Source organism: Dendrobates tinctorius, unplaced genomic scaffold (genome assembly GCF_039654945.1).
Source record: "Dendrobates tinctorius isolate UK_male_01 unplaced genomic scaffold, ASM3965494v1 ptg000256l, whole genome shotgun sequence".
Taxonomy (NCBI): Eukaryota; Metazoa; Chordata; class Amphibia; order Anura; family Dendrobatidae; genus Dendrobates; species Dendrobates tinctorius.
This window is the reverse complement of record NW_027361923.1, coordinates 1,372,492-1,444,580: the sequence shown is the minus strand read 5'-3', so window position 1 is coordinate 1,444,580 and position 72,089 is coordinate 1,372,492. Positions and strand designations below refer to the sequence as shown.

General features: G+C 43.7%; 2 protein-coding genes across 3 annotated transcripts in view; both read left to right on the top strand.

Moving 5' to 3' along the window:
* The window catches only part of LOC141069057 (stromelysin-1-like), an 18,052-nt gene extending 4,097 nt beyond the window's left edge, over positions 1–13,955 (top strand). For both annotated transcript variants that reach the window (XM_073558356.1, XM_073558357.1), the window contains 4 exons: positions 3,827–4,047; positions 6,868–7,016; positions 7,211–7,336; positions 9,230–13,955. In XM_073558356.1, the coding sequence (XP_073414457.1) occupies positions 3,827–4,047; positions 6,868–7,016; positions 7,211–7,336; positions 9,230–9,408 (675 nt within the window). In that variant the 3' untranslated portion in view covers positions 9,409–13,955. The remainder of the gene's footprint in view (positions 1–3,826; positions 4,048–6,867; positions 7,017–7,210; positions 7,337–9,229) is intronic.
* Positions 13,956–44,870: 30,915 nt separating this feature from the next.
* Positions 44,871–62,714, top strand: LOC141069056 (collagenase 3-like). Its single transcript, XM_073558355.1, has 5 exons — positions 44,871–44,990; positions 58,188–58,408; positions 59,241–59,389; positions 59,588–59,713; positions 60,353–62,714. Exons 1-5 carry the CDS (start codon positions 44,880–44,882, stop codon positions 60,529–60,531), a joined length of 786 nt encoding a protein of 261 aa, XP_073414456.1. The 5' UTR covers positions 44,871–44,879; the 3' UTR covers positions 60,532–62,714.
* The last annotated feature ends 9,375 nt before the right edge of the window (positions 62,715–72,089 follow it).

Here is a 72,089-nt window from a genome sequence, read left to right as displayed (position 1 = left end):
GACCGGGAAGGCATTCAGGGGGTTCAATCCGGTTGTCCTTCCCTTCATAAACTCTAAACCTGTGGGTGTACTCTGAGGTACTCTCACACAGCTTATAGAGTTTAATTCCATACCTGGTCCTCTTACTGGGCAGGTTCTGATGGAAGTTGAGCCTCCCCTTGAAATTAATTAGTGACTCATCCATGCAGATGTCTCTTTGGGGCACGAACACTTCAGCAAACAAGTTGAAGTGTTTGATGACCGGCCGAACTTTGAACAGACAACCAAAGTTGGGGTCATCTCGGGGAGGACACTGTGCATTATCAATATAATGCAGGAATTTGTGGATGACCTCAAAACGTGTCGGGGCCATGACCATTCGGATCCATCAACACTCCAATATTGCCAAAGTTCTGGCTTCTTCGGAATCCCCATGTGATGGACCAGGCCCCAAAACTGCATAATTTCAACTGCGTCTACAGGAGGCGAGTTGGAAAATGATGAATTGCAGTTATTTGCCAAAAACTGATGAGTGTGCAAATTAGTTCGGCCCACCATGAGGTTAAAAAAATCCTCAAAGTAAAAGACTTTGAAAAAGTCTAGTTCTATGAGGCCGGTGGTGTCAAACTTGATTCCTGATTGTGCCACAAAATCAGGAATCAATGGCTCATAATTGTCAGGGGATGAGGTCTATACGGGGTGTGTAATGGGGTCACTGATTCATCCTCTGGAATGGGGGCGCTGCTTCATCTTCTGTCCTGGGACATCTTCGTGATGGTTCAGCAGCACCTGGGGTGGAAGTTTAGAAGGAGGAAGAGGAGGACGAGTCTGAAAAATAAAGAAAAATGGGAACCTCTCCCTCGCTATCAGTGTCGGAGGCAAGTAAAAATATGCCTCCTCCACTGAATAGCATTTTTGGGACGAGTTGGACAACTTTTATTATGTATGTGGTGATTGTGCCAGTACTTTATTTAGTTGTGTGTGTGAGAGAGTGCTTGGTGCAAACTTTTTTCTTCCACAAGAAAAAGATAAAAAAAAGCAGCAACCGGGGAGAAAAAAAAGTGAGAGTAAAGAAAAGTGTAAAACAGCGGGCTAGAGTACTAATGAGTGAACTGCGTCACCATTCAGCCCTCGGCGGCTGCTGGATGTGTGCATGGAGGTGGCGCAAAGTGAGGTGAAAAAGAAAAGTGGAAAACAGCGAGCACAAGCTCTGATGAGTGAACTTCGTCACTAATCAAAGCTCGGTGGATGTTAGATGTGCACATGAAGGTAGCACAAAGGGGTGGTGAAAAAGAAAAGTGGAAAACAGTGTGCACAAGCTCTGATGAGTGAACTACGTCACCAATCAACGCTCGGGAGCTGCTGGATGTGCGCACTGAGTTGGTGTAAAGGGGGGTGAAAAAGAAAAGTGGAAAACAGAGAGCACGTGTGCTGATCGGTGAACTGCATCACCAATCAACACTCGGGGTCTGCTGGATGCGCGCACAGAAGTGGCGCAAAGGGAAGTGGAGGGGATAAAAAGAGGGGAAAGGGGGAAGAAGGGAATTGGGGTGGATGAGGAGAGAGATTGGGCAGGGATCAGGGATCAAGATACTTACAGTTGTTCTCTCTCATCTGAGAAAATAAAAGAACCTTATCCACAACTATCACAAAAGACTTCAAGTTGTCATTGATGTTAGAGGGGGCAATGCACGGTATTAAGAAATGGGGTATGTGAACTTTTGATCAGGGTCATTTGGATGTTTTGGGCTCTCATTATGATTTAAAAAGAGAAAACACAGTAGCTTGACAATAAATGGCTTCACCCAACCACTAACCATGAGTGGAGAAAAAGTGTTATCATTCATATTTTCTGGAGTATGTAAACTTTTGAGCACAACTGTATGTATACACAGACTGCATATATACATGTATACACACACTGCACATACACAGGAATAAATATACACACATGCCATGCACGTGTACACACACACATACACATGTATAAACACACACACTTCAAAAACACATGTATATACACTCATACACTGTACATGCACATGTATATACTGTACACACACTAGGCAGAAAGTAAATACCAGCCTTTCTCCTCTTCAGTTCCTCTAGACTTTTTCAGTTAAAGAACCCCTGGAGACATTGTAAGGAGGTGGCAGGTCCCCTCAGTTGCATCCTCTCCCTCTTTGTGTGGCCCCCCCGTGCACCTTATATAAATGTATTATGTATGTGCTGTATTTGTTATGCCTTGTATTTTATTGTGGATGTTCCCCTTTAAGGGCTGTGTATAGTTAGGGACAGTGAACAGTTAATTCGGGGGGAAGCTGGGCCAACAGCAGCAGGAACGCGGGAGGAAGCTGCTGTCCCCAGTCAGTAGCCCGTACATATTGGCCCAGGGCAGACGTATAATACGGATGGGGCATTGCCAGACTCCCGGAGGGGAGAGATCTGTTGCCCTGCACCCAAGGAATCTAGGATTAAAGGAACCCAACACGGGCCCCAGGACTCTGAAAGGACCCCCGCTGAAGATCCCAGCGAGTGGACTAATGTGAATCTTCGACTGCTGCAGCTGCTGTGGGTGCGGCTGTATAGAGTGTCAGGGAAAGAGCAGGAAGCCAGTCTTGCACTCTTTTCTTTCTATTCCATCCCTGCTCATTAAAAAGTTATTGCCTGTTTGATAACAGTTTCCTTCTTAGACTCTAATACGCCTGGACTACTGTGGCCAGAGAGAGGAAAATGTAAACTGTGGGAAAAGCTGTGTCGGTCCCGTCTATTTATGTACAAGGGGCCAGGGGGTGCTCACTGACTGTTGGCTCAGTGGACTCTGTCTGTGGACTGTGCCTTTAAGTAACTCGGCCAAAACTACCTCCCCGGTAGCCCTAGTTACAACATCATGGTTACAGTACATGACTGTGATGTTACCAAAGGTCCTTAGAGAAGTTATCCACTACTTGGACAACTTCTTATCATACCTCTCGCCTGGCCACCACAAAATAATAAAGATTATAATCACTTCCCATGCTGACACTGTTTCTGTAGTGTTGGCTCTTGATATCCTCGGAGCTCCTGTGCTGTTGTAGTGAGACGTAACACCAGTGCCCTTCACTGCCCTGCCTCCTGTTGAGTTGAGCATCAAGAGGACGTCCGAGATCAGCTGCAGCCATGACTTCCTCTTCATGTTCAATTCGTACGCAGGCGGGGACAGCTATGCTGGTGCTGATTCGGCGCCAGGGTCATGTGTCACAACAACTGCACGAGAGCCGTGGGACCGCAAGTGTCGACAAAACAGGAATGATTCTGGCACGGGAGGAAAGTACAGACTTTTTTGTTTTTTGGGGGCCAAACATTTAAATCAAGAAGGGGTTGTCCTAGTAGTGGACAACCCCTTTAAGCAGTCTAAATCTCAGAATAGAAACAGTGGATCACCTAAGAATGGGGACCCTGAGAAATTGCCAAGTTTTCCCTCCTCTTTCCCGGAGAACTGGGGCTTAATTTTGAGGTAAGGCATATATTTCAAGCATACTTTTAAAATTTTGTAAAATCATGCTAGTGCTTATTTTTAGAGTAGGTCTTATTTTTTGGAGAAAATATATAGAATACAGGGGTGGAAATGGACATACCATTGGTGGAACCTGTGCAACTGTACAGAGAACCGAAAAGTATAGGGTTCGTGCAATTAAGCATTATAATGAGCTATTGGACTGCAAAGGGCCCATATTTTATTCTTACACAGAGGCCTCTTCTGTCTGTGCCCACTGCTACATTTATATATATTTGCAATACAAATAATACAAAGTACTGTCAGTACACTCTTTATTAACCAGTCTATTTATCCTTGACTTTCTCCCAGGAATATTTAAAGAAATTTTACTCCTCCACCGCTACAGAATGTAGTTCACTTATGGAAAGGCTTGAGGCAATGCAAAGATTCTTGAGGATGAAAGTTACAAGACAGGTGGACACAGACACAATCAATATTATGAAAGCACCAAGATGTGGCATCCCTGACGTTGCAGAGTTCTCTACATCCAGTGGAAGACCAAAATGGCAGACAAACTCTATTACCTATAGGTAGGTTTCATGGATCAGGGCATAGTAGAGCAAGTCGGGGCCCTTTTTTTTCTAATTCCCACCTAAATAGGCAATAAGGAACATATCTCATTCTGGAAGCCATAGCATTCTCATTTTTCTTTATTATTTTTTTTCTTTTTTTTCTATCCCCCATTTGCACCAGCTCCATGCGTGCACCCTACAGCCATTTAGCGCCGATTAGTGACATGGTTAGCATCCGGTTATTTTGTTTGTTGTGTGAAAAAAAAATAGAATAAAAATAATAATTTAGATTAGTTGATAGGGCTAGATTAGCGACAGTAAAAATATACTGCCGTAATCAGCTTGTAATATAGTACTTTCTAGTAAAATAGAATCAAAATTAGCGTCAGATAGTGAAGTGTAGAAAAAAAAAGAATCAAATAAAAATAATTTAGATTACTTGAAAGATCTAGATTAGGGACCATGAAATCCAAAGTAAAAATATATTTTGTGTGCAATCAGGAATCAAAGTTGACACTGCCATTTTCACAGACGGACTTTTCAAAAATCTATTTTTCTCTGACAGCTTTGTAGATCTCATAATAATAATAATAATAATAATAATAATAATAATAATAATAATAATAATCTCATAGTGGCTCAGACAAATTTATACACCCAACAATTTTTATCTCAAAATCCCACTTCATCATTTGCTAACTGGACACCCTTAGACGCAGTAGAAATGATAACATTTTGGGGCATTGTCCTTCACATTGGATTAGTGAAGAAACCAGAAGTTCGGCAATATTGGAGTGTTTATGTTTTACATAACAGTCCAGCTTTCAGCATGTCTAAGTCCCTGATACGCTTTGCACAATAAATTTTGGTGTCAGTTTTCTCATTTTACCCTTGTGAAAATCACAAATTTGAGGGTAAAACAACATTTTTTGGGGGAAAAATTAGATTTTTTATTTTCCCGGTTCAACGTTATACATTTCTGTGAAGCACCTGGGGGTGCAAGGTGCTCACCACACATTTAGATAAAATCTTTGAGGGTTCTATTTTCCAAAATGGAATCACTTGTGGGGGTTTCCACTGTTTTGGCACATCAGGGGCTCTCCAAAATTGACATGGCACCTACTGTCAATGACAGCCAGTGTCATGTTCAAAAAGTCAGACGATGCTTCTTCCCTTCCCTGCTGTGTTCCCAAACAGGAGTTTAAAACCACATATGAAATATTGCCATACTCAGGAGAAATTGTGCAACATATTTTGGGGTCGATTTTCTACTGTTACACGTTGGAAAAATAAAAATTAAGTGCTAAAACAACATGAAAAATTAGATTTTTTTTATTTTCACGGCTCAAAACTCTATGAAGCACATAGAGCATAAAGGTGCTCATCAAAGATATATAGATAAATTCCTTGAGGGGTCTAGTTCCCAAAATAGGGTCATTTGTGTGAGGTTTCCACGGTTTATGCACATCAGGGGCTCTCCAAATGCTACATGGTGCCTTCTATCAATTCCCACCAATTTTGCGTTCAACAAGTCAAATGGCGCTCCTTCCCTTTCAAGACCTACCATGCACCCTAATAGTAGTTATTTACTGTATATGGGGGTATCACCTCTTTCAGGAGAAATTGCACAAAAAATTTTGGGTGTCGATGTCGAATTTCCACTCTTACCCTTGTGAAAATAATAAAAATGGGGCTATATGAACATTTTTGTGAAAAAAAGTAAAATGCTCACTTTTTTTACTTCCACATTGTTTTAATTCCTGTGACGCACCTAAAGGGTTAATATACTTCTTGAATGTGGTTTTGAGCACCTTCAGGGGTGCAGTTTTTAGAATGGTGTCAGTTTGGGGTAATGTCACATAGTCCCCTCAAAGCCACTTTAAATGTGATGAGGTTCCAAAAAAAGTGGTTCTATAAATTTTGTTGGAAAAATGAGAATTGTTTTTATAAAATTTTAATCCTTCTATCTTCCTTACAAAAAAAATGTTTCAAAATTTATGCAGATGTAAAGAAGACTTGTGGTAAATGTTATTTATTAACTATTTTGTGTGACATAACTATCTGGTTTATGGGCATAAAATGAAGAGTTTAAAAAATACAAAATTTTCTAAATTTTTGCAAGTTTCCGATATTTTTACAAATGAAGTCATATTGAACAAATTTTACCACTATAATGAAGTACAATATGTCATGATTTTTTTTTCAGAATCACTGTGATTTGTTGAAGCTTTCCAGAGTTGTTACTTCATGGGGCTCATTCTCACATGCGAGAATCTCGGATGAGTCTCGCATATCAATACCTGGCACTGCCGCCAGCACTTGGGGGTGGAGCGTTTAGCTGTATAGAAATACATGCAGCTGGATGCTCCTATCCGAGTGCTGGGTATTGACATGCGAGACTCGTCCAAATTTCTCGCATGTGAGTATGAGCCCATAAAGTGACACTTCTCAGAACTGGAAAATTTGGCTTTGTCAGGAGGTTGAAAACAGGCTCCGGGTTGAAGAGGGTAAAGAGCTGCCCCACTCAAAATTAAAAACGTACTCAAAACAAAAATGAATATCTATCAATAAATTACAAATTTAGCAATCATTTGCAGAGAAGGTGACTTTGTGACTCTTTTTTAAAGAAAAGTTTGGAAAATGATGAAGTTGCATAAGGTGTCTAATACACACAAAACAAAATGGCCTGCACTCATCTTTTTCATAACAGAATTCTGAGTAAACCTCCTCCCTTGTGTAGATCATAGTTTTAACTGCCAAGTACGATATTTGTTTCATTGAATTAGTCCAAAAATAGGGGATTACTGCATTAATGAGATATATTGTCTTCATGCACAGAATTGTGAATTACACCCCAGATCTTCCCACTGGTGTGGTTGACGATTTGATCCAGAAGGCATTCAGTGTCTGGAGCCAAGTCACTCCTCTAAGGTTCACCAAAGTGAACAATGGAGAAGCAGATATCCTCATCCAGTTCAGTGCACGAGGTAAGTACTTTATGATACTTTTATATAAAAGTAAAGGAGAATATATTACAGCTATGTTAAAACGTAGTAGATTTTTTTCTATGTTCCCATTGAATTTTTTGGTATTTGGTATTTGTTCCATCAAATGTCCAGAAGCTCAATAGGCACCATCAAAGTCACAGGCAAAATGACATAATTTATATGTTTTTTTGCAGCACATGGTGATCAGAAACCATTTGATGGTACCGGTAGAGAATTTGCACATGCCTTTGCTCCTGGTGATGGAATCGGTGGTGATGTCCACTTTGATGAAGATGAGAGATGGACAAATAGCCGAGCAGGTAGACTTCTATACAATTATGTCTCACCTCTAAATACATTTCTTTAAAATAATGTAAAAACACAAATCTCTCTCAATAGCCTGAAGAGAATCTAGCATATATTTAACTTTAGTTTCATGAATTAGAAGATAAATTATTTAAATTATCATTTTTTTATTATTGTTTAAATAAAAATCCCATTGGTGTTCATATTGGAGGCATGGACTTCCCTCCTGCATTTCCTTCCTGCATTCCCAGCTAGTAGTATTGTTATTATTTATTATTGTAGCGCCATTTATTCCATGGCGCTTTACATGTGAGGAGGGGTATACATAATACATACAAGTACAGTAATCTTAAACAATACAAGTCATGACTGGTACAGGAGGGGAGAGGACCCTGCTCGCGAGGGCTCACAATCTACAAGGGGTGGGTGAGAATACAGTAGGCGAGGGTTGAGCTGGTCATGCAGCGGTTTGGTGGATCGGTGGGTACTACAGGTTGTAGGCTTGTCGGAAGAGGTAGGTCTTCAGGTTCTTTTTGAAGGTTTCCATGGTAGGCAAAAGTCTGATATGTTGGGGTAGAAAGTTCCAGAGTAGGGAGGATGTGCGGGAGAAATCTTGTATGCGATTATGGGAAGAGGAGATAAGAGGGGAGTACAGAAGGAGATGTTGTGAGGATTGGAGGTTTCGTGGAGGTAAGTACCGGGAGACGAGGTCACAGATGTATGGAGGACTCAGGTTGTGGATGGCTTTGTATGTCATGGTTAGGGTTTTGAACTGGAGTCTTTGGGTCAGCTACAAGAAATTGAATTTATTTAAAAAAATGGGCCCAGTCAGGACTAAAAATTAAAAAAAATACATTAAATACTTATTGTCTAAAGTGGTCACACGTTGTTGTTCCTGAAAGAGGAAGTGAAGACAGTGATGGTGGGACCTGGGCTGCTATATGAAGGAGTGGTGGGAATTGGTTGGAGAAGACCATGCTGGGCATATTTTTTAAATAGAAAAAAAGGTGAACTACCCTTTTAATTGACAGAGAAACATTATAAATTAATGTGTCCATGAGATTATGGGACACAACCCCTCCCCCAGAGATTAAGTATTAACAAGGCAGCTTTATACAAATTGATTTTATCCTACCTTATTTTGGTATCCACCGCCACCACAATACAAAATATATTAAAATCTGTTGATTCTGTCCCAGTCTGCACAGCAAAGTTGTCATATGAGCTGTAGAAAGCAGATCTCCTATCAGCCTATTGTTTACTCCACCGTGAAAACTGAAGTCTCTCAAGATTATGTAAAATTCATAATCTCATTAAGAAAAAAAAAAACTTTAAAGGGATTTACCGCTCTAATTTTAATTTTAAAAGCAGACCAGCATAAATTAAAAAAAATCATTGCAAAATCTCCTACCAATCTTTTGCTGTTTTTCTCCTTGAAATGCTCAGGTGCACTGGCTTCTTGCTTCCTCTTTCAATGGGCATGTGACCAGTTCTAAATATCCTACTTGGGATGGACGAACATGTGACTGCTGCAGCCAATCACTGGCAGCAGCAATGATGCATAGGTCACTGCTTTAGAAAATTATTGGCTGCAGCATTCACACACAAATTTCTGTTGGAAGAAGAAACAAAGAGACTGCTGGTGATCTGAGTGGTACTTGGAGAGGAAGAGTGAGTTTCAGTAGGAGCGTATGCTAGACTTTTTGCTTTTTAGATTATGTTAGGCCTATTTTCAAGAATAAAAAAGGAGTGGTCCTCCCCTTTAAGAGGTTAAATTTTTTCATATGCAACATTATTTAGCAAACCGAGACAAACACAAAAATCAAACATCTGTCTATAATAGTACAACAAGCGACGTACATCTGCTGAATATATCTCCTTTTAACCTACATAATCCTTTTGTTTAGACATCAATCTGTTTCTGGTGGCTGCACATGAGTTTGGCCATTCCTTGGGGCTCTATCACTCTAAAGACCCACAGTCCCTGATGTTTCCAACCTACCGCTATGTAAATACAGACAATTACCGCCTGCCACAAGATGACGTCAATGGAATACAGTCACTGTATGGTCGAAGGCGCAAGTAACGCCTTCAGAAACCTGCCAGAATGGATTTTATCCCAGTGCGAAAAATGCTAATTGTTGGTATAAACGTGGAATAAATAGATAAATATAAGATAAGACTATCTGAAAGTACAATATAGATTACAGCAACGTTAGCGTGCCGCATTTGCAATATAACAATATATATTCTGCTAATGATTTGCACAATGTGGTTCTCTACTTATCTTGTATCTAGAAGACTTGAAAATTAAGGTTCAACTAATTTGTATCACGTGTGTACGGTCGGCTCAAGAGAAAGATCTTTTATATCAATGATGCCTTGCCGAAAAGGCTATGACAAAATATACCAACAAACATGACAAAAAAGCCTGTTCCTTACGGTTGTTCAGAAACAGAATAAACCTATATACACACAGAGTTTTTCAAAGAGTTTTTGGAACGTTATCTGAACTCCTTGCTGGACATTTCATCTGTTCCTCCATTTATCACTTGGCCTTCTGATGAATCTTTATGGGAAAACGCGTCAGGCATACTGGCAAAGTTATAAGTAATCATGATCTATCTTGATTTGAATTAACAGAGGAAATAGTGCATTGCTACCTACACTATAAACAGTTTTACCTGTTATCTGTCTTTTCTTTCCAGTGGTTACATTATATCAGTGGACCCACACCTGGGCAATTATCCTATACACTAGTTTCATCTACATGAACACACGGAACCAACTCCCTTCCCTCCCCACTTCTCCCCTTTCCTCCCCCCCCCCCCCCCGTCTTCTCTTCCTCCTCCTCACATCCTACTCTCTCTGTATACATACAGTGGGGGAAAAAAGTATTTGAGAGAGTAGATGAGAGAGGCCTGTAATTGACATCTTAGGTAGACCACAGCTATGAGAGTCAAAATGCGAAAACAAAATCCAGAAAATCATCTTGTCTGATTTGGCAAGATTTATTCTTCAAATTATGGTGGAAAATAAGTATTTGGTCATTAACAAAAGTTCATCTCAATATTTAGTTATATTTCCTTTGTTGGCAATGACAGAGGTCAAACGTTTTCTGTAAGTCTTCACAAGCCATCTCATCTTGATATCTGCTATGATGGACACATTTCACATCTGTTATGCCTCCTGATGAACCGCTGGTGTGGGGAAACGCGTTGAGGTGACTCTACAAATGATAAGTGGCCACTTTCTTATCTCTCTTATATGCCTCATTGTTAGGGCATGGTTTTGCATTATGGTGGACCTTGATGTCATGATGTGGTAACTTTTTTGTTGATTTGTCTGGGATTTTTGCAATAGCTCTAGGGCACTTTTACTATTCATCTCTATACTATCGGTCATTGTTTTCATACCTGTGATATCAGGGACCGACAGGGCAGCAAGGGATAGTCCTCGCTGAGTGGGGACGCCAAAAAATTGGGATCCTTAAGGTGCCAACCTCCACGGATAGGAAGGTATCAGATGAGTTTATTGTAGGGCCTTGCAGCATTCTAGTTTAGGTCTTTTATATTGTGGCATTTGCCATTTCTTCACTGGGAGCTGGTGGTTTTACATTTTGTATGAATTAAAAGTTGTTTTTATAGGGATTATATGTTCACGCTCTGTAAGTCTTCACAAGGTTGGCACACACTGTTGGTGGTATGTTGGTCCATTCCTCCATGCAGATCTCCTCTAGAGCAGTGATGTTTTGGGCCTGTCGCTGGGCAGCATGGACTTTCAAATCCCTCCAAAGGTTTTCTATGGAGTTGAGATCTGGAGACTGGCTAGACTACTCCAGGACCTTCATATGCTTCTTACGAAGCCACTCCTTCGCTGCCCTGGCAGTGTGCTTGGGATCACTAGCATGCTGAAAGACCCATCCACATTTCATCTTCAATGCCCTTGCTGAAAGAAGGAGGTTTGCACTCAAAATTTCATGATTCATGGCCCCATTCATTCTTTCATGTACACGGATCAGTCGTCCTGGGCCCTTTGCAGAGAAACAGCCCCAAAGCATTATGTTGCCACCCCCATGCTTCACAGTAGGTATGGTGTTCTATGGATGCAACCCTGCATTCTGTCTCCTCCAAATATGATGAGTTTTGTTTCTACCAAACAGTTCTACTTTGGTTTCATCAAACCATATGACATTCTCCCAATACTCTTCTGAATAATCCAAATGCTCTCTAGCAAACTTCAGATGGGCCTGGACATGTACTGGCTTTAGCAAGGGGACACGTCTGGCACTGCATGATCTGAGTCCCTGGTGGCGTAGTGTGTAACTGATGGTAGCCTTTGTTACGGTGGTCCCAGTTCTATGCAGGTCATTCACTAGGTCCTCCTGTGTGGTTCTGGGATTTTTTCTCACCGTTGTTGTAATAATTCTGACCGCTCGGGGTGAGATCTTGCGTGGAGCCCCAGATCAAGGGAGATTATCCTATATGTCTTGTATGTCTTCCATTTTCTCATTATTGCTCCCACAGTTGATTTCATCACAACAAGCTGCTTGCTTATTGCAGGTTCAGTCTTCCCAGCCTGGTGCAGGGCTACAATTTTTTTTCTGGTGTCCTTCGACAGCACTTTGGTCTTCACCATAGTGGAGTTTGGAGTGTGACTGTTTGAGGTTGTGGACAGGTGCCTTTTATACTGATAACAAGTTCAAACAGGTGCCATTACTACAGGTAATGAGTGGAGGACAGAGGAACCTCTTAAAGAAGAAGTTCCAGGTCTGTGAGAAACAGAAATCTTGCATGTGTGCAGGTGACAGCAAACAGCAGAAAAAAAGGCAGCAACATATTTACCTGCCTAGGCCTTTTTTTCTGCTGTCTTTTGTATTTTTGGAGGATTTGAGTCCTCTTTTAGTTGCTGTCTATTGATATGGATTAATGTTTGCAGGTGACCAAATACTTATTTCCCACCATAATTTGCTAAATAAATCTTGCCAAATCAGACAAGGTGATTTTCTGGATTTGTTTTCTCATTGTGACTCTCATAGTTGTGGTCTACCTATGATGTCAATTACAGGCCTCTCTCATCTTTATAAGTGGGAGAACTTGCACAATTGGTAGCTGACTAAATACTTTTTTTCTCAGCTGTAATTCCCATTTGCAAACCTAATGACACACAACACTCTGGGCCCCTCATAATACAATTCATTACCGGTCCATGCAGAACCTTATTTTTATACCTTACTTCACATGTACATCCATTACAGCCTTCACACCATGTTCTCCTCCAAGGCACCACCTGGTTGTGATCCTAGCCACTTCAGCAATTCTTCCCATTATACATAATAACCTTGCCCGCTAAGATTAATGGATACCCTGCCTGACAAGACACCTTTCCGCATAGTCCCCTTTATTAAGAACACAAGTGGCTTACCTTCCATAGCGCAGGTGCGGGCTTCGACTGTTCCCATTGTTGCACTTAAACATCAGCTGCAGGTGATGCAACCCTACGGGGGGGCGACCTGCCACATCAGTCTCACTCACATCTTGCCACGTCATCTGCCAGTGATGCAACTTCTGAGAGATGTGTCACCACACACAGTCCAGCAGCAACCTACTTTAACAAACTAGGGTTTAACACTAGCAGATGCATGAGACAAAGGCACAAATACGCCAGTGGTCAGTCGGCCTAAAGGTAACATGTTGCGCACGCCACAATACTTCTACTACACAACCTATGGTTAGTCTATCACTTTCACTTTGAGAAACAGACTGTTCAGCATGGCAAGTTGCTAGGGATCTTAGACACCACACTTGGTAGATTAAACTGCATATCAGGACAATTTGTTTGGGGGACTCATATAACTCTGTTGGACATCCACCTCTTTGACCCCAAACTATACCACCTAAATCTTACCATTTTGCTTCTTCTTGGTTTTCTTCCGTTTTTTTTTTTGCTTCTTTTGCTTTTCCCTTTTGCCTAACCTACTGGCTGACCTAGGTCACTCTTCTAGCTGTACAGCAATGTTATACTCTGTGACCTAAATACCTACCTTTGCCTGCCAACACTACTTACCTGAAGGATGAATGTCCTATGCGCCCTTAGGCTATGTGCACACGCTGCGGTTTTTGCTGCGCTTCCGCTGCGGTTTTGGCCCTGTGGAACTGCAGCAGTTCCGCAGACATGGTACAGTGCCATGTTACCCTATGGGTTTTAAAAACCGCTGTGCTCACGCTGCGGTTTTTCCGCGCTGTTTTGCTGCAGTTTATAAACCGCAGCATGTCAATTGTTTCTGTGGATTCCGCTGCAGTTTCACACCTTTAACATAGTAGAGGTGTGAAACCGCAGGGCAAAACCGCAGGAAAACCGCAGCGTGTGCACATAGCCTTAAGGTTATAGTAGTTGTCTTTTGTCCACTATGAACATGGAGATGACTTATATTGTATATAGTGTATATGTGTTCATATATGTATATATTAGATGTATCTTGATATTTACTTAATGCTTTTCCTTTCTTCATGGCGAAATTATGAATAAGACCCGGGCAGGGTCGAAACATTAAATTGCTTATGATGCGTATTACTATACCTTTTTATGTCTATGCTAATTTCTGTACGTGAAATAAATTGTTTGCATATCTAATGGAGTGTGCAGTGAATTACTACCAACAATACACTACACATTGGAGCAAATGACTAATCCTGTCTATTATTTAGACAGTGCAATCTAACATGCTCTAAATTTATCACAGTGATGCTTACTTTATAGCACCTCTTGGCTTACCTTGTGCTAACTTTTTCATCTATATTTTCTCACAAATTGGAGCACGTTGCACTTTTTGAATAAACTGAATAGACTGTCTGTAACGCACAATAGCTAGAGTTAAAACAAAATGTGACAACTTGCTCCAAATTGTGGGTAAGTTTGAGGCATCCAAAGGTACCCTAAAGGCTTGTACACCTCTATGGTTGTGTCATCATAGACAACTACTTTAATAATATTGCCACAGTGGTAGTCAGTAGTGATGAGCGAACATGCTCACCACTACTCATTACTCGCCCGAGTATCACGGTACTCGGTGTACTTGGCGAGCACCGAGCATTTCCGGGATTACTCGGCAGGAACTCGGGTCTCCTCCCAGCTTTTTTGGCAGACTTTACAGACCCAATCACAATGCAGGGATTGTCTGCCAGGCTATGAAATGCCGCAGCTATCTTTGTTATGGTCGTGCATTGATTGGCTGACCGCACAGCATCATCAGGGGTATAAGAGACCGGATGCCGCCCTGCTCGGTGCATTCAGCTCTGGATTGAGATAGTGTAGGGAGAACTGCTGCCGATATAGGGTCAGAATTGGTGATTTATTAGTTAGTGTGGGGTCTACCATCCTAAACTACTCACATCCAGTTAAACCAACAGTCCTTCTAAGGACTAATTCCGGAGTTTATAGGTTCCAGTGTTAGGTAGGTAGGGTAGTGTACGTCGCTCTATACACGTCAGTGCAAGGCCTGCAGGCACTGTATGTGTGTATATAGATCATTGCATACATCAAGAGGGTCCATTCCCTTCCTGTGTTCTGGTGCTACCTGTAGGATATATTGGCCATATATAGCTAGCCCCAGGTGTAATTGGAATACAGGCCACACATTTTTTGGTGTAGTATCTCCGTGCCAGCTCATATCTGTGCGTGCTCAAAGTTTGGCCGGTTTACGGTGGTTTTCTTTTTTTCTCCTGGCTGTCACTGTACTTATATACAGCAGCATTTAGGGGAAAAAATTAAAAAATACAGGCCACACATTTTTCGGAGTGGTATCACCGTGGCCGCTCATATCTGTGTGTACTCAACGTTTGGCCAGTTTACTGCGTTTTTCTTTTTTTTTTCCCGGGTGAAACTATATTTATATACAGCACTATTTAGGCATAAAAAAGAAGCAAAAAAACATATTTGTCATAGTGGTAACTCCGTGCCAGCTCATATCTCTGTGTGCTCAAAGTTTGGCCAGTTTACGGCGATTTTCTTTTTTTGTCCTGGGTGAAACTGTACTTATATACAGCACTCTTTAGCAAAAAAAAAAAAGGCACACATTTGTCGTAGTGGTTTTGCCATGCCAGCTGATATCTGTACGTGCTCAAAGTTTGGCCAGTTTAGGCCAGTTTTCATTTTTTTGCCCTGGGTGTCACAGTACTTATATACAGCACTAGTTAGCCCAAAAATAAAATAGAAACAAGGCACACATTTGTCGTAGTGGTATCTCCATGCCAGCTCATATCTGTACGTGCTCAACGTTTGGCCAGTTTTCTTTTTTTGTCCTGGGTGTCACAGTACTTATATTCAGCACTATGTTGCATAATTTTAAAAAACAGGCCACAGTTTACAGTGGTGTCCATCTTTGACACGACTCATACATCCGTGTGCCAACAATTGAGGCGTTTTAGGCCTAACTTTCCTTTTTTGGGCAGTCTGTCACTCTCGTTATATCCAGCAGTGTTTTTTATCCACAAAAAATATATATACATACAGTCTGTTATCTCAGGCTGAGGCCTGGTGTATCTGTGGTGGAAAAATCTTTTCTTCGCAGTCATACCTTGCATAGTTCTGTCTGCTAGCCTTGTTCTACTCATTTTGTATTTTCAAAAATTAACAAAAAGCATAAAAAATAATTATACAGTCTGTTATCTCAGGCTGAGGCCTGGTGTATCTGTGGTGTAAAAATGTTTGCTTCGCAGGCATATGTTGCATAGTTCTGTCTGCTAGCCTTGTTCTACTCATTATTTTGTGTTTTCAAAAATTAACACAAAACCGAAAAAAAATTAATACAGTCTGTTATCTCAGGCTGAGGCCTGGTGTATCTGTGGTGAAAAAAATCTTCTCTTTGCAGGCATACTGATCACATGTAATTTTTCTCCAAATAAATCCATTTGTATTGAGCTTTTCAAATATTTCAGTAGTCCATTTAAAATGGGCAAGGCAATGGGCAAGGAACGGGGAAGTGGACGTGATGCTGATGGTGCATGCAGAGGACAAGGCCATGGCCAAGCTGAAAGTGGGCCACAGCAAAGACCCACATCTTTGCGCTCGACCTTCCTGTCCCAGTTTCTAGGGGACTGCAGCACACCACTATTGAAGACAGAGCAGTGTGAAACGGTTGTTGGTTGGATAGCAGATAATGCTTCCAGTCACTTAGCCACCACCACCACCATGTCTTACACACGGTCAAGTCTGAGTAGCCATGAGTGTGGACCAGAAATTACTCACCCTGATCCTCCTTCCTCCCACCATGCTGAGTGCCCTGAGACAACTGATCCCACACTTGGCACTCCAAAGAGCTGTTCAGATTTCCCTTTAAAGATTCCGGACTCTCGGCAGGTCAACTTGAAGTGGGGCCAGATGAGATCGCATGTAGCGATGCCGAAACATTTGAATGGCCACAGTCACATGAAGGTGATGTTGGGAAAGTGTCACAAGAGGTTGACGATGATCAGACACAATTGCCAGAAAGTCAGGAGGAGGAGCAGGGTGCGGATGTGGAAGATGACATGGTGGATGACATAGTGACTGACCCATCCTGGCAGGAGGACATGCAGAGCAAGGACAGCAGCACACATGGAGAAGGAGGCATATCACCCCAAGAGGCAGGAAGAAGCAGTGTGGTGGCTGCAGACAGAAGGCGTGTGTCACGGTCACGTGTGTCTGGACGCAGCGGGTACCGCAAGGCGAACCCATATGACACACGTGACCCTGGATATACCGCCTCCAGTGGGGCAAATTTAAATAATAAGACGTGCAGCTGGATACGCCGCCTCTAACAGGCGAATTTAGGTATTACACGTAAATCTGTAAACCCCGCCTCCAGTAAGGCGAATTTAAATAATAAAGGGGGAACCTGGGTAACATTAACAATGGTGGGCCCTGCAATAGGGAAGAGGAGACCTCCTGAACTGCCCTGAGCCAGTGTCCCTGCACTCCTAACGTTCCCTATGCCGGTTCCGCACCGGGTGACGCACAGGAACCTAAAAACCCTAGCTCGCCCAGAACCTAAACCCTCACTAGGGAATTGGTCGGTGCGGAAACTAATCCCACCACTGCACTAAACACACATGAGGGAAAATGACAAAAAGGGGAAACACCACTTAGCTTTGCTCTGTTGCGTACGCTCCTAGCAACAGAGCCCACCACCTGTGTGCATCTTCTCCTCCACCCGGATCCATCACCATAACTGGATCCTTCACGATAGTGCAGCCTTGGAGCAGAGTCCACCACCAATTGCAGAAGTCCAGTAACAGAGTCCCAAAGATGAGTTCAGCTCCTGCCCAAAAAGTCAAGCATGCTTGAGTCCAGCTCTCAGCAACCAAGTCCCGCATGCTGAGTGCAGCTCTCTCCATAGTCGTTACTCCACCAAGCCATGCAAGCACTTCCTGCCGACACCATAAACTGTGAAAATGAGGATGAATGAACTTATGGAGATCAACATCCAACACTGCGGAGACACCATCACATGTTTCTCAACACAGTGATTCTAGGGCAATGCCCCCACCCTTATGGGAAATATGTAAATATATGCAAAACACAAGCCGCGGAGACACCATCACATGTTTCTCAACGCAAGCAATGACTAGCCAGGTCTTTCCCCGGGAGGGAACAACCACAGGAAGGGCAGTCTCCAATGAAGGAAACCACCTATGCCAAAACATGGTATCCATTCACAGACAGCTGTTTCGGGGTTTTGCCCCTCATCAGTGTGGAGTAGGAATCTGGCCAGTAGGAGCAATGCCTAGTAGAAGACTGTTAAAATGAGGATGAATGAACTCATGGAGATCAACATCCAACACTGCGGAGACACCATCACATGTTTCTCAATGCAGTGATTCTAGGCCAATGCCCCCACCCTTATGGGAAATATGTAAATATATGCAAAACACAAGCTGCGGAGACACCATCACATGTTTCTCAACACAAGCAATGACTAGCCAGGTCTTTCCCCAGGAGGGAACAACCACAGGAAGGGCAGTCTCCAATGAAGGAAACCACCTATGCCAAAACATGGTATCCATTCACAGACAGCTGTTTCGGGGTATTGCCCCTCATCATTGTGGAGTAGGAATCTGGCCAGTAGGAGCAATGCCTAGTAGAAGAAGTAGAAGACTGTGAAAATGAGGATGAATGAACTCATGGAGATCAACATCCAACACTGCAGAGACACCATCACATGTTTCTCAACGCAGTGAGTCTAGGGCAATGCCCCCACCCTTATGGGAAATATGTAAATATATGCAAAACACAAGCCGCAGAGACACCATCACATGTTTCTCAACGCAAGCAATGACTAGCCAGGTCTTTCCCCGGGAGGGAACAACCACGGGAAGGGCAGTCTCCAATGAAGGAAACCACCTATGCCAAAACATGGTATCCATTCACAGACAGCTGTTTCGGGGTATTGCCCCTCATCATTGTGGAGTAGGAATCTGGCCAGTAGGAGCAATGCCTAGTAGAAGACTGTGAAAATGAGGATGAATGAACTCATGGAGATCAACATCCAACACTGCAGAGACACCATCACATGTTTCTCAACGCAGTGAGTCTAGGGCAATGCCCCCACCCTTATGGGAAATATGTAAATATATGCAAAACACAAGCCGTGGAGACACCATCACATGTTTCTCAACGCAAGCAATGACTAGCCAGGTCTTTCCCCGGGAGGGAACAACCACGGGAAGGGCAGTCTCCAATGAAGGAAACCACCTATGCCAAAACATGGTATCCATTCACAGACAGCTGTTTCGGGGTATTGCCCCTCATCATTGTGGAGTAGGAATCTGGCCAGTAGGAGCAATGCCTAGTAGAAGACAGTGAAAATGAGGATGAATGAACTCATGGAGATCAACATCCAACACTGTGGAGACACAATCACATGTTTCTCAATGCAGTGATTCTAGGGCAATGCCCCCACCCTTTTGGAAAATATGTAAATATATGCAAACCACAAGCCGCGGAGACACCATCACATGTTTCTCAATGCAAGCAATGACTAGCCAGGTCTTTCCCCGGTAGGGAACAACCATGGGAAGGGCACACCACACCATGCCGCTCCTCACTCACCTCAGTGATGCCCGGCAGCAATTACCCACAGATCTCCACATGGCCAAAGCTCACCAGAAAAAAAAAAGTAGGGTTGGTGATAATGTCACGGTAACGTGTGTCTGGATGCAGCGAGTACCGCAAGGCGAACCCATAAGAAACCCGTGACCCTGGGTACAGTGCCTCCGGTGGGGCGAATTTAAATAATAAAACGTGCAGCTGGATACGCCGCCTCCAACTGGCGAATTTAGCTATTACACGTTATACATACAGTAGTCTGGAAACCCCACCTCCAGTAAGGCGAATTTAAATAATAAAGGGGAACCTGGGTAACATTAACAATGGTGGGCCCTGCAATAGGGAATAGGGAAGTGGAGACCTCCTGAACTCCCCTTAGCCAGTGTCCCTGCACTCCTAACGTTCCCTATGCCGGTTCTGCGCTGGGCGACGCACAGGAACCTAAAAACACTAGCTCGCCCAGAACCTAAACCCTCACTAGGGAATTGGTTGGTGCGGAAACTAATCCCACCACTGCACTAAACACACATGAGGGAAAATGACACTACAGGGGAAACACCACTTAGCTTTGCTCTGTTGCGTACGCTCCTAGCAACAGAGCCCACCACCTGTGTGCATCTTCTCCTCCACCCGGATCCATCACCATAACTGGATCCTTCACCATAGTGCAGCCTTGGAGCAGAGTCCACCACCAATTGCAGAAGTCCAGTAACAGAGTCCCAAAGATGAGTTCAGCTCCTGCCCAAAAAGTCAAGCATGCTTGAGTCCAGCTCTCAGCAACCAAGTCCCGCATGCTGAGTGCAACTCTCTCCATAGTCGTCATTCCACCAAGCCATGCAAGCACTTCCTGCTGGCACCATAAACTGTGACTCCACCACGCCTTGCCAGCCCTTCTTGCAGACCACCTAGCTGCCACTCGTCCCCTCTGGCTGCGCTGCGCAGGACTCATGTTCAGCTCCTTCCTCACCCAGGCTTGCTTCCCCAATGACGAACACAATATCACCAACAGTCATCAAACACACCTGACTTCTTTTATAGAGCCTCACACCTGATTTATAATTACGTGCACTAAACCAAAGAAACTAAAGTGCACTACCACTCACCACCACCGGGGCAACTTAGAATGAACAACACCACGTTTAATAATTCTAATGGCCACCGGGGGCAATCACATCACTTTGGCACCTAGCCAAAGGAAAAGAAGTTCACTTATCCATTTAATCTGTCAGATCCACGCTGGATTATGACAGCGTGCATCTGTTCCCCTTAACACCAACAGGACCGAAGTTGCCATTCCAACTGTTTGATCTTCCTGAGTCTGGTTATTTTTTAAAGACTCTGACGATAACCCCAAACAGGCCATTTGCAGCACTTGCCATGCCCGCATCAGCAGGGGAAGCAAAACTACCAGCCTGACCACCACTAGCATGATTAGGCACATGGCAGCAAAGCACCCGACTTTGTGGGCTGAACCCCAGGCTCCAGGAACACTGTCTGCAGGTGACAACACTGCTTCTTCCACTGTTTTGCGTACAAGCCAGTCCCCAGTTCACCATGCCTGTGAAGATGCCTCGGGCCCTGCACCTGTTGTTGCCCACAGTCAACCAGCACCATCATCAAGCCAGTCCACAACCTTGTCCCAGCTCAGCCTTCAGTCGTCTATACCCCAGTCATTGGAACGCAAGCAGAAATACCCAGCCAATGCCCCACAGGCCACAGTACTTAATTTGAATATTTCTCGTCTGCTTGTGCTCGATATGTTGCCTTTTAGGCTCGTTGAGACGGAAGCTTTTTGCAACCTGATGGCGGGTGCCGTCACAAGGTACTCGTTCCCCAGTCGTCACTATCTCTCCCTTGGGCCGTACCGGCATTACACCAGCATGTGTCCCACAACATTACCCATGCCCTCAACAATGCTGTTACTGGGAAAGTCCACCTAACTACGGACACGTGGACAAGTGCTTGTGGGTAGAGACGGTACATCTCACCGATGGCACACTGGGTTAACATAGTGGAAGCCGGGACCCAGTCTGACCTTGGGATGGAACACATCCTCCCCACGCCGAGGATTACGGGCCCTACATCACAGTCTTCAGCTCATGCACCTCCTTCTCCTCCTCTTCAGCCTCCATCTCTGAAATGAACACATCAGTCAGAAGCTGGAAGCACAGCAGCACTGCCTCAGCCAAGCGGCCACAGGCTGTGCTGAAGCTAATCTGCATTAGTGACAAACCGCACAATGTAGAAGAGTTGTGGACAGCGCTGAAAGAGCAGTCAGATATTTGGATGACACCGCTGAACCTACAACCAGAACTTTCAATCTCTTCTTCCAGAGGCAGAGAGGTGTACAAAAATTTTGCTGTACCAGAGGTCCCTTGTAGCGGAATTACTGAAAAAATTCCCATGTGAGAACGCTGGCAGCAGATGTCAGAGTTTATTGTACAACCAAGGAGTCCAAGCGAGAAAGACAGAAGTACAATCTAGCTCAGGCACGAAAACAATGGCAAAGTTCTGGGACAGTTTTCTCAGACCCTCCCATCGTGCTGGCACAGAGGCAAAGGGTGCTGGCTCAAGAAGTGCAATGTTGCTAGCGTTCTGTAAGAGCGGGTTTTTAGTGCCGCTGGTGGAATTAGATAAGCGCATCCGCCTGTCAATTGACAATGCTGACAGGCTGAATCTTATAAAAATGAACAAGGGATGGATTGAGCAAGACTTTTGTACACCACCGAATGAAAACAGCGAAACATAACCTCAAATACATTGTCTTTTTTGTGGAGGTGTATTTATTATACTTGTATTACATTTTAATTTATATCCCTGTCTCTTAGCTGCTGCTAGGGACAAACATGTCACGTTGGACACATTCTGGCTTCATATTTATGAACCTGTGTTAGCCCCTCCCTTTTGTTATTTTCTTTCATAGGTGGATTCACATTTATATTTCTTTATTTGATTTCAGTATGATTTATCATTATGTCTCCTCATTCTCCGCCGCTAGAAAACCAGGATTAACGGCTTCTGTGCTGCTACAGCCATTCAATTTTTGGCAAAGGGTGTCTATGATCCCCATAACTCATTTTTAAAAAAAGTACCCCCCCATGGGGAAATGTTTGTCAGACCATGCACTGCATGTATGGGCATTACAAGTCTAGGAGACCCGCTCCTTTACATTGGGCCTAGTTTTTAATGAGGCCTTCATCAATGTCTCCTCATTTTCCGCCACTAGATCACCAGGGTTAACGTGTTCTCTGCCGCAAGAGGCATTCCAATTTTTGGCAAGGGTGTCTATGATGCCCATAGTATATTTTTTAAAAAATGTACCCCCCATGGGGAAATGTTTGTCAACCCATGCACTTATTAGTGTATTGGCATTACGAGTCTAGGAGACGCGCTCCTTTAAATTGGGCCTAGTTTTTAATGAGGCCTTCCTGAATGTCTCATCATCCACCGCCACTAGTTAGGGTCCCAGTTCCAGGGACAGTTTAAGGCCCCCCCTTCCTTACCGAAGACTGTCATAGCGTGACAATGAAAGATCAGTCCAGGAGGAGAAAGAAGCAGATTTAAATGATTTTGTGATGACTCCTGGAGTGGACCCTCTGGGTCGTGACACCAACCCTCCCAGGGCGAGCTGACCTAGTGAAGACCACCCCCTATACAGGGAGTGTCAGGGGCAAGCCCCAGGGGGTGAGGCACCACGACTGCTGGCACCAGGCGGCCGGCTCACAGGAGACACGAGTGGGTGAATGTGTCTGCAGGAACGAGTAAAGCGTGGACACGGGAACACGTGGTATACAGAGACTTTGTTCGTCTGGGTGTGAGTGAAGCAGGATACGTGCAAGGAGCACGTCAGAGCACTGAGTCAGGCAGCAGGTGTGCCAGGAGGTGTAACAGAGTACAGGAGCAGGGTGTGTGCCAGATGGCACAACTGAGCATAAGACAGAGCGCAGGATTGGTACATGTGCCAGGAGGCACAACAGAGTAAGAGACTGAGTACAGGATCAGAGCATGTGCCAGGAGGCACAACTGAGTATAAGACAGAGCACGGAATCAGAGTGTGTGCCAGGAGGCACAACTGAGTATAAGACAGAGCACGGAATCAGAGTGTGTGCCAGGAGGCACAACTGTGTAAGAGACTGAGTACAGGATCAGAGCATGTGCCAGGAGGCACAACTGAGTATGAGACAAAGCACAGGGTCCGAGTGTGTGCCAGGAGGCACAACTGAGTATAAGACAGAGCACAGGGTCAGAGCATGTGCCAGGAGGCACAACTGAGTACGAGACAGAGCACAGGGTCAGAGCGTGTGCCAGGAGGCACAACCAAGTACAGGGCAGAGTGCAGATTCAGAGTGTGTGCCAAGAGGCACAACAGAGTGCAAGGCAGGGGACCTGAATACAGCGCACAGCCAGGCAGGGACACGGCAGACCAAGCCAGGAAGCACAACAATAATCAGGCACCTCCCCTAGGGGGAGGTCGTCCGATATAGCACATGACTACTACTGGTTCCGGGTCAGGACCTAGCCAGAAAGCACATGACCACTACAGGTTCCGGGTCAGGTCCTCCATTACCATAGAGAGCACCGGGCCCTATACAGCACCGACAGGAGCGCGCAAGCGCAAACGTGACATGGAGGAGGAGACCCGGGGACGAGAGCTGTGCGTGCGCACCCGATGGGACCCCCGGAGTGACCGCGGCTCCGGAAGAGATGACGTCGATACCGAGGTCCCGCCCCCCAGGTAAGCGCGGCGTGACAGATTTCTCTGATAGGATATAAATTACAAAGTTGATTATTTTCATATGTACCATTTATTTATGAAATAAAAAATAAAATGACGGTTGCTCATTAATTTTTTTCAACCCCAGCCTATTGTTACCTTCCTGACCAGGCCAAATTTTGCAGTCCTGACTAGAGTCATTTTATGTGGTGATAACGCTGGAATGATTCAACGTATCCAAGCGATTCTTGTTTTTGTGACACATTGTACTTTATGATAGTGGTAAATTTAGGTAGATATTTTTGTGTTTATTTGTGAAAATATCGAAATTTTGGCAAACATTTTGAAAATTTAGCAATTTTCAATTTTTTTATTTTTATGCCCTTAAACCAGATAGCTATAGCACACAAAATAGTTAATAAATAACGTTTACCACATGTCTACTTTACATAAGCAATATTTTTGAAACATAATTTGTTGTTTTTAGGAAGTTAGAACAATTAAAAGTTGGCAAAAGATTTAGCTGAGAGTCATACTGGGCTAAGGATGAGATTAATTTATTCTTTATAATAAAACCTCTGACATGAGATATGGACTTTCCCGAAGTGAGTTTTGCTACACCAAGGGGTTGTCAAAGATTGCACAGTGTATATTTCTCCAGCTAGTAACAAAGTAATCTGCCCTGAGGATGCTGTATGCGTGATCACAGGATATAAGCAACAGTAACAGGGTCATAATTTACTATTAGCATAATTGTGTGAAAACTGGCATGCGGCTAACACGGCCATGTCACCTGTACCTGCTGACACTGACTTATGTGGATATTTTATCTGCCCATGCACTAAGAGATGATGATGAGTCAATTTCAAGAATGTTTTGTGTCATTTTAGCTGTTAAAGTTCTTACCCATGTGGGATAACTGGTGCTTCCTGCCATGACCCTACGGTGCCCTGTCTTCACCATACTCATCTGTTGTAGCACTACTTATTGTGATATTGATTGCTATTATATATATACTGTATTTATAATATATATATACACTAGAGGTGGGTCCGATGCTATTGCATCGGGAGGGAAGTGTGTGTGCGGGGTGTCTGTCCCATCGCTGCCTGCCCACTCACCTCCGTGCAGTCACAGCCAGCAGGAAAGATGGTGGTTTGCGGCCTGTGCTGGAGATGGGGTGCGGTGGCGCCACCAGAGGGCGCCCGCACCCCATCTCCAGTACAGGCCGCAAGCCGCGGTCTTTCCTGCTGGCTGTGACTGCACAGAGGTGGGTGGTCAGGCAGCGGCAGAAACCGGCGAGTGTAGTCAGGCGGCGTGTCCTGGCGGCAGGTCTGGCGGGTCCGGCGGCAGGTTCCAGCGGCAGGTCCAGTGGCGGCGGGTGGGTCCAGCGTGGGTGTCCCGGCAGTGTACTGCGGAAGGGCCTGGTATCACCACCAGGTGCCATATTGGAATACTCATTGCTTGGGTATTCCAATATGGCGGTCGGCGTACTTCCGGTCGGCGCGGTGAATTATGGGATTCAAGGACATCCAGACGGAAGTGGATGACGGACAATTTAACCCCTTACCTACAATTGACGTAATATTCCGTCCATGTGACCATGGACCTAATTACCATGGACGGAATATTACGTCATCGCGATCAGCGGCACCCACGTGGTGAGCGCCGCTGATCGCGGCCGAGTGTCAGCTAATTATCATAGCTGACACCCGGCACAATGTGTCAGGGGCGGTCACGGACCGCCCCCGACACGTTAACCCCTTGCACACCGCGATCAAACGCGATCGCGGTGTACCGGGGGTTAAAGGGAAGCATCGGCAGGGAGGGGGCTCCCTCCGTGCTTCCCTGAGCCCCCCACGGCAGCGCAATGTGCAGCGCTGCTGCGGGGGACTCCCTTCCTCCAGGCCCCCGAATCCAAGATGGCGACGGGGCCTTCGGGGGCCTGAGGAAGCTGGCTTCCTCAGTGCCTGCAAAGCGCAGGCATGAGGAAGTCTGCAGCAGTGCCTGTGACAGATCGGTGATCTGTCACAGTGATCTGTGATGTGACAGATCAGCGATCTGTCACAGGACAGTGATGTCCCACCTGGGACAAGGTAATAAAGTAAAAAAAAAAAAAAAAAAGTGTTAAAAATAATTTAAAAAAAATCGCTAAATAAATTAGTTAAAAAAAAAAAAATATTCCCCAATAAATCCATGTTTTGAAAATAAAAAAAAAACAAAACAATAAAAGTACACATATTTGGTATCGCCGCGTCCGTAATGACCTGCCCTATAAAACTGTCCCATTAGTTAACCCCTTTAGCGAACCCCTTAAAAAATAAAAATAAAAAACGAAGCAAAAAATAATGATTTATTATCATACCACCGAACAAAAAGTGCAATAACGCGCGATCAAAAAGACGCATATAAATATCCATGGTACCGCTGAAAACGTCATCTTGTCCCGCAAAAAACGAGCCACCATACAGCATCATCCGCAAAAAAATAAAAAAGTTATAGCTCGCAGAATAAAGCGATACAAAAATAATTATTTTTTATATAAAATTGTTTTCATTGCAAAAAACCGACAAAACATAAAAAAACGACCTAAATGAGGTATCGCTGTAACCGTACTGACCCGAAGAATAAAAACGCGTTATCAATTTTACCGCACGCGGAACGGTGTAAACGCACCCCCCAAAAGAAATTCATGAAAAGCTGGTTTTTGTTCATTCTGCATCCCAAAAATCGGAATAAAAAGCGATCAAAAAATGTCACGTGCCCGAAAATGGTACCAATAAAAACGTCAACTCGTCCCACAAAAAATAAGACCTCACATGACTCGGTGGGTCAAAATATGGAAAAATTATAGCTCACAATATGTGGTGATGCAAAAACTATTTTTACAATAAAAAGCGTCTTTTAGCGTGCGACAGCCGCCAAACATAAAAACCGCCATAAATCGTAAATCAAACCCCCCGTTATCACCCCCTTAGTTAGAGAAAAATAATAAAACTAAAAGAAAATGTATTTATTTCCATTTTCCCGCTAGGGTTAGGGTTAGGGTAGGGTTAGGGCTAGGGTTAGGGCTAGGGTTAGGGCTAGGGTTAGGGCTAGGGTTAGGGCTAGGGCTAGGGTTAAGGCTAGGGTTAGGGTTAGGGCTAGGGTTAGGGCTAGGGTTAGGGCTAGGGTTAGGGTTAGGGATAGGGTTAGGGCTAGGGCTCAGATTAGGGTTAGGGGTGTGTTGAGGTTAGGGTTGGAGTTATAATTGGGGGTTTCCACTGTTTGGGCACATCAGGTGCTCTCCAAAGGCAACATGGCGTCTGATCTCAATTCCAGCCAATTCTGCGTTGAAAAAATCAAATGGTGCTCCTTCCCTTCCAAGCTCTGCCATGTGCCCAAACAGTGTTTTACCCCCACATGTAGGGTATCAGCCTACTCAGGACAAATTACAAAACAACTTTTGGGGTCCAATTTCTCCTGTTACCCTTAGGAAAATAAAAAACTGGGGGCAAAAATATAATTTTGCGGAAAAAAATGTTTTTTTTATTTTCACGCCCAGGCGTTATAAACTTCTGTGAAGCACTTGGGGGTTCAAAGTGCTCTCCACACATCTAGATAAGCTCCGTGGGGGGTCTAGTTTCCAAAATGGGGTCACTTGTGGGGAGTTTCAATAGTTTAGGTACATCAGGGGCTCTCCAAACGCACATGACACCCGCATACCAATCCATCAAAGTCTGCATTCCAAAACGTCACTACTTCCCTTCCGAGCCCCGACGTGTGCCCATACAGTAGTTTTCTCCCACATATGAGATATCAGCGTACTCAGGACAAATTGGACAACAACTTTTGGGGTCCAATTTCTCCTGTTACCCTTGGGAAAATAAAAAAAATGGGGACTAAAAGATGATGTTTGTTGAAAAAATACGATATTTTTATTTTCACGCCCGGTCGTTATAAACTTCTGTGAAGCACTGGGGGGTTCAAAGTGCTCACCACACATCTAGATAAGTTCATTAGGGGGTCTAGTTTCCAAAATGGGGTCACTTGTGGGGGGTTTCCACTGTTTAGGTACATCAGGGGCTCTCCAAACGCAACATGACACCCGCAGACCATTCCATCAAAGTCTGCATTCCAAAACGTCACTACTTCCCTTCCGAGCCCCGACGTGTGCCCATACAGTAGTTTTCTCCCACATATGAGGTATCAGCGTACTCAGGACAAATTGGACAACAACTTTTGGGGTCCAATTTCTCCTGTTACCCTTGGGAAAATAAAAAAATGGGGACTAAAAGATCATGTTTGTGGAAAAAATACGATTTTTTTATTTTCACGCCCGGTCGTTATAAACTTCTGTGAAGCACTGGGGGGGTTCAAAGTGCTCACCACACATCTAGATAAGTTCATTAGGGGGTCTAGTTTCCAAAATGGGGTCACTTGTGGGGGGTTTCCACTGTTTAGGTACATCAGGGGCTCTCCAAACGCAACATGACACCCGCAGACCATTCCATCAAAGTCTGCATTCCAAAACGTCACTACTTCCCTTCCGAGCCCCGACGTGTGCCCATACAGTAGTTTTCTCCCACATATGAGGTATCAGCGTACTCAGGACAAATTGGACAACAACTTTTGGGGTCCAATTTCTCCTGTTACCCTTGGGAAAATAAAAAAATGGGGACTAAAAGATCATGTTTGTGGAAAAAATACGATTTTTTTATTTTCACGCCCGGACGTTATAAACTTCAGTGAAGCACTGGGGGGTTCAAAGTGCTCACCACACATCTAGATAAGTTCCTTGGGGGGTCTAGTTTCCAAAATGGTGTCATTTGTGGGGGGTTTCTACTGTTTTGGTACATCAGGGGCTTTCCTAATGCGACATGGTGTCCGATCTCAATTCCAGCCAAAAACGTCAAATGGCGCTGCTTCCCTTCCGAGCTCTGCCATACGCCCAAATAGTGGTTTACACCCACATGTGGGGTATCTGCGTACTCAGGATAAATTGCACAATATCTTTTAGGGTCCTGTTACTTTTGGAAAAATAAGAATTGAGGGTGAAAAGATCATTTTTGTGGAAAAAATATGATTTTTTAATTGTACTGCTGTACGTTATAAACTTCTGTGAAGCCCTTGGGGGTTCAAAGTTCTCACCACACATCTAGATAAGTTCCTTGGGGGGTCTAGATTCCAAAATGGTGTCATTTGTGGGGGGTTTCCACTGTTTTGGTACATCAGGGGTTTTCCAATCGCGACATGGTGTCCGATCTCAATTCTAGCCAAAAACGTCAAATGGCGCTGCTTCCCTTCCGAGCTCTGCTATGCGCCCAAATAGTCATTTACACCCACATATGGGGTATCAGCGTACTCAGGACAAATTGCACAAAAACTTTTAGGGTCCTGTTACCCTTGGAAAAATAAAAATTGTGGGTGAAAAGATCATTTTTGTGGAAAAAATATGATTTTTTAATTGTACCGCTGTACGTTATAAACTTCTGTGAAGCCCTTGTGGGTTCAAAGTTCTCACCACATATCTAGATAAGTTCCTTGGGGGGTCTAGTTTCCAAAATGGGGTCACTTGGGGGGGTTTCCACTGTTTAGGTACATCAGGGGCTCGCCAAACGTGACATGGCGTCCGATCTGAATTCCAGCCAATTTTGCATTGAAAAAGTCAAACGGCGCTCCTTCCATTCTGAGCTCTGCCATGCGCCGAAACAGTGGTTCCCCCCCACATATCAGGTATCAGCGTAGTCAGGACAAATTGCACAATAACTTTTGCAGTCCAATTTCTCCTGTTACCCTTGGTAAAATAAAGAAAATTGAACCTGAAGTATTTTTTTGTGAAAAAAAGTTAAATGTTCATTTTTTTTAATATTCAAAAAATTCCTGTGACGCACCTAAAGGGTTAATAAACTTCTTGAATGTGGTTTTAAGCACCTTGAGGGGTGCAGTTTTTAGAATGGTGTCACTTTTGGGTATTTTCTATCATATAGACCCCTCAAAGTGGCTTCAAATGTGAAGTGGTCCCTAAAAATAAAATGGTGTTGCAAAAATGAGAAATCGCTGGTCAAATTTTAACCCTTATAACTTCCTAGCAAAAAAAAATTTTGGTTGCAAAATTGTGCTGATGTAAAGTAAACATGTGGGAAATGTTATGTATTAAGTTTTTTGTGTGCCGTATCGCTGTGATTTAAGGGCATAAAAATTCAAAGTTGGAAAATTGCGAAATTTTCAAAATTTTCGCCAAATTTCCGTTTTTTTCACAAATAAACGCAAGTTATTTGAATGCAATTTTACCACGAACATGAAGTACAATATGTCACGAGAAAACAATGTCAGAATCACCAGGATCCATGAAAGCGTTCCAGAGTTATGACCTCATAAAGGTACAGTGGTCAGAATTGTAAAAATTGGCCCGGTAGTTAACGTGCAAACCACCCTTGGTAGTGAAGGGGTTAAGGTAAATATATATTAGATTTTGTTATGTGTATTTACATTTAATAAACTTTTGTATATTTGATGAACACACATTGAACTCAATTTTTCTATGTAGGACTTCAGTATCTGGGAGTCGCCCCCCCTTCTTTTTACGTCTTATTTTTATTCTGATTAATTCTTGTAAAAATTAATAGCATACATTGACTGATGCCTCCATGTGTCATTTTTAGTTGTTTTTGAGTGTTTGGTATATATTCATTTTGAGTTTGATAAATAGGGTTATCTGTAATATTTGTGAGTGTGTCATAGGTTGCATGGTGCATAAATGGGTAATGGGTAAGGGAATAGGTTTATGCGCATCACTATGCAAACTGCTCTTTGTTATCCTCTTTAGAGTACGGTATCTCAAATATGACAAATCATGATGAAAACATGGCCACATACATCACATTGTGAAAATAAAAGCTACGCAAGCAAAGTGATAATTAGACTGCTCTAGTCACGTTTGATTACACAACAAACCAGAGTGAAAGATTACATTGCATGCATCACTTGTCGCAACCTCTAAGACCCCTGGACCACCGTCCTACAAGTAAAATTTCTGTTTGTCATTCTATGAGGGAACAGGACATCTATGTCCAAACTCTTTGTTGTAAACATAAAAACCAAGGTCTCTTGCAGAATCCATAAAGAACCACAACAGTTGGGTAAATGATGCAGTTAGCACACATTCCAGAAACTCAGTTCCTCTTTTATCCCTTTTTTAATCCTTGCAATATTTGAAAAAATAGAACCATTGAAAAATTCTTACAAACACATGGACAAAATTGTTGGTTCCTTTCTGTTAAGGTAAGAAAAACCAACAATGGTTATTGAAACTGACAAAAGTAGTTTTCAATTTTACTGAATATCTATTAATGACAATCAGACATTGCTTTTGAATTGTGATTCAACAGAAAATTAAAATGAACTAGAATGAACTGGACAAAAATAATATGTAAAAAGGGATGGAAAACAGGAAAAGTCAGCTCACCATTAGCAGTCTCTTTCTAAGAATGAGTTCCACGCACAGAGCTGCCCTGGTTTGGGCATGCAAAATCCAGAAAATGAAGAAAAAAAAGGTACAGAAAAATATAAAACTTTGTTTTAATGGAAAAAAATCATAAAAACAGGTATAATGCAGACAACATCTGGATCCCAGAGGGTTACCAACTGAGACGTTTCGAGACTCCGGTCTTAAACCATGATTAAGACTGGAGTGTCGAAACGCATCGGTTGGTAGCCCTCTGGGATCCACATGTTGCCTGCTTTTATGGATTTTGGTACTTCTAGAAAAGATTGGAAGTAATTTAATTTAATCATAGGAACATGTTATATTAAGATGTATCCTCTAATTAACATCACAGATGTCTACAAACTTGTAGTCAATTTGCTTATTTATAGGATGAAAAGTAGTCACTGCGCTGTTTGGTATCAAGGTGTATATCACACTGGCCATTAAATATGAGGAAATTGTTGTCTCAGGACATAATTTTATTTATTTTACTCATTTATATAGTGCCATTAATTCCACAGCACTTTACAGACACTATCCCCAATGGGGCTCACATTTTAAATTTTCTATCAGTATGTCTTTGGAGTGTGGGAGGAAACCAAAGAACCCACACAAACATGGAGAGAACATACAAACTGCTTGTAGATGTTGTCCTTGGTAGGATTTGAACCCAGGACCACAGCACAGCGAGGCTGCAGTGCAAACCATTGAGCCACTGTGTCACCCATTAGAAAGTAAATTACAGACAAACATGTTAAAGGTAAAGGCTATAAGACCATCTCCAAAAAACTTGAGGTTCCTATTACTATACTTGCACATGTTATTAAGAAATGTAAGGTCTACAGGACTGTAGCCAACTTCAGCGGACATGGCCACAAGAGGAAAATTGATGACAAACTGTATAATCAGATAATACGACTGGAAACCAAAGGGTCCAGAACAATTTCCAAAGAGATGAGAGGTGAACTCTAAGGTCAAGGCAGATCAATGTCAGATCACACCATGCGTTGCTGGCTTGACCAAAGTGGACTTCATGGAGAAAGACTGAGGAGGAAACCACTATAGAAAGCAAAATCATAAAAAATGTGAGAACCAAGTTTGCCAAAATTAATATTGACAAGCCACAAAGCTTCTGGAAAATTGTCCATTTGACAGACGAGATAAAACTGGTGGAACTCTTTGGCAAGTCACATCATCTCTATGTTCACGGATGCAAAAATGAAGCTACTAAGAAAAGAACATTGTACCTATTGTGACACATGGAGGAGGCTCGATAATGTTTTGGGGCTGCTTTGCTGCATCTTGCACAGGTTGTCTTCAATATGTGCAGGGTACAATGAAATTTCAAGAATATCAAGGCTTGCTAGACTGAAATGTGCTGCCCAGTGTCAGAAAGCTTGGTCTGAGTTTCAGGTCATGGGTCCTCCAAAAGGAAAATGACCCAAAACGCACAGATAAAAACATTTAAGAATGGCTAAGAGCAAAGGTTTGGACTCTTCTGAAGTGGCTTCAATAAACCCTGATCTAAATGCTGTTGAACGACTGTGAATGAAGCTTAAATCTGCAGTCTGGAGGAAGTGCCCTTCAAAATACCTGTGGACTGGCACAGAAGTCTCGTTGAGAGTTACAGAAACTATTTGTTTGCAGGGATTGCCTCAAAGGGTTGTGCAACAAAATTTTAAGTTAAGGTTACTAAGTATGTAGGCCATTTTCAATAGTTTTTATTTTGTTGAGCCAAAATTCAAAAGCAATATCTAATTTTCATTAGTTGATATTCAGTAGATATAAATTGCAAATTAATTTTGTCAGTTTCAAGTTAATTCAGTAGCAGAGAGTACCAACAATTTTGTCTATTTGTGTAATAGATGCTTATTAATGAAGAGATTTTGTTAGAGTAAGTAGAAGAGATGTTTGCTCATTGCGTGATGTAACCTGGGAAATAGATTTCCTGCAAATGAATCATTTTCTGATGAAACAAAGAGAAAGAAATAAGGAAACACTATAAAAAGAAATGTCTCAAGAAATTGAGTTGTTTTTAAAGTGAAAAGTCAAAGGCTCTATTAGGAGGGCCTTAGATAATGTTTGACTTGTTAGGGCTATTGGACACCAAAGAGGGGAATAATCCTTTTCTATTAAACTACCAAATTTTTCCTTTATTACAATGTCCAGCATGTAATACCATCAAGAAAAAAGTATGAATACTCTCATGTGCCACAATTTGGGAATAATACCGCATTGTATTAACACTTAGCTCGCAACTGTCCCGGATTCCGTGGGACTGTCCTGATTTGTGAGCTCATTCCCACTACATCAGGGTTTTTGTTCCGGCTTGTGATACTCACCTCTCTCTGGCATATTTATCTCTTCATTGCTCCCTCTCCTCTGGGTGGAGTCGCATCTCTCTAAATTAAATTACAATATTCACTTCTTCTCCTGTAATTGGGCATCCCCAGGACTCCAACGCACGTCTCCATCTTGACCTGTATTGCAGCCAATAAACCCAGAAGCAGATTAGACATGTCCATAGAGATACACTGTATATAACAATGTATTTCTATATTCCCTGTATGCTAGAGGTGAAGAAAAAGTCAGACTTTTTTGTTCCTATAAAACTACTAAAAATAATAAAACGCAATTGCAAAAACACTTTTTCTATGTCTCCTCAGTATTTGAACCCACAACCTTCAACATTACAGGCATCAGCTAAAGCCTTTGAACCACAGCCTTTGGTGATGTACTATGGATAATTCTGTGTAACTGATCTGATTCCACAGGCAGATTGTACTGATAAATTGTTCACAGCAATGTATTTCTATGTACTTGTATTCTAGAGGGAGAATAAAAGATTTTTTTAAAAATGCTGCATTCTTTCTACTGCTTTTTTCTGCAGGTGTCCTCATCGCAGAACGCAATGACAATTTCCTTTGATTATTGTGTGCTTGCTGCCTTTACTTTATGCATTTCTCCCCTATTTGATGTAATTTTGGTGCAGATGTGAAACAGAATTTTTAAGGGTGGAGGTTTCATGGAATCACATACACTTTTCTAGGATATTTAGGCCATGTTCACATGTAACGTAAATGCTGTGTATTTTCTGCTACTTTTTTGCACAAAAATTCTGCTGTGCCTAACTGTCCAAGCAAAATGGATGTGATTTCATGAAAATTGCACCTGCTGTACGTCTAAAAACGCTGCTGAACTAAGCAGTTTTGGTGTTTTTTTTTTCTCTCTTGTCTTCTATGTGGAAACTAAATAAACGCATGTAAAATACTGATCATCTGATGAAACACACACTGATGACACAGGGATGACACACTGACCACACAGATGGTGCACAAATGACACACGGATGACACACTGACGGCACACTGATGGCACACAGATGAGACACTGACGACACACTGACACACATGGATGACACATTGACGGCACACTGATGGCACACAGATGAGACACTGACACTCGGATGACACACTGATGACACAGGGATGACACACTGATGATACACGGATGACACACAGATGACACACTTGTGGCACACAGATGACACACTGATGGCACACGGATGACACACTGATGAAACGTGGATGACATACGAATGACACACTGATGACACACTAATGGCGCACAGATGACACACTGATGACGCATGAATGACACACTAATTCCACACAGATAACACACTGATGACATTCGAGTGCAGTCCAATGTTTTGCACGCACCCATGACTGGTAGTGACCTTTATGATGTCACTATTCGTCACTGTAGCTGCTTGCAGCACCTCATTCTCCCATAGTTTTCAGCATGGACAGTAGCATCATGGCATTGTTCCTGTTGAAGACCAGATATCACAGAGATGGATTATGGCATGGGATAATATTGATTAAAAAAGTGGATAATCACAACCAGAGATTAAAAAAAAATCTTCAAGCTTTATTATAAATCCATATCTTAAAATGTCCACATGTGAATAGTGGTACAGAAACTGCTCTGTACTATGGCGTGGGACAGGGACAGTATGGCTCTGCACTTCGGACAGGTTAGGGATATGGTTGTTTAATATTTTGGAGTTTTTTTCCAGGGGACATGGGCATTGGTGGATTAGGTTTAGGCTATGTGCCCACGCTAGCGTTTTTAAACGCTCAGGAAACTGATCCCCTTCCCAGAAAATGCGTGTCTTTTTTCCGCGCGTTTCTTGCGAGTTTTTTGCAAAAAAAAGCAGCATGTTTTTGATGCTTTTTTGATGCGCGTTTTCTGGGAACATTAGGGAAGGATAAAAACGATCAGCAATGCAGAAATTAATGAGCATGCTGCGTTTTTAGCCGCTAAGCGATTCCTGAGCGGTTAAAAACGCATGCATTGGCACAAAAAGCCAAAAATGCATGCAAATTAATTTGAAGCATCTTTTAAGCGTTTCTGCAGCGTCTGAGCCGTCACAAACGCTGCGGAAGCGCTTACAAAAACGCAACGTGGGCACACAGCCTTAAGCTGATTATTTTTGCTGTTTATTATTTTCAATTTTTATAGAGAACAAGGGCTTCAATGGAATAGGCATAAGGTGAATATAACTGTGTTTTTTATTTATAAATAAATGTGTAAAACAGTGTTGATTTGTATTTCAAATAAAGGACTTTATTCTGTCTTTGTCTTTCTTAAAATTTGACTATGAGAATAGTAATGGATAGGCGTCTTATAGACACTTCTCCTTTATTTACCCCTGGACATAAGGTACTGTCACACTTAGCGATGCACCAGCGATCCCGACCAGCGATATGACGCGGTCAGGATCGCTGGTACATCGCTAAGTGGTCGCTAGTGAGCTGCCACACAGGCAGATCTCACCAGCGACATCGCTGGGGACGGGGGTCGCTACTTACCTGTCACACTAGACGATCCTGCGTCCTCCCGCCCGGCTCCACGCTCGTCGCTCGTCTCTCCACAGGAAGCGCCGCAGGAAGCTGACGACGAGAAACAGTCCTGGATATTCTCGCGCGATCAGCGATAACCAGCGGGGGAGCGGGTCGTAGGTAAGTATCAGACATAGCGATATCGCTAGCAATATCGCTATAACATCACAAGTTGTAGCGATATTGCTAGCGATATCGCTTAGTGTGACAGTACCATAAATGTCATTTGACAATACAAAGGTGACACCAACCCCATAAATATTATCCTCATTGTCGCCGAAAATTGCATGGGAGCCCATGCTGTTTTTTTAAATCATTATTTATTTTACACAGGAGTTACACAGCTGGTGCTGACTACAACTCCCATTATTGTTGCCTGGTCATGCTGATATCAGTGCTAGCAGGAGACAATAATGAGAGCTGCCTGGGAAAAGTGTGAACTGTACCGCTTCATTCCAGGCGCCGGAACATGTCTTGCTGAAGACACTTGGATGTCATCTGTGTGTCATCATTGTGCACGCAATTTGTCTGTGCTGCGCAAAAAAAACTGACATGTCTGTAGATTATTCACATGAAAAACCTGACGTGTGCGCACCACAATTGGATTCAAACACAGACTGCATGCGGAAAAACAAATGTGTGAAAGGGGCCTTATAGGTTTCCCTATTTATTGAAATACTGAAGAATTGCATAGACGGTAGTAGAAGAGACTAAATCATGCAAGACCCCTATTTAGTCCTATGGGGAATAAAAAATACAGTGTAAAGTTAAATAAAAGTTTTAAAAGTATTAACACCAGGATTTAAGCAATATGAAATATTAATTCCCCTTCTTTGCAATTAATTCATGAATTGCCAGTTTTGGGCAATCTGACACCCAAAATTGGAACAAAAAAAATGTAATGTAGTCCAAATGATACCAATAAAATCTGAATCTAATCCCACAAAAAAGAAAAAAAACCCTCACACAGCTGTGCCGTCTGAAAAATAAAAAAAAAATATAGCCCTCAGAATACGGTGATGCAAAAAGAAAATACTTTTTAGCAAAAAAAATTTAGTTTGAAAAATTGGTAAAACATAAAAATACTATGTACAAGTCTGGCATCACTGTAATCATTGAATTGAAAGATGAAGTTGTCTTACCACTGTTGCAGCATGATGAAAACATTACAAGAAAACCACCATGGTTACTTACCGGTAGCCGTTTTTTCCGGAACCCATGACAGCACCACATGAGAGAGGGATCCGCCCCGCCAGGACAGGAACCTACTGAGACATAAGGGGCGGCACCTCTCCCCCGCTTCAGTTGGGTTACAGAGCATTGAGAGGACTTCCCGGTTAGTTACATGTTTAATCCAACACCACATCACTCAAAAGCACCCTACTAATTGTGCACACCCATACGGTGAAAAGGGGGGGGAATATACGGGTGCTGTCATGGGTTCCGGAAAAACCGGCTACCGGTAAGTAACCATGGTGGTTTTCCCTTCACCCATGACAGCACAACATGAGAGATTTTTGGAGACTTCGAAACACCTTAGGGAGGGACCACCGCTTGCAGCACCCTTCTACCAAAGGTTAAGTCAGTAGAGGAGGATAGATTTAATCTATAGTGCTTAAAAAAGGTTGAAGGTGAGGACCAAGTAGCAGCCTTACAAATTTGTTCAATTGATACCTCTGCCTTTTCAGCCCAGGAGGTCGTCACGGCTCTGGTGGAATGAGCCTTGATGCCGTCAGGAATCGGGATACCACTAGCTGTGTAGGCTACACTAATGGCCTCCCTAATTCATCTAGCAATAGTCCCTTTTGAAACCCCGTAGCCTTTCCTGGCACCCTGAAAAGCTACGAATAGGGACTGGGACCTCCTCCACTGGCTAGTGACAGATATGTATTCTAAGAGAGCCCTCTTAACATCCAAACTATGGAATTTTTCCTCCCCCAAATTTTTCGGATTCTCGCAGAAGGATGGGAGGACAATCTCCTGACTCCGATGGAAATCTGACGCTACCTTAGGGAGATAAGTGGGGTCTGTTCTTAACACTACCCTATCCTGAAAAACTTGCGTATAGGGTGGATTTATTGAGAGGGCCTGCAAGTCGCTTATTCTGTGGGCTGACGTAAGGGCCACTAAAATGATCGTCTTTAGGGTCGCTGGTGTAATGGCTCATATGGTTCCTTTGAAAGGGCTTCTAGCACTAGGCTTAAATCCCAGGGGGCTATTCTGGGTATTGGGATAGGCCTAGCTCTATGGCAGGATTTAATGAATCTGGCTACCCACCTATTAGATGCCAATTTGCAGTTGTAGAGTGCCCCCAGTGCAGATACCTGAACCTTAAGTGTGTTCACTGCTAATCCCATCTGCAGCCCCGATTGTAAGAATTCCAGGATGGCACTAATCGGGGGTTCTTTTCCTAACGGCTTACCTAGGAACTGTAGGAACTTATTCCATGTTCTGCCGTAGATGTTAGTCGTCACTGGTTTCCTGCTCTTTAGCAGAGTGGCCACCAGCCCGGGGGAGAACCCTCTATCCATTAAAAGCGACCTTTCAAATTCCACGCCGTCAGATGGAATCCTTTGACCTGAGCGTGGAATATTGGCCCTTGCGCTAGTAGGTCCAGGATCTCTGGCAGAACCCATGGATTGGAGAGGGACATTCTTTGTAGTAGAGAGAACCAGGGCCTTTTCGGCCAAAATGGGGCTATTAGAATCACCCTGGCTTGATCGCTTCTAATCTTCCTGACAACTGTTGGGATCAGAGCCACTGGGGGGGAACGCATAAGCTAGCCTGAAGTTCCACTGGATGTGCAATGAGTCCACTGCCCATGGCTCTTCTCTCTGGTTCAGAGAGCAAAACCTTTCTGTTTGCCTGTTGTACTTGTTGGCAAAGAGGTCTATTACTGGTTTCCCCCAAAGCTGAGTTATTTTTTGAAAGATGGAACGATTTAGTGTCCATTCTCCTTGCCTCAGGGTATTGCGACTCAGAAAATATGCCTCTATGTTTTCTGCCCCTTTTATGTGTAAGGCTGTCAAGGAGTGTAGGTGTTCCTCTGCTCTGCTCAGAATGTCGCTCGCCGCTTTCATTAGGGAGTGTGATCTTGTCCCCCCTTGGTGGTTGATATATGCCACTGTTACTCTGTTGTCCGACATGATGTGTACGTTGCGACCCTGGAGTAATGGAATGAAGTGATTTAGGGCCTTGTTCACTGCCCACAGTTCTGTTAGGTTGGAAGATGTTTCCCTTTCTTGAGCTGTCCAGGAGCCCTGGCCTATTAGGCCCCTTAGGTGTGCCCCCCACCCCGAGGAGCTTGCATCTGTTAAAATCACATCTGTCATCTGTCTGTCCCAAGGTATTCCTGAGGTCAGATTTGTACCGTTCAGCCACCAGTTGAGAGAATCTCTGGTTTTTACGGAAAGCTCCAGTTTCCCTTCTAAACACCCTCTTAGCATTCTTTGCGCTGATAATATCTCCTCCTGGAGTTGACGGGTGTGAAACTGAGCCCACCTTCCCGCCGGAATACAGGATGTTAGGGTACCTAGCAGGGACATTGCCCTTCTCAATGTCATACATGGTTGGTTCCGGGCCGCCAAGACCAGATTTTGTACCTTCTCTATTTCGGAATCCCGGAGCAGACACTCCTGCCTTTCTGAATCCAGTATGAAACCCAGGAAGGTCTGTTTTTTTAGGGGTTGTAATTTGGATTTTTTGAAATTGATTATCCACCCTAATTCTTGCAAGGTGTCGGTCACCCGGCTCAACTGCGCCGTGCAGTGGTCCTCTGAGCTGCCCACTATAAGAAAATCGTCCAGGTATGGTATTATAACTGTGTCATGAATTCTGAGAAAGGCTTTCACCTCTGCTATGACCTTGGTGAAAACTCTCGGGGCTATGGATATTCCGAATGGAAGAGCTCTGAACTGGAAATGCCTCAGTTTTCCTTGGATATAAAATGCTACCCTTAGGTATTTTTGGTAATCTGGATGGATAGGGATGTGATAATATGCATCCTTTAAGTCGACTACGGCCATAAAGCAATCTTGATGTAGTACCTTCACGGCCGTGGCCACCAACTCCATCTTGAAGGTCTGGTTTCTTATCCATCGATTGAGCCCTCTGAGATTTATAATTATCCTGAATGATTGATCTGGTTTTTTATAAGAAAAAGGGGTGAATAGATCCCCTTTCCTTCCTGCGTGTGGGATCTCGTAAAGTACCTGCTTGTCTATCAGGGTCAGGATCTCCGCTTCTAAGGCCAACTGTTCTTCGGTTACCTTCCTGACGGGTGTAATGACAACCACAGGTTTTGGCTGGTGAATAAAGGGGATTTTCAGGCCATCTTTTAGGATGCCCAGGATCCAGGTATTGGAGGAGATCTTTTCCCACACCTGGAAAAAGAGTGCCAATCTCCCCCCCACTGGAATACTGGCGTCATTGTGGCGATTTCTTTGAGGTAGAGGTACCCCCACCAAACATAAATCCCGACTCTTTTTTCCTTTTATCCTCCCATCTTCTCCTGTCAGCGGGAGGCTGCCCCCTATTGAATCTTCCCCTCCGAAAGGGCTGTCTTCTCTGTTCTGTCGGGAACCTGGGGAAGCCTTTTTTCTTATCCCCTGCTTTCTCCAGGATATCGTCTAAGCTCTTGCCGAATAAGAACCGACCATCGCAGGGGAGAGAGCACAATTTTGCTTTAGACTGTAGGTCACCCGGGCAGCTCTTAAGCCATAATGCTCGCCTAGCAGCGTTTGATAGTCCCGCTGCCCTAGCAGTCAACCTCATAGAGTCTGCCGAGGTATCTGCCAAAAAAGCCGCTGCCCCGTGCAAGAGATACATATCTGCTAAAATCTTCTCTCTTGGGACTTTTGATGCCAGTTTCTCTTCCAACTGCTGCAGCCAGATCATGAGGGAGCGTGCCGTGCAGGTGCCCGCTATCGCCGGCTTTAGTCCTCCTGCTGTCGCTTCCCACGCGTGCCTCAAATATGAGTCCGCCTTTTGTCCAGCGGGTCTCTAAGAACCCGTGAGTCCTCCAAGGGCAAGGCCGACCTTTTGGAAGATCTGGAAACTGCTGCATTTATTTTTGGGACTTTATCCCATATCTCCGCATCCTTGTGCTCAAAGGGATATCGTCACTTAGAGGTGGACGGAAGGTCCCCTGATTTTTTGGGTTTCTTCCACTCTCTCTCAATAAGCGCCTGGATTTTCTCATTCACTGGGAGGGTCCGCTTTTTCCTCTCTTGAAGCCCCCCAAACGACATCCTATAGGGTTTTAGCTGCCCTTTCTTCCTGTAGGCCCATTGTGGTTCTAATGGCCTTTATGAGGGCATCTGTGTCTTCTACAGGGAAACATGGTTTACCCCTCGTGTCACTGTCCGAGGAGTCTGAGGAGGATGATTGTTCCGCCTGAGACAAGGCTGATGCGGACTCTGAGGGAGAACTAGGGGGATTCTTCCTACTTTTCTTCCCTTTTTTCAATAGGGACTTAATTGAACCCTCTATTTCTGACCTGAGGGCGGATATCAAATTGGCTGCAAAACTAGGCGCTTCCTTCGCCATAGTTCGCTGAATGCAAGAGGCACAGAGATCTTTCTGCCAATCTCTTGCTAGGGGATTTTTACATATAGCACATTCCCTATTGCTCTTCTTGCTTCCTGCTTTTCTGGGCCTTTCCTACGGGGTAGAGAATACAACAGAAAATCCCTATTAACATAATGCTAACATGAAAATCACTCACCACCCGTAATCAAGGGTACCAGACTCGTAGGCTGCGTCGGAGCACGTGACCTGTGCTCTTTGGACCTTGAGGAGTCCCCCGACCTGCGGCTGGGGCAACTACTGCTTGAATGGCTTCCATGCTTTCTGCAAGAGGGCTGTGAGGGAGGCAGGGACACTGAGCGCTCCTGCTCTGACTCCATCTTGCACTGCTCGTTCTGCCGCTGCTTCCTCTTTTTGAATTACGCGCCTCCGTCCCGGTGAGCGTCTCCCTCCCCGTCCCCCTGCGACCGCCGGCCGACCGCTTCAGAAAGCCAGCTGGCGTCGCCTCAGGCGCCATTACACCGTCGCCTTCTTGCTGACGTCAGCCGGCGCACCCAGAATCCACAGCGCCGCTGATGTCAGTGGCCGGAAGATGCCAGCGTCTCTCCCCTGCCACGGGGATCGAGATGCGGTGTGCGCGAGGGGAGGGCGGCGCGGTGGGGGCTCCCCGGAGCCACCGGGATCCCATCCACACCCGCACGAACCCGGAGTCCAGAGGAACCCCGGGGACTGCGCTTCCAGGACCTGACGGCCGGCGCTACAGGTAAGCTCCCTGTTCTTCCCGCGTCGTGACGGGCCTGGGTCCTCTTTTTTTTTTTTCTCTTCTTCTTTCTTCGCCATGACAGGCACCGCCAAAGTGGGATTTCTTTCCAGGACAGGAACCCAACTGAAGCGGGGGAGAGGTGCCACCCCTTATGTCTCAGTAGGTTCCTGTCCTGGCGGGGCGGATCCCTCTTTCATGTGGTGCTGTCATGGGTAAAGGGAAAAGAAAGATCATTCATGAATGGGTGTTCATTTGTTAATTCTGTTCCAACAAAAATCTGAAAAAAGGATTAAAAATATAATGTACCCCCAAATAGATCCAATAAAAACCTCAACTCAGTTTGCAAAAAACAAGGCTTCAACTCAGATCCATCATTTGAAAAGTGACATGGTTCCACAAAAACAATCTAGTAAAATCCACTCTCCTGAAGCCTAATGGTCCCCCTTCTAAGCCCGGCACCATGCTCAAGCCATAGTTACTGTTGACATGAATGGCAATGCTGCAAAGGGAAGAACCCACTTAAAGGAGTTGTTGAGAATCTATTGATTGATAACCTATCCACCGAAAGCGTAATAAATAAATGAGTTTGATGGTGGTCCGACACACACACTATGGTGTAAGCTGCTCTGACAGTGACCAGAATTAGGCTTTTAACAGTCAATCATCAGAGTCCTTTACATTGCTTCATGGCTGCAAACGAGTACTGCGCTTTATCTCGCATTGAAGTGAATGCACCGAAGTACTGGCCACTATCATGGTGCTCTGTCTGTACTTTGCTTAGTTCTGCAAATTGCCGGGTGATTTTTCAGTTGATCGTTGGGATGTCTGACCCCCGCCGATCTCATATTTTGATAAGTCATAAATTGTAAGGCCCTGGGTAACCTGTTAAACAATTTATGGGGTGAGCATTTCCAGAAACACCAGTGGGTATCTATATATTGGGCATTAAAATGGCATATTTACAATTTTCGCTCTACAACATCCACTGCGCAATAAGTTCTGGAAAATGCCAATGGGGTCAAGATAGTTACTACACCCATTGATGAATTACCTGAGAGTAATTTGAAAACCTTTGGGGGATTTCTGTTGATGTGGCGCATTAGGGGCTCTGCAAATGGCGCCCACAAACTATTTGAGAAAAATCAGCTCATTGACGCTCTACAACCAGAAGAAGACCAGCAGGAAGGTTGGTCTTCTTTGCAATGCACAGTGTCAATGGGCAGCGCTTGCACAGTGGCATGCTGAACTCAGTGCCCTCAGATGGGCAACTTACAGAGCATGATGTGACCAAGATTTCCTGCCCAGCACCTGACATCAGCAAGACAGCCAGTTGTCAATCAAAAGAGGGAGCCATGTGCTAAAGAGGTAATTGACCCAGGGCGATAGTTTTTGTCAGGTGCTCTAGGTGGGACAAAGCATCTAATAATTAATTTGCATATTTATAAAATAATGGATTTCTCAGGAATAAACCATCAGAGCGCAAATACAAAGCTATTAAGGCATTTATCTTTCCATACAGGAAAGATGTATATCTTTGTACCGTGTTAGCCAGTAGATAGAAGAATATTTAGAATTGAGAGTCCTCGGTGGTCGATACCTTTTAATGGCGAACTGAAAAGATGGTAACAAATTGCAAGCTTTCGAGACTACTCAGGTCTCTTCATCGGGCTAGACTAATACAAAATCTGATGTTGTATTAGTTAATACCTGATGAAGAGACCTGAGTAGTCTCGAAAGCTTGCAATTTGTTACCATCTTTTCAGTTAGCCATTAAAAGGTATCAACCACTGAGGACTCTCAATTCTAAATATTCTTTTATCTTTCCAACGATTAAGGCAGAGTAAACTTGCTGAAAGATTCCTTTTAAGGAAGGTACTATTTATTGTAATTGTTTGGGTTTTCCACAGTATAAAATGCGTGGGCCGATATTTGCTGATCTATGATTACACTGGACATGTGTCCGTGACTATTTAAGAAGTATAACTGTAAAAAGACCTCAGTTACACAATGAATCCCTAGATTGCAACACACCTTCAGCTATAAAACAGGATGATGTGAGTGGCACAGTACAGAGCAGGTTGTGTACTCTGATACCATGATGCTAGTACATTGCTTGGTCCTGCTTTCACTGTGTTATGGTGCTCCTGCCATGCCAAGACCCCAAAACAACGCAGACGTCAGTTCTTCCGATCAGAATTTTGCAGAGGTATGGTTCTTTATAATAATAACAACATAAAACTAGAAAAGGGTAATATAGTTTAATCAATTAAGAGAATTTAATATATAATGAAAGGTTACAAAATGTACTAATATATACATTAATTTGTCACAATTTTCAAGATTTGCTGTTGTACAATAGAAAACTTCATTGTTTTCCACTACGATTAGAAATCTTGACTTTTTGCAAGTTGCCGTAACTGTACTGTAAGTGTAACCAGTCCTGTATCTGTGTATTGATCTTGTGACCTATGTAGTTTTTTATTCACAGTTTTTTATTCTATAGGTGTAAACAATGAAGGTTGAATGAATGAAAGCAGGGTTGAGAAATGTGAAGAAATTATGCAGACAGTAAGGCCTCTTTCACACATCCGGTTTTCAGCATCAGTCGCGATGCGGCGAAAAGTGTAAAAACCGGATCCGGCGCCGGTTGCCACCGGATCCGGTTTTTCCCCCATTCAGTTTCATTATTGCCGCATCGCGCCGGATACCTATGCGGCGTATCCGGTTTTTGCCTGATCCGGCAAAAACAGCCTGTCCGGCGTCTGGAAAAAACGTTCCATGTAACGTTTTTTTGCAGCGCCGGACTGGCTTTTTCCACAGCGCATGCCCGGACTCTGTGAATGTTAACCCCACAAGTGCCCGGCGAGAGAGAGAGAGATCTCTCTCTGTCACCCGGACACTTGTGAGGCTGGTTTCACATTTGCGTTTTTTAGCGCTGGAAAAAAACGCTAACCTGCGCATGCGTTTTTTCCCCTATATTTAACATGGGTGCGCATACCTGTGCGCTTGTAAGCGCATGTATGCGATTTTCATGCGCTGCGTTTTTTTGGGGTGTGCGATTGGATTTTCCAGACGCATCATGTTGCATTTTTTGGCCCTGCAAAAAAGCGCATGCGCACATATGCGCACGTTTTGCGCTAAAAATGGCCATTATAGCCTATGGATGCGCATATGTGCGCACTGGCATGCTCATGTAAGCGTTTTTTTGCATATGCGTTTTTTTTTTTTAACCATGGAATTTAGGGGTTTGAGTTAGAGTTAGGGTTAGTTAAGGGGGTTTAGGGTTAGGGTTAGGGTCAGGGTTAGGGTTGGGTTTTGGGTCAGGGTTAGGGTTTAGTATGGTTTGGTTAAGGGTTAGGGTCAGGGTTAGGGTCAGGATTAGGGTTAAGTATGGTTTTGTTAAGGGTTAGGGTCAGGGTTAGGGTTAGGGTTAGGGTCAGGGTTAGGGTTAGGGTCAGGGTTAGGGTTAGGGTCAGGGTTAGGGTTAAGTATGGTTTTGTTAAGGATTAGGGTCAGGGTTAGGGTCAGGATTAGGGTTAAGTATGGTTTTGTTAAGGGTTAGGGTCAGGGTTAGGGTTAGGGTTAGGGTTAGGGTCAGGGTCAGGGTTAGGGTTAGGGTTAGGGTCAGGGTTAGGGTTAGGGTCAGGGTTAGGGTTAAGTATGGTTTTGTTAAGGATTAGGGTCAGGGTTAGGGTCAGGATTAGGGTTAAGTATGGTTTTGTTAAGGGTTAGGGTCAGGGTTAGGGTTAGGGTTAGGGTCAGGGTTAGGGTCAGGATTAGGGTTAGGGTTAGGGTTAGGGTCAGGGTCAGGGTTAGGGTTAAGTATGGTTTTGTTAAGGGTTAGGGTCAGGGTTAGGGTTAGGGTCAGGGTTAGGGTTAGGGTTAGGGTTAGTTAGGGTTTAGGGTTTGGGTTAGGGTTAGGGTTAGTTAGGGTTTAGGGTTTGGGTTAGGGTTAAGTATGATTTGGTTAAGGGTTAGGGTCAGGGTTAGGGTTAGGGTCAGGGTTAGGGTTAGGGTCAGGGTTAGGGTTAGTAAAGTCATGGTTTGGGTAGTGTGAGGGGCCACCTAAAAATGTTGGAAAAAAACGCAAACGCGGTAAAAACGCGCTAAAAACGCATACAAACGCATAAAAACGCTGCGTTTTTTTCATGCATGCTCATAAAAATGCTTGAAAAAAACGCAGCAGTTGTATGCTTATGTATGCGTTTTTTCAATGCGTTTTTTTGCGGGAAAAACACGCTGCAAAAAAAAGCAAGTGTGAAACTAGCCTGAGAGATCTCTCTCGCCGGGCACTTGTGGGGTTAACACTCACAGTGTCTGGGTGAGAGAGAGAGATCTCTCTGTGGGGTTAACCCCACAAGTGCCCAGCAAGAGAGAGAGATTCTCTTGCCTGGACACTAATGTTAACCCCCCATGTCTCTCTCTCTCCACCCCCCTCCCCTCTCCTCCCCTCCCCTCTCCTATCCTCTCCTCCCCTCACCTCCCTTTCAGCAGCTGTCTCATTGGCTGCCTCTGTCCTGCGGCTCCTTTAATAATGTCCGAGCCGTATCATCTCGCCGCACACACATCCGGTGTCACGGCTGCAGGCCGGATCCGGCGGCCCGGCTTTTCGCCGCACGCCACCGGACACCACACACCGGATGTGTGAAAGTAGCCTAAAATGGAAAATTGTGTAGATTTTTTCCAACAAGCACTAACCCTGTGAGCTACTAGCAATGTCACTCAGATGGGTTTTATCAGTTTATTTAAAATCGCTAAAACTTTCTAATCTGCCTTCTTTTAATTTAACAGCAGTATCAATATAGTTTTGCTGTCCGTGAATAGGAATAGGTAATAGGAATAAGTAAATTCAAAGGCTGGAAATGTGCATTGCAATTCTTGATACATTTGCATCCCATCTAAGCATTGCTCCGAAAGTTAAATATATTAGCACAGCAACAGAAATGTCTCCATGGTAACAGACTACAAACAAACTCATTGTAGTCTGATTCTGCTCTGATTCTTCTTTCTATCTGTCCCATACTTATTCCCAACATAACAAAATAAAAGTTAGAAAGATATAAGGAATTATAATAAAGTATAATTGTTTAGACAGTGTAAAGAATGTTTGTAGTATGATAAACAATTAAGTCTGTAGACAAAATGAAATGAGATTGTTAAAACGAATCTGTCATAATCTCAATCCCTCCAAACCGCATATTCAGCAGGTGAAATAAGCATTGAACACGTCACTAATTTTCTAAGTAAATATATTTCTAAAAATGCTACTGACATGAAATTCTTACCAGATGTCGATAACAACCCACCCAATCCACACAGGCAAAGAAATGAAACTATACATATCAATAATAATAATAATGAGAAATGATGCAGGGAAAAAGTATTGAACAAGCTAACTGAAAGTTAGTTAATACTTCATACAAAAGCCTTTGTTGGTGTTATCTGCTTCAAGACATCTCCTGTATGGAGAAACTGGTCGCATGCATTGCTCAGGTGTGATTTGGTCCCATTGTTCCACACAAACACTCTTCAAATCCTGAAAGCTCTGTGGGCTCCTTCCATGAACTCTGAGCTTTAGTTCCTCCCACACATTTTCTATTGGATTCAGGTCAGGTGATTGGCTGGGCCATTCTAGCAGCTTTATTTTCTTTGTCTGAAAGCGGCTGAGAGTTTCTTTGGCTGTGTGTTTGAGATCATTGTCTTGCTGAAATGTCCACCCTCATTTCAACTTCATCATTCTGGTAGATTGCAGGTTCTTTTCAAGCGTTTATCAATAAATTTATCAATTCATCCTTCCTACAGTCAGATGTAGTTTGTCAGTGCTGTATGCTGAAAAACAGCCCCACACCATGATGTTCCCATTTCTAAACTTCACTGTTGATATGGTTTTTTTGGGGTGATATGCAGTGCCTTTTGTCCTCCATACATGGTGTGTGTTATGGCATCAAAAGAGTTCAAATTTGGTCTCGTCTGACCAGACTATATTCTCCGAGTATTATACAGTCTTGTCTAACTTTAAAAACGCTTGAACATGCATTTTGTTCAGCAGTGGAGTCTTGCGTGATCATTGTACATACAAGCCATGGAGGTTCAGTACATTTCTTATTGTTTGTACCTGCTGATTCCACTTCTTTCTGTAACTCTCCACAGATGATCCTTGGCTCTTGGACCACTCTTCTGACAATTCTTTACATCTGTCTGAAGTCTTGCTGGTAGCAAATGGTTGTGGCCAGTTTATGTTGAAATGATGTTCTTTCCACTCTTACATTATGCATCCAACAGCGCTCACTGGAACCCTTAGTAGTTCAGAAATTCTTCTGTAACCAATGCCATCAGTTTGTTTTGCAACAATAAGGTTGCAAATGTCTTAAGACAGCTTCCTGGTGTTACCTATCCTGAAATGTTTCTTCCATAATGAGACACCTTTTTATAGACCATCAGTTGAAACTGGTTGACATTATTTTTCGCTAAGTGGCAGGATTGCTTTCTAATTATTGATAGATTTCAGTTGGAGTCATGACTTTACATTGCATTTTGCACTTCTCTTTCTCCATGTGTTCAATACTGCTTACTTGTGTCATTTCTCATTATTACACATAACTTAATTTATGGACATCTTTGGTTTGATGTCTTTGCCTGTGTGGATTTGATGGGTTGTTACCAACATATGGTGAGAATTTCATGTCAATAGCACCATTAGAAATATATTAACATAAAAAAATGGGTGATAGGTTCAATACTTATTTCACCTGCTGTATGGACATACGGGTCTTTAAAATGTAAATCCTTCAGCACTTTCATATCTTCTAGCTGTTTCTGCATTCCCGAGTATTGAGCATTTTCATCCATATTCAAAATGAGGCTATAAGTGCGCTGGCTGTGATGGAGCACTCTCTGAGCCTCTGCCTCTAGAGGTTCTTTTCTCACCCTGGACCTAAAGAGGAAACTCTTTAGCGTAATTAATAGCCCATTATCTTATTTAGTTCACTGATAGTGCTATTATGGGAAACATACTCAGGAGATAGAGCCTCAGGAAGTGCTGCATCATGCCCAGAGCACTTAAGGCATTGTGTTGCATATACATAAAAATGCTAATTTAGGGGGATGCCACAACAGATAGAAAGAAAATATAATATAAAGGTGCCAATTAATTGAAGAGTTTTTCCAAAGTTGATTAATTTTTTAAGTTAAATGCTCTGGAACAAAAATGAACGTGGGCTACTGCCACACTCAATGCAATGGGACTTTTTATTATTATTATAAAGGAACATTAAACGTAGAAATGAAATTTACATGAAACAAGAAACATAGTTGTTCTTACTATTTGTTACGCTCTAGGACTTTTTGCATGATCCTGAGACAGCCAATCTTTTAGTAGTCATACCGTGAACACTGCCTTCTTCAGCTAGGGGCCAGTTTAATCCCGACCCAAATAGCAAAGGTGTGAGACTTATCAATTTTTTTTACTACAGACATGGTGGGAAGGCAGAAGGCATCTGATGCAGTGAGTTGTCTTACAGCAACACGCAGGACAGTGAAGAGAAGGAGTCACACGGAAAATATCTATGTATTTCTCCATATTTATTGTGATATGAGGGAAAATGAGATTGAAGAAAAGGAAGAGATTATAAGATGAAATAATAAATGCAGTTCATAGATAGATAGATACTACAGTATATATTTCAACTCATTACAGATTTGCTAATTTATTCAAGTGAAGTTGAATTCTAATTTTACAAAAGTTGTGTAACGAATGGAAGCGGAGGCACAGATGGTGAAGTTCATTTTCATTTTTTTATTTTTAGAGTGGAACCTCGGGACCACGGTCCGGGGGGCTCCGAAGGGGGCGTGACTAGTGAGCCCCAGGTATCCATAGTAAGATCCCTCGAACAGGACCAGAGTGGAATACCTGGGGGACACAGGTGCTACCTCCAGTTAGACCCTGGACACGTGGCAGCTGTCCCAGCAGGACGAACGGGTAACAGATATAACAGATCTGATGGAGCTGACCGGTGCACACCGGGCATGAGTGGTGAAGCTGGTACTGGTGAGGAAGGTCAGGTTCCAGGTAGATGATAGGAAGCTGGCTCCAGTACTCTTGGCGTAGCCCTCGGGTTTGAATGGCGAGTGGCGGAACGGGATGGCACTTGAATCGATGGATACTGATGTCATCTGAGATAGTTGAACACTGATCACAGATACACTGCGGAGACAAACAGTATGAGCAAGTGCAAATGGATTGCTAACGCAGTGCAGACCGAACAGGGACTGAACCGGATGTAGCAAGAGTAGATACTCATTGCTCCGGCACTCTCCCTATGGAGGAGAGGCCAGAAATAGTAATCAGTGCACTGCCATTGGTTAATTGCTATTTTCAAAAAATGCGCACTGTCCCTTTAAGAGACCAGAGGGAAGCGCACACGCATCCTAAGCATTCTCCCTGAAGGCCTGCTGGCAGCGTGCCAGGAAGTGAGGGAGAGAAACAACAGCAGGACACCGAGGGACAGAGCACGAGGATCCAGACATCAAGGCTCCCCACAGTGCTTCTTTACAGTCTAATGGAGCCCCACACACACAGTATAGGGCTGTCCCCTCACACACAGTATCATGCAGGAGACACACAGACACACACACACACTATAATGCATACACACAAAAGGCATAGTACAGCCCCTCCACACACAGTATAGTGCAGCCCCCACTCAGTATAATGCAGCCCCCAAACACACACACTGTATTGTGCAGCAGACACACACACACACACAATACTTACCTCTCCTCCTCATCTCCCCGCTGCTCTGGCATCTGCAGAACATCTCATCAGCTCCAATGCTGGAACACACTGCTGAGTCAGAGGCAGAGGGGGAGCGATGGGAGACATGACGCTCTCTCCTTCATCACCGCTTTCAACTGTATCGGTATCTATGATGCCGCTAAGTTGAATGCGCCGGCCCCTCTTACTCACTGGCCTCATAGCAGCAGTGTGGTGTGCTGCTATTAGTGGCACGCCACTGGCTTGGGGCCCCTGGAGGAGTGAGGGCCCTAGGCAGCTGCCTGGTCTGCCTGCCCTTAACGCAGGCCCTGCTGGTGAGGTATTAGGTTTGTTTGTTTGTTTTTTTGTTTTTGCTTTCTTTTTTTTAATCTTATGAAAAATTCAATTTGCAGAGAATATCTTTGCTGCAAATCTAAATTCCAGGATATAGCTAAATTTAATCTCATTAGATCTGCTCATCTTTAGTATTTGTATATACAGGGGTAGACATACCAGGAGGTAAGGGGGCCACATCCGGCTCCAAGGCAGGTGAAATGTGCTTTACGATGAGCTATTGGACTGCAATGGGCCTATTTATCCTCTGTCTATTTCTGCTGCTGTATATACAGTATACACTGCTCAAAAAATAAAGGGAACCCTACACACTCTTACTGAGCTGACTCATGGGTGTTAGTGACCTTCCTATCATTTCTACCTGTTGTTTATTCCATTGGCACAACAGCAGGAGAAATTGAATCACAATCAGTGCTGATTTCACAGAAGTGTGACTGACTTGGAGTTACATTTTGATGTTTAAGTGTTCCCTTTATTTTTTTGAGCAGCATATACTGTATATACAGGGTGGGCCATTTATATGGATACACCTAAATAACATGGGAATGGTTGGTGATCCAGATCGGCGCGCTGAATTTGCAGAATGGGCAAAACAAAAATTGGAACAGGACCCTCAGTTTACACAGAACATTATGTTCAGTGATGAGTCAAACGTTTTTTGGCTGGGCCATTTATATGGATACACCTAAATAAGATGGGAATGGTGACAGTTTTCTTGCGTAGGGTGTCTTGCATTGAAATCTGCTGCAATGACTCGGTTACTGCGTTCACCAGACATCAACACAATTTCTATCCGCTCCTCATGTGTTCACCTCTGCAACATGTCAATGGCTGTAAACAAACAGAAACTTGCAAATAACTCAAGAAAGAAAAAAGTTACGTTAACTCCTTAGTGACAGAGCCATTTTACAGCTTAATGACCAGGCTAATTTTTACAATTCTGACCACTGTCAATTTATGAGGCTATAACTCTGGAATGCTTCGATATGACTTGTGTTTATTTATGAAAATAATGGAAATATGACGAAAATTTTTTAAATTTTGCAATTTTCAAACTTCAAATTTTTATGCCCTTAAATCAGAGAGGTATGTCACACAAATTACTTAATATATAACATTTCCCACTGTCTACTTTACATCAGCACAATTTTGGAAACAACATTTTTTTTGTTAGGAAGTTATAAGGGTTAAAAGTTGACCAGCGATTTCTCATTTTTACAACAAAATTTTAAAAAACATTTTTTTTTAGGGACCACATCACATTTAAAGACACTTTGAGGGGTGTACATGACAGAATATACCCAACAGTGACACCATTCTAAAAACTAGACCCCTCATGGTGCTCAAAACCACATTCAAGAAGTTAATTAACCCTTTACGTGCTTCACAGGAACTGAAGCAATGTGGAGGGAAAAAATTAACATTTAACTTTTTTTTTTTACAAAAAAATTACTTCACACCAATTTTTTTTTATTTTCACAAGTGTTAAAAGAGAAAATGAACCACAAAATTGGTTGTGCAATTTGTCCTGAATACGCCGATACCCCATATGTGGGGGTAAACCACTGTTTTGGGTGCACGGCAGAGCTCAGAAGGGAAGGCGCGCCATTTGATTTTTTCAATGCAGAATTGGCTGGAATTGAGATCGGACGCCATGTTGTGTTTGGAGAGCCCCTGGTGTGTCTAAACAGTGGAAATCCCCACAAGTGACACCATTTTGGAAACTAGACCCCCTATGGAACTTATCTAGATGTGTGGTGAGCACTTTGAGCCCCCAAGTGCTTCACAGAAGTTTATAACGTAGAGCCGTAAAAATAAAAAAATATTTCTTTCACAAAAATGATCTTTTCACCCCAAATTTTTTACTTTACCAATGTTAGCAAGAGGAATTGGACCCCAAAAGTTGTTGTGCAATTTGTCCTGAGTACGTTGATACCCCATATGTCTGGGTAAACCTATGTTTGGGTGCACGGCAGAGCTCGGAAGGGAAGAAGCGCCGTTTGACTTTTTCAACGCAGAATTGGATGGAATTGAGATCGGACACCATGTTGCAGTTGGAGAGCCCCTGATGTGCCTAAACAGTAGAAACCGCCCAAAAGTGACCCCATTTTGGAAACTAGATCCACCAAGGAGCTTATCTAGATGTGTGGTGAGCCCAAGTGCTTCACAGAAGTTTTTAACGCAGAGCCGCGAAAAAAAAAATCATTTTTTTCCGCAAAAATCATTTTTTAGCCAATTTTTTATTTTCTTAAGAGTAACAGGAGAAATTAGACCCCCATAGTTGTTATGCAATTTGCCCTGAATACGCTGATGCCCCATATGTGGGGGAAACCACTGTTTGGGCGCACAGCAGAGCTCAGAAGGGAGGGAGCACTGTTTGACTTTTTGAACGTAACATTAGCTGGAATAAGTGCTGGTGCTATGTCGCGTTTGGAGACCCCTGATGTGCCTAAACATTGGAAACCCCTCAATTTTAGTTCCAACCCTAACACATCCCTAACCCTAATCCTAACCCTAACCTTAATCACAACCCTAAACCCAGCACACCCCTAACCCTAATCCCAACCCTAACCATAACCCTAACCACAACCCTAACTCCAACACACCCCTAACCCTAATCCCAACCCTAATCAAAACCCTAACCTCAACACACTCCTAACCCTAATCCCAACCCTAACCATAACCATAACCCCTAACCCTAATCCCAACCCTAAGGGTATGTTTCCATGATGCGTGCTAGCAACGCTTTGGACGCAGCGGATACCCGGCTCAGCCCAAAGCGCTGCCGGTTTTTGTATGCGCGGTGATTCCAGATGTGTTCATTGAACACATCCAGAATCACCTCATCCTATCCATAGACTGGGTTATTTACCTTGCGGAGACGAATTGTCTCTGCAAGATAAATAGACATGCTGCGGTCTAGAAAGATGCTCCGCATGTCTGTAATTTCGGGTGTGACACCCGTGTCCATGCATGCATAGTGGAGACGGGATTTCATAAAATCTCCTCCACTATGCTGTAACATTTGGACACTGTGGATTGAACGCTGCGGCTGTATGCAGCGTTCAATCTGCAGCCAATCCCTCCAACATATACTACGTGAAAACATACCCTAACCATAACCCTAATCACAACCCTAACCCTAATCCCAACCATATCCCTAATCCTAACCCTAATCCCAACCATAACCCTAACTTTAGCCCAATTGTAACCCTATTAAAAAAATAGAAAAAAATATATATTTTTTTATTTTATTATTTAGTGGCCAGTGTCAGGTAGCTGCTGCAAAGGCAAATAAAATAATGGGATGCATTAAAAGAGGCATAGATGCTCATGAGGAGAACATAATTTTACCTCTATATAAGTCACTAGTGCGACCACACTTAGAATACTGTGTACAGTTTTGGTCTCCGGTGTATAAGAAAGACATAGCTGAACTGGAGCGGGTGCAGAGAAGAGCGACCAAGGTTATTAGGGAACTGGGGGGTCTGCAATACCAAGACAGGTTATTACACTTGGGGTTATTTAGTTTGGAGAATCGAAGGCTTAGGGGTGATCTTATTACAATGTATAAATATATGCGGGGACAATACAAAGACCTTTCTAATGATCTTTTTACTCTTAGACCTGTGACGGGGACAAGGGGGCATCCTCTACGTCTGGAGGAAATAAGGTTTAAGCATACTCACAGACGCGGATTCTTTACTGTACGAGCAGTGAGACTATGGAACTCTCTGCCATATGATGTTGCAATGAGTGATTCCCTACTAAAATTTAAGAAGGGACTGGATGCCTTTCTTGAAAAGTATAATATTACAGGGTATATACACTAGTTTCCTTAACATTATGTTGATGCAGGGAGCTAGTCTGATTGCTGTATGTGGAGTCGGGAAGGAATTTTTTCCCCAATGTGAAGCTTACTGTTTATCACACTGGGGTTTTTTTTGCCTTCCTCTGGATCAACATGTTAGGGCAAGTTAGGACAGGATATGGGTTGAACTAGATGGACTTAAAGTCTCCCTTCAACCTTCTCCTTCTCTACTCCCCTCTTATCTCCTCTTCCCACAATCACATACAAGATTTCTCTCACGTATCACCCCTACTCTGGAACTCTCTACCACAACATATCAGACTCTCACCTACCATCGAAACCTTCAAAAAGAGCCTGAAGACCCACCTCTTCCGACAAGCCTATAACCTGCAGTAACCACCGATCGACCAAACCGCTGCACGACCAGCTCTACCCTCGCCTACTGTATTATCACCCATCCCTTGAAGATTGTGAGCCCTCGCGGGCAGGGTCCTCTCTCCTCCTGTACCAGTTATGACTTGTATTGTTTAAGATTATTGTACTTGTTTTTATGTATACCCCCCTCACATGTAAAGCGCCATGGAATAAATGGCGCTATAACAATAAATAATAATAATAATAATAATAATAATAACATTAATTACTATGTTACTATTTTTCCCTAACTAAGGGGGTGATAAAGGGGGTTTATATTTTTTTTTATTTTGATCACTGTGATAGGGTTTATCACAGTGATCATAATGTACATGGAATGAATGGAATCTGCCAGGTGCCAGCCAGCAGTTCTTGGCGGGCGCACTGGGCATGCGCCCTCCATTTTCTTTACAGTAAAAAGATGCCAGGATCTGCAGGAGCCATGGAAGGGGGGACACCGGGAGATACGAGGGACAGATCGGGGGTCCCGGGGACTCTATTTCTCTCCCCTCTGATGTGCGATCACATCAGAGGAGAGAGAAATTAAAATGCGAAATCGCGGCTTTGTTTTTTGTTGTTGCGGTCGCCGTTATATGGTTAATAACGGCGATTGCAACACCGGGGTCGGTAAATATCGACCTGAATCATGTTCTCTGGGGTCTCGGCTACCCCCTGCAGCCGAGACCCCGGAGAAATTCCATCTCTGGGGGGGCGCTATTTACTTTTTCCACAGTTTCGTTAATTAATAGCACTTTCCTTTAAGCACCCTTAACTACCGCAGTTAAAAGGCATATCGGCAGTGGTTGAGGGGTTGAAACCAAGCACACCATTGTTTTTCTTGTGAAATTCTCAATAAGTTTGATGTGTCACATGACCCTCTTCCCATTGGAAAAAATAAAGTTGGATACAAAATGGCCGACATCAAAATTGCTACCATGGTCACCACCCATCTTGAAAAGTTTTCCCCCTCTGATATACTAATGTGCCACAAACAGGAAGTTGATATCACCAATATTCCCATTTTATTTAGGTGTATCCATATACATGGCCCACCCTGTGTATATATTATTATTATGCATTTATATAGCGCCATTTATTCCATGGCGCTTTACATGTGAAAAGGGGAAATATAGACAAGTATAGTAAACAGGTGTAAGACAAGGGACACACAAGTACATAAGGAGAGGGGACCCTGCCCGCGAGGGCTCACAGTCTTCAGAGATGGGTGAGGATACAGTAGGAGAGGGTAGAGCAGGTCATGCTGTGGTTCGGTAGACCAAGGATCATTGCAGGCTGAAGGCTTGTTGGAACAGGTGAGTCTTCAGGTTCTTCTTGAAGATTTCCGTTGATGGTGAGAGTCTGATGTGTTGCGGCAGGGAGTTCCAGAGTATGGGGGAAGCACAGGGGAAGTCTTGTATGCAGTTGTGGGAAGAGGAGATAAGGGGGGAGTAGAGAAAGAGATCTTGAGATGATCAAAGGTTGCGTGCTGGTAGGTACATAGAGACCATGTCACAGATGTATGGAGGAGACAGGTTGTGGATGGCTTTGTATGTCATGGTTAGGGTTTTGAATTGGAGCCTCTGGGCGATAGGAAGCCAGTGAAGGGCCTGGCATAGGGGGGAGGCTGGGGAATAGCGGGGAGACAGGTGGATTAGTCGGGCAGCAGAGTGTAGGATGGACTGGAGAGGAGCCAGAATGCTAGAGGGGAGGCCAGAGAGTAGGAGGTTGCAGTAGTCGAGGCGGGAGATGATAAGAGCATGCACAAGTGTTTTTGTGGTTGAGGAATGAGCGGATCCGGGAAATATTTTTGAGTTTGAGGCGGCAGGAAGAGGCGAGGGCTTGGATATGTGGTTTGAAAGAGAGCGCAGACTCGAGGATCACCCCAAGGCACCGAGCGTGCAGGACTGGGGAAAGAGAGCAGCCGTTGACATTGATGGATAGGTCTGGTGGAGGGGTAAAGTGAGATGGGGGAAAGATGATGAATTCTGTTTTGTCCATGTTCAGTTTGAGAAAACATCACATAGTATACTTTTTTTCATTAACCAGTCTCTGTATCTTTGACTTTCTCCCAGGAATACTTAAACAAATTTTATTCCTCCAATGCTAAACAAAAAAGTTCATTTACGGAAAGACTTGAGGCAATGCAAAGATTCTTCAAGATGAAAGTTACAGGACAGCTGGACACAAACACAATGAACATGATGAAAGCACCAAGATGTGGCATGCCTGACGTGGCAGAGTTCTCTACATTTGGTGGAAGACCAAGATGGCAGAAAAATTCTATCACCTACAGGTAGGTTTCATGAACATTTGTGAAAGCTGGGACCCAAATATTTTTTTTTATAATTCCTACCTAAACAGTTATTAAACAGCATGTCTCATTCTGGAAGTCTTAGCATGCTCATTTTCTTTATTAATTTTTGTACACATTTTCATAAAGGCCTGCCCCACTCAAACCTAGAAATATTCTCAAAACAATACAAAGAGATCATATTAGTAAATTACAAATTTAGCAAATATTTAAAGTGGTTGCCCAGGTCTTTTACAATGATGGTCCATCCTTATAAGATGTACCTCACAGCTCCGTCAACTGTATAGTGGCTGCCGCTGCCGGGCACTGCACATATTGATTCGAATCAATAGGGAGCGGATGTGAGGTACCTAACAATGGCCACTATACAGTTTACGGAGCTGTGCCACAGCCGATTCCGGAAATAACTGATGGGTGAAGGTGCCAGGTGTCGCACTCCCATAGATCAGATATTGAGGACCTACCTTAAGGATAGGCCATCAATGTAAACATTCTGGACAACCCCATTCAAACATAATTATTATTTAGTTATAGAGATTGTGACTTTATCTTTTTTTATATACATGTTTAGAAAATGAGGAAGGTCCAAAAAGTGTATAATACACACAAAGTGAAAATTTCCACACGCCATACACTCAACTTTTTGGACACAGCTTATTTCAAAATTCTCCAGCATTTTGCTTAATACAATTTCTCACCGCGTAGATCAGTTTTACCACATATTCGCTGCCAAGTTCAGTGTTTTTATGTTTCCTTTTAATTACTCTAAAAATTGAGGATTATTATATTAGAGATATATTGTCTTCTTGCACAGAATTGTGAATTACACCCCAGATCTTCCCACTCGTGTGGTTGACGATTCAATCCAGAAGGCATTCAGTGTCTGGAGCCAAGTCACTCCTCTGAGGTTCACGAAAGTGAACAATGGAGAAGCAGATATCCTCATCCAGTTCGGGGCACGATGTAAGCTCTTTAGCATACTTTTTAATAAAATGAAATATAATTTAGTATATATTCAGCTCTCATAACATTTAATAGAATTTGTCTATGTTTTCATTGAAATTTTTGTATTTTTGCTGCCATCAAAATTCCAGAACCCCAATTTGCACCATTATAGTAAAAAAAAAAACATAATGACTTTAAAGGACACATTTTTTGCAGCACATGGTGATCAGATTCCATTTGATGGCTCCAATGGTGTCCTTGCTCATGCCTATGCGCCCGGTGCTAGAATCGGTGGTGATGCCCACTTTGATGAAGATGAAAGATGGACAAACAGCCGAGCAGGTACGATACTGCACAATTACAATGTCTCACCTCTAAATACATTTCTTTAAAATAAAAATGAATAAAAATTTAGAAATCTCCCTGATTGCATGAAGAGAATCTATCATGTACTTACTTTTAGCGCCATAAATTAGTAAATTAGGAGATATTTTTTATTAATTTATTTTTAATTTAAAAAAAAATCCTAGTAGTGGCCATATTTTAGGCACTGACTTCATTCCTGTATTCCCTGTATAGACAGTGGAGCACGTGTGCCCTTTATGTCAGCTACAAGAAATGGAATTTATTTTGAAAAATGGGCCGAGTAAGGTGTAAAATGTAGAAAACAAACAAATTAAACTGTGACCAGGTTCTAAATATCCTGTTTTGTTTGGATGGACATGTGACTGCTACAGCCAATCACTGGCAGCAGCAATGATCCGTAGGTCACCGCTTCGGCAAATTATTGGCTGCAGCATTCACACAACCATTTCTGTTGGAAGAAGAAACTATGAGACTGGTGGTGACCAGTCATACTTGGAGAGACCAGTACCACTCATACTTGGAGAGCAATAGTGAGGATCAGTAAATGCACATACAAGAAGCCACGTACATCTGCTGAATATATCTCCTTTTAACCTACATAAACTTTTTGTTTAGGCTTCAATCTGTTTCTGGTGGCTGCACATGAGTTTGGCCATTCCTTGGGACTCAATCACTCTCAAGACCGGCAGGCCCTGATGTTTCCAACCTACCGCTATGTAAATACAGACAATTACCGCCTGCCACAAGATGACGTCAATGGAATACAGTCACTGTATGGTCGAAGGCGCAAGTAACTCCTATAGAAACCTGCCAGAATGGATTTTATCCAAGAGCGGAAAAGCTAATTATTGGTATAAACTATAAACGTGCAATAAATATATAAATATAAGATAAGAGTATCTGAAAATACAATATAGATTACAGCAACGTTAGCGTGCCGCATTTGCAATATAACAATACCAATTGTACTAATGATTTGTATAAGGTAGATCTCTACTTATGTTGTATCTAGAAGATTTGAAAATGAAGGTTCAACTAATTTGTATCTCATTTGTATTGTCGGCCCAAAAGAAAGATCTTTTATATCAATGATGCCTTGCCGAAAAGGTTATACCAAAATATACCAATGACATGATCAAGTGCTTTCCCTTATTGTCCAGGAACAGAAAAAAACTGTCAAAGAGATTTTCAAGAGGTTTTTGGAGCAGTATCTGAACTTCCCAAATCCTCCTCTAAATCTCAAAACACCTCAAAAACGTTGAGTTTCCGTTCGGCTACTGCTTCGAGAACTGAGCAAAAAGACTCAAATAGAAAATAAGAGTTTAGTTCTCTTTATAGGAACAGCAGCACTTTTGTCGTAGGCTGAGACTGATATTGCAGCTCAGTGTAATTCAAGGGATTAAGGATGAATTGCAATACGAGGGACATACCAAGTACACTGGAAAATGCAAACCCCATCTAATTTGTTACAATTAGTGATGAGCGAGTATACTCGCTGCTCGGGTGTCCTCCAAGTATTTTGGTGTGCTCGGAGATTTAGTTTTCATCGTCTCAGCTGCATGATTTGTGGCTGCTAGACAGCTTGAATACATGTGTGGAATGCCTGTTTGTTAGGGAATTCCCACATATATTCAGCCTGTCTACAAGTCATAGAATCATAGAATCGTAGAGTTGGAAGGGACCTCCTGGGCCATCTGGTCCAACCCCCTGCTCAAAGCAGGATTCGCTAAATCATCCCAGTCGCAAATCATGCAGCTGAGACGACTAAAACTAAATCTCCGAGCACGCCAGAATACTCAGAGATCACCCGAGCATGCTCGGGGAGACCCAAGCAACGATGCTACTCGCCCATCACTAGTTACAACTGCTTGAAATGTGAAAAATAATGCAAGTAAAATTCTAGTGCAAATTAAAAAATATAAATAATATATATATATATATATATTGTGAGGTAGCGCTGTCATTTACTTGGGGAATTCTCGCTTGGCAGCGAACAAAACACATCCGGCAGGGGTTTTCCATCAAACATAGCAGTCCATGCGGTTTATTATGCAGCATAAACCGATAGAAGCAATCAACAAAATTTCACATAAAGAGCAGAGCGTCCATTATAGCTTCCCTCAGTAAACCCAGTGTTCACACAGGTTGCTCAATGTCCAGCATACAGGCTCTCTTAGCCTCATTTATCTCACCCACGTCAGGGTCTCCACATGGTTCCATCACTCATGCTGCAGACGTCCATATCCCTCCAGGGAACTTTCAGGCTCTGGCAGCCATTACACACAGCCACACACCGGCTGTTAGCCAGGAGACAATCCTGGGCACGGGACCTTCTGCTCTGGACCAACCAACCAGGTCCCTGCATTCACCACATGTGACCTACCCTGGCCACATTATATGGTCTGTAGCCACACCCACCGAGTCATGTGACTATGACCTCATCACAGGTCCTTCACACACTCACATAGCCTTTTACTACAGGCGTTTTCAGACACACCCCTGGGTGGGTTTGTAGGTAACCAGACCCCCCCAACTCTCTAGTTACCTGGAGACTTCTCCCTTACATATTAACGCATCTCAGCAAAGACCTTGCTGATCACACATACATAAGTCTCCATCTCAAAACCACCCCCTTTGAGATACCTAACGGCCATTCAATATTCTGGCATTCACCCTTTCTCCTGGGACCTCCACACAGCGCCCCCTAGCGGACACAGTGGTTACTACACCACAACATATATATATGGAAAAATTTAAGCTGGCGCTACTGCCCTTATAACCAAGTGTATGGAGCTATGGGGCACTTACAAACCACAAGTCAATGGCTACCTATAGTGCTGCCACAATGACATTTCAGAGCTAATCTACTTTTACTATCTTAAATTCATAATGGCTTCCTTTATACTAAGAGGAATTTTTTCTGTATCGTGCTTTGGTTTTCTGTGCAAATGCAATAATAAAATAAATTGATAAAATATTCCTTTGAAACTCTCAAATCTGTATCTACACTTTAGTACTCCTGTAGGGTCTGACCATCTGGCATGACGTGATGCTTCTGTACGCCGGCAGGTCCAAGTGTACCACAACAGTGTTGAGCTTGATAGGCTCCTTTAACCACCCAAGGTGCAGGATGTTCTCACCACACTGGAAGGCCTAACCTAACCTCACAAGACAAGAGAAGAGATCACATTTTTTATGTGACAGCCTCAGCATTCTCAGAGCCCGCACTACACATAACACAGTGGGGGCGACGTACTGATCCTGTCTATTATTTATACAGTGTAAACTAATGTGCACTAAATGTTTCTGTGATTCATGCTGAATAATATGTAAATTGTCTCTTCAGGGAGGAACAGTACTAGAACTCTAGTCCCATCTAGTCCTCTGCATATTTAATTTCCCAGAGGAGCACGCATGGCTTATAAGTCTGACATTAACCCCACAAATATTATCCCACTTGCCACCGCACCAGGGCAAGTGGGAAAAGCTGAGCAAAGAGCCAGAATTCTACTTCAGGACCAAGCAGAAACTATCAGAATTTCTCCTAAACGCTACAGAATTGTGAGTGTGACACCGGTGTTCTACTGTGTTAGGGAGTAGAGCAGGATTCTTTAGCTAGGATGCTATAGCAGCATGGCCTGATTATCGGAAGCCAGATAGGAAGTTAGAAGAGAGTAGTTTATAGAAATTTTTTTTACTGTCTGTATTGAACTTTGCATTGCCATAGCTGGAGCACAGGTTGTGTAAAACACTCTAGCTACTCCTTCCTGTATCTATTATTGTATTATCATTGCAAGAACCTTTAGTCTTATTTTCTGACATAAAATCATTTGCCTTTTAATAAAGCCGGTGTTTTGCTTCTGCTTCTTCGTCCACTGTACTGTATTTGAATCCTGCCTGGCGGTGTCGTTCAGTCACCGCTACACAGCCTAAGACCAAGATCAGATGGCCGTATTCCATGGTCCTTGTATGGAGAACAAAGCCCAGACTGATCGCCAGCCTCCTGACCTAGACTAAACCTCTTAGGCTGCTTTCACACATCCGTCTTTTTTAATCCGACACGATGCGGCGAAAAGTGTGAAAACCGGATCTGGAATTGGATCCGTTTTTTTCACATAGAATTTAATGATCGCCGCATCGTGCCGGATAGACATGCGGCGCCTCCGTTTTTTGCCGGATATGGCAAACATGCGCCCTCCGGCGTCTGCAAAAAACGTTGCCTGCAACTTTTTTTGCAGCGCCCGAACGGCTTTTTAAACAGCGCATGCCCAGACACAGCGAGTTTTAACCCCACAAGTGCTCGGCGAATGCGCGCCTCTCTCTCTCCTTACCTTTCAACGGCTGACTCTCTCGTCCCCCAGTGCTGTGCTGCAGCTCCTTTAAATGTTGTCCAAGTCGGTCCGGCTTTTTGCCGCATGCCGCTGGACCCAAGACACCGGATGTGTGAAAGTAGCCTAAATCATACACGAGACTGAAGAGCTGAGGTCAGGAGATCTGTGGATGATCCGGTTATTATACTCTGTACATGGACTGTGTAATGCTCCTCTCAAAACCTGTGGTGTTATCAGGGGCTATTTTATTTTTCTTCTCATGGGGCAAAGATCTTACAGACAGGTACTTGCTAACTACTTGCCTGTTCTACCCGGCACTGTCTCTGGACATTCACTGACCGCTCTTGCCAGCAATTCAGCTGCTTCACATAACAGAGCTGCTCTTTTTCTTCTAGGCTGCTCTGTGGGCGGTGTGTGACCACTAATGTCATGCTGATTAGCATATTTCCGGTCCTAAAAAAAAGCACAAGTGAGGCCCATGTGTCAGTGTGACACCATCCGTGTGGCATTCGTATGTCTGTGTGTACATGTCAGTGTGTATACATGTGTACCATCTTGGTGCTGTCCATGTGCTGCCCGTGTACACCATCAGTGTGACAAATACTGGAATAAAATGAAAACTACAAATGACAAATGTTTAAGTATTAGATATGCAAAGATAAAGATGATAGATAGATAGATAGATAGTGTGACAGGGACACTGGTGTCATACGTGAGGGTAGATGTGTGTCACAAAGGTTGCTTTCCTGCATGATGTGAAAGCCATAAGTGTTTTCTCCAGCATGATATGTGCTGATAGCATTCCAGTAGCTATATGGGTCTGTCTTTCATGGTGGGTAGGTCAGAGATGGGTGGGATGCCTACCCACCATATCTCCACCTGCAGGGTGTGGCTGGAGGGAGTTAAAGGGAATCTGTCACTTATTTTTTGGGCTATGACATGCGGCCACCGCTATGAGGGGCTTAGTTACAGCATTCTGTAATGCTGTAGATAAGCCTCCGATGTAACCTGAAAGAGAAGAAATACAAGTTATATTATACTCACCCAGGGGTGGTCCGGGTCCGGTTCGAGTCCGGAGGGTGTCGCGGTCCGGTCCAGTGCCTCCCATATTGTAGCGATGATGCTCTCTTCTTTGCTTCCCAGCACAGGCGCACTGCTTTGCCCTGTTGAGGGCAGAGCAGAGTACTGCAGTGCGCAGGCGCTGGACCTCTTCCAGCTACATCGGGGGCTTATCTACAGCGTTACAGAATGCTGTAGATAAGCCGCTGATGGCGGTAGCCATATCTCATAGCCCAAAAAATAGGTGACAGATTCAACTTTAAATGTCCAGCTAGTTTTTTTCTCGGTCTGTGCTGTGTGGAGGAAAGGAAGCCTCCATATTGAAGCTCCTGAGAGAGCTGCCACATGTGATGTCCCAGAAGTACTGGGCAGGACTGTGTATGAACTGTTTACTTTGTTTTGAGCCAGAAAGGTGTTTTTCTGTTTGGGTTTTTTGGTTTATGAAGTAATAAACCATCCAGAGACTTTAACCAAACGTGGTGTTTCGGATGCAGGCAACGTTCCAGAACACAGGTAGCAGCGGTAGATAAACCGTGTGTCCTGGGTGATAGTGGCTGCAGGGTTGGAACAGCGGTTGGACAAAATGAAGGACCTACTCAAGCACCTGAACCTGAGCCAACAGCAGCAGCACCAGGTACAGCAGGAGAATAATAAACTCCTGATGTAGCAGATTCGACAACTACAAAGACAGATGGAACTCCTGGTGTGAGATGTCAGCAGCAGAGAAACCGGCCCTTCCCCTCATCAAGGTAATGACTCCTGAGTCTGGAAAGCGGCAAGACAAGTCATGTGACAGATGACCCGAGGGAATGCTATAGAAGCATTTTTGACTGTGTTCGAGCTGATGGTGGAGCGTGAGAAGCTACCACCAGAGCAGTGGGCAGATGTACTGGCCCCCTATTTGACTGGTGAACACCAGAAGGTATATTATGATTTGACATTACAGGATGCCAAGTTGGAAACAGCGATATTGGCATGCTCAGGTGTGACTATGTCTGTCGGAGCCCTAAGGGTTCATCACTGGCCGTATTATGGTTATAAACCTCCCCACTAACAAATGTTTGACTTGTTGCATTTGGTCCAGAAATGGTTTCAGCCGGAGTCCTCCACTCCAGCCCAGATGATCGAGCAGGTCGTCATATTCACTCCCTCCCCTGGTCGCTGCAGACGTGGGTTGCCCAGGGAGACCCCCGGAATGTGGATGACCTGGTGGGCCTCGTAGAAAGGTACCAGGTGGTCAAGAGGTCCCTAAGGAAGCCGGGGGTGGTACATCTCCATACTGGGGTATCCAGCAGGAACCCAAGTCCCAAAAGAGTGGTTACAGAGCCACCACTGAGGGTAGTCCAAGGTCCCCAGGAGCCGCTGAGGGGCTACCAAAGCTGCTGGTAAAGACCTGATCTTCTGGCGGTATCACAGTCCAGGATACATAGCGGCCTGTTATCCTATGTCTTTCGAGCAGATGGACTGTAGCCTAAGCAGTCGTTCGTATTATGCCTACCCAGCCTGCAGTGTGGGCTTTCAGCCCAGAGAGGGGCCGCAGTCATGTCCCGTGACCATAAACGGAGTCCTGGTGTTTGGACTCTTGGACTCCGGCAGTTTGGTGACCCTGATAAGGGCCACGCTTCCCCACCAGCTGATCACAGGGACACATGTGGGCATTTGCTGTATCCACGGGGATGCCAAAGACTACCCTGTTGCCAGAGTATTGATTAAAATGAGCCATGCTACGGGGTTCCATGAGGTTGGGGTAGTCAGAGACTTACTACACCCCATGATAATCAGGCGGGACTTCAGCCTGTTCTGGGACTTGTGGGGAAAAGCAGGGGTGCCCAGTGTATCAGGTAGGAGCCAGTGCAACCCTGATGAGTCCCTGTAGCAGTAGAGGATGAAGGAGTTCCCCTTGTGTGTCCTAACTTGAGATGAGGAAGAACTGGTGACCAGTGAGGCCGAGGTTCCTGAGCTGGGAGTTTCTGGGGAAAATTTCAGGATTGCTCAAATGAGAGATCTTACCCTAAAGGGGGCCTTTGAAAATGTGTCTGTGATTGATGGGGTTACTCAAGAGTCGGGGGCTGACACCCACACTTTGCAGTCAATAGCGAATTGTTGTTTCCAGTGACTACACTGAGATGAGGTGAAATAGTGGAGCAGCTGTTGGTTCCAGGGCCATACCAGCGGAAGGTTCTAGACATGGCCCATTGGCATGTTTTGGGGGGACATGTGAGGGTGGAGAAAATGCAGGAGAGAATATTGCAGAGGTTCTATTGGCTGGGATGTTAACAGGAGTTCTTGAATTATTATAGGTCCTGCCCCACCTGCCAGATAACTGCTCCCTCATCTCACTTTCAAAGTCCTCTGGTCCCGTTACCAGTAACTCAGATCCAACTAGAGCAAATTGCTATGGATCTAGTAGGTCCTTTAGCGGGGGCATAACTAGAACTGAATGGGCCCCATAGCAAACTTTTAAACGGGGCCCCCTCAAAGACACACCCCATCAAAGACACACCCCCTTCAAGACATTCCCAGAGGTCCATGCGGCAGGCAGCTCTGCAGAGAGCTAATAGACAGCGAGGGCTCAGGGAAGGGGCGGGACTGAACTAGTCTGAAGCATTACACTCTGTGATTGGCTGCAGGCGGGGAGGCGGGCCCAATATGAGCTTCGCTCCACACAGCAGGCACAGAAATGCAGCGTAGGCTGCAAAATCATAGTGTACATTTTCCGCCGGGGCCCCGGATCCCCTACACTACACGCATCGGGCCGGCGGGCCCCCAAGACAGCATTGGCCACCCACAGCACCTGCCAGAGCGCCGCAGTAATGTACTTAATTAAATTGCACTACTGGGTAGCGCAGGGACGACACTGACAGCTTGGGACTCCTGTGTAAGAAATGTGTCTGGGCCCCCCCACCTTTTATGGCGTCAAAGCTATATATATATATATATATATACACACACACACAGTCATATGTAAAAGTTTGGGCACCCCTATTAATGTTAACCTTTTTTCTTTATAACAATTTTGGTTTTTGCAACAGCTATTTCAGTTTCATATATCTATACCAAAGACCTGCAGCATCATCTTGCTGCAGATGGTGTCACTGTGCATCAGTCACAGCGGTGGATACCGCGTGCAGCCTTGCACACTTGCAACCTACTTCTATAAGCCCCATATTAGCCTTAGGCTGCCGGTCTCACCTGCACACCTGCAAGCTACTATTATATGCCCCATACGGGCCTTTTGCTACCGGTCTCAGTACAGACATTTTCTACAGGTATATTTTTACACCGGTCTCAGTACAGACATCTTCCAAAGGCAAATTGCTTCAGCAATCCAGCGGGAACCTCTCCTCATTTCCTTATGGAATATATTGCATCCAATTGAATTACCAGCACAGCACACCTTAAGGGTAGCTGGAAGCCTGCTATATGCCTACACCATATTTGGAAGCAGGAACTTACAAAAAAATTATTTTGCTCGTGGACATACGTTTGTTCATACTATATAGACAGCAGTCGGACTGACGAAGGCCAAGTGTAGGCCGAAACGTCTTTTTTTAAGACTGCACATAAATAAAAACTTCACTTAAAAAGGACAATTCAGTTGAGGGCCAAGTTACTTTATTATTACCCAGTATCAGTGGGTCAGTGCAACAACAGAGGTAGTAGTGACAGCAGTAGTGGGAACTGGAACTGCAGGAAAAGACACAGCAGTTTAGACTGGCAGGTCGCTCATCATGTGGCATATCATCGCATGGGCTGATGCCCTCAAATCCAGGGTGAAACGGCTGAGGGAACCCCCAAGCACAGAGATTCTGAACAAGGAGGATGCTGAGGAACCGTATGATACATTCCTACCCGGGAACGTACTGAATAACCAGGAGAGAGGTACAAGGAAAGAGGAGGAGAAGCACTATGCGAAAGCTGATGTTGATGCTGTAATGAATATGGATGTGCTGTTTATGAAGAACAGTAAAGTTATACATTTAAAAGTTGAAATGGACTGTGTCTCAATTTATGCAACACCGGACAGCGGGAGCTTCCAGCTGCTAAGAGGAGACCCCAACGGTGAAGAAAGTGAAGCCACAGGTATGCTGAGTAATGGACATTGTTTCTATGTGACGGGAACCCAGGGCATGAATACACAACCAGCCTCTGTCATGACTATGGCCCTGGCATTCCCTGACACTGCAATCGCTTCAGCGGTATCCTAATCCTGAAACCGTGTCAGCGGTACCTGTACCTATACCTGGCCTCTTGTCCTGGGGTGACCAGTCCTGTGCCCACTGTCCCTACTCCTAGTGCAGCCAGCTCCAGAACTGTTCCTGATATCTATGTGTGTGAACAAGAACCTCTCTTCAACATCGAAGTTGTCCGTACAGTCTGGCAGCCTCCGTATCTTGCTAGTCAGTGACCTTGGTCATGTCTCCCCATCTCAGTGAACCTGGGATAAGCAGCTGCAGTATTGGTGCCTGCCTAGTAGTGGTACTTAATGGCTACCTGCAGCACAGTCTGTCTTCACATCAGGAGCTCCAGAGAACACCAGGTAGCCGCTTAGTTACTGTTAGGAACGGCGGAACACACTAAATAAAAATATAAATAAAGTGTGTTCGCCGCTCGGGGTCCACCGTGCGGTGGATGGAAAAAACGCAGCTAGGTGATGACAGAGCAATATGGCGGTAGTGTGCACAGGGTTTGACGTCACCCAAGTGCACAGAGCAATCTCTGTTGAATCACAGAGCTGCAACACCGAAATAAACACAATAAGTCTGAGCCTGTTAATGTCACAGGTACTCAGAGTAACACACGCGGTAATGCGGTCACAGGAGTAGCCCTAGATGGCGGGACTACTTCCGTCTAGACCTATCGTAGCTATTCGTGTGTCGAGCGTCGCAACCGCAGACCGAGCATCGCAACCGCAGACGCCCAAGTAGGCTGCTACTGCAGCGCGGCGTGGACAGTGCTGCAGAGTGACACCGCTGAACAGCAGGCGCGATGTCTGACGCTAGCAAGTGTGTCTGGAGCAATGGCGCGCTGGTGCTGGTACTGGCTAGATAACTCAATCCCACACACAGTCATATTATCCAAGGAAAGGGATTTCAAATGAGTCATTCACCAGATCATGCATCCATCAACATACACACTGCAGCAAGTATGACTATACTAGCACATGGCGGAACGGCCATGCACACTTTTTATAGCAAACGGGACCTTATGGAAGTCTCCAGAACTCTGAGCTGAACCAATGGGATTAGGAGCAGGACCTGAGCACCTGACTCCCGAACACCAATGGGGAATCGTTCCACAAGCATGCTCAGAAGATGGAAAGAAGGACTTAGCCTCCGGAGAGAGTTGCTGCAAGGCAATCTCCTCTGCAATATCTTCTGCAGTAGACAATGAGCAGGAGACTGCAGAATGTGAGGGTCTAGATTCCTGCATAGTAAATCTGCCTCCTAACAGTTACGTCCCTTCGTAGGCAGATCCGGCCTTGTGGCACAGTGGGTCCACGAACCATGTGCGCCACCTGCGAGCATGACACTGAGCAAGATAAATTTAATATATACCATTGATAGAGGCTTGCAAAGATGGGAGTGGAGATGCAGGCTTTAAAATGGGTGCTGATGGTAATTCCAGAGGAGGTCTAAGCTGGTTATTGAGTCAGTAGAACATTGGTGACTTTTCTGCCCTCTGCTCCTAAGCACTTGGTGATCCCATTTTGTAGTTATGGGGTCTCCACTTTGTGGCTGAGTTGCTGCGATTCATTTCACTTCTTAATAATATCACTTACAAGTGATGAAGGAAGATTTAAGAAGCAAGAAATGTCATGAATGGACTTGTTACACCGGTGGCTCCTATTACAGGACCACGCTGGTATCAGGGAGTTATGCACCACCAGCCATTATGTCCCATGTTAACAAAGGTGGAAGGCATGTCGGGGGGCCAGACATTACACACCGGGGAGCTGGATTTTATAAAACCTGAATTCAGTGAAGCTCTGTTGCGCTTCTCTAATGGACCTCAGTCCTGGTTCAAGAAGGATTCTCTACTGTGTTTTCTCAGACTTTTTAAAGCTCTAATTGACTTTACCTTTTCTTTTACCGTATGGGAAAGCAGTCTTAACAATGGTAGTCAAGGGCCAGCACATGCCACTATATGTCTCTACTTTCTGCTTTCATATCTGAATTAATTAAATTAACATGTAATTTCTTTAGTTTAGTTACTATTGTATTGTGTCCTTATAATGTACTAATTTAGCATTACTGTAACATAGTTTAGAAATGCAGAAGAAAGTGGAAGATGTATTGTCCATTGTACAGTTTACTTTTATTCCACTAGATGGCAAAATTGTGACTTAAAAGGGCTTTCTTCCAGAAAAGAAAAAAAAAAATCACAAAAGGAAATATCATTACAAAGAATATCCTAAATACATTTAATTAAGTAGCAAATCAAAATTGTTTTGTCTTGAGAGGTCATCACTATTGAATTAAAATGGCCGGAAACATATACTGTATAAATTAAAACCTAAGTGCTAGCTCAGACCCAACGAGTGAGACAAACAATCCCTGCAGTTTATGTAAAATAGTGTAACTTTATTGAAGATAATTAAATAAAATGTCAGTACATGTACAACACATATTCTTGAAAAGTTGGGATGTTGTGTAAAATGTAAAGAAAATAAGAATATAATAATTAAATCTCTTATAGCCATATTTTATTCTCCACAGAACATAGGACACAAATCCCAAGGTGGATGTTGGACATTTCTTCATTTCATTTGGAAAAAAAGTACTTATTTGTTAGTGTTGTTTAACATTTTTATAAATGATCTAGATAAGGGAACTGAAGGCAAACTAATCTAATTGTAGACGATGCAAAGCTAGGAGGAATAGGTAACACTAGAGAAGGCAGAGAAAGGATTCAGAAGGATCTATATAAGCTTGAACAATGGGCAGTCACTAACAGAATGG

Excerpts from the sequence above, each read along its gene's own strand:
- LOC141069056 (XM_073558355.1), top strand. The coding sequence starts at position 44,880 with ATGATGCTAGTACATTGCTTGGTCCTGCTTTCACTGTGTTATGGTGCT. Across the intron at positions 58,409-59,240 it reads AAAAATTCTATCACCTACAG|AATTGTGAATTACACCCCAG; the intron begins GTAGGTTTCATG and ends CTTCTTGCACAG. Across the intron at positions 59,714-60,352 it reads ATGGACAAACAGCCGAGCAG|GCTTCAATCTGTTTCTGGTG; the intron begins GTACGATACTGC and ends CTTTTTGTTTAG.